At 41.4% G+C, this 72089-nt stretch overlaps 2 protein-coding genes across 2 annotated transcripts; both read left to right on the forward strand.

The window, feature by feature from the left end:
- Window positions 1-1621: 1621 nt before the first annotated feature.
- hmx3a (H6 family homeobox 3a) lies at window positions 1622-3760 on the forward strand. The gene is made up of 2 exons (XM_033612565.2): window positions 1622-2043; window positions 3001-3760. Exons 1-2 carry the CDS (start codon window positions 1755-1757, stop codon window positions 3621-3623), a joined length of 912 nt encoding a protein of 303 aa, XP_033468456.1. The 5' UTR covers window positions 1622-1754; the 3' UTR covers window positions 3624-3760.
- Window positions 3761-10009: 6249 nt separating this feature from the next.
- Window positions 10010-12150, forward strand: hmx2 (H6 family homeobox 2). The gene is made up of 2 exons (XM_033612566.2): window positions 10010-10424; window positions 11097-12150. The coding sequence occupies exons 1-2, from the start codon at window positions 10151-10153 to the stop codon at window positions 11642-11644; spliced, it is 822 nt and encodes a 273-aa protein (XP_033468457.1). The 5' UTR covers window positions 10010-10150; the 3' UTR covers window positions 11645-12150.
- The last annotated feature ends 59939 nt before the right edge of the window (window positions 12151-72089 follow it).

The raw sequence follows: 72089 nt of genomic DNA on the forward strand, positions 1-72089 counted from the left end.
AAAGTTATTTGTTGCCACTTTGGAGGACAATGCACTGACTTGCATTCATTTCAAGTACACTTATCGCATGTCTAACTGTAACTCTGACCTATATCTTCACCCAAACCCTAAACTTAATCCTAAAATGTATTGGTCTGCCATGTGGGGAGATGCTTTTTGCACCCTAATCGGAGGTAAGTCCCCATAATGTGACAGCATGAGACTTTGTCATTAACACAAGCATACAGTCTCCACTCTCACTCCACACACTTGCATTTCCTCCTGGTGACCCACAGAGGACGCTGTCTCTCCGTCCTTCTCCCACACCGGCAGCCTCTCCAACCAATGGACTGCTTTTTAACAAGTCAATTAATATCAATGAGTGAATATACATAGCACATTTACAAAGAGTGCAATCTGAGGGATGAATTAACCAAATCGATTAGGGAGGAATAAATGACTGTGCGACCCGCAGACATTGTGGAAGTGGCCCTCGCTGAAAATCAATGAATTAGAAATATGAATCTAATCGCCCATTGGTGACACGTGGAGTAGCTGCAGCCTGATCTCAGGCCTTTTTCATATTGTGTCTGGGAAGCTGAGAAGAGTGGTGACCAATACTTGTATTTAATTTTGTTTTGTCAAGATAGGATGAAAACTGAAAACAATTCTGCGTAAAAATGAGGCGTTTTATTCATTTAAAATAAATAAAGCAGGTGATTTTGACAATTTTGCACCATTAAAGTTGGTATTCGTGATACATTATGAGTTTCCAAGGTGCTAGGATACCTGTTAGTTGGCTGTCTTGCTTTTTATTCAGTATAATCTTGTTTGAACGGACTCACAACATAAAAGCATCACATTTAGGCCTTGGATAATAAACGCAAGCTTTACGCACAGGCTAGAGAGGCCATTTCTTTCTCTAAGATTCTTTATTTCTTTAAGCTTTTGGTGATCATTTAAAAATTGTTAAGTATAGGCTGACATTTCCTAAAATCTTTGCACAAATCTCCGGATTTTAAACACCCACCAGGCACCTGCAACCTGAGTGAATTTGGTTCAAAAATGCTGCACTAAATAAATAAAAGAAACCCCACCAACACTGGATTATGAGTAACCTCGTGCAGTCGATCTGTGTCTGACTGTAATGTTAGTTGTGTGATGAGGCGCTTATCCCAAACCTTCCTTTTTGGCGCTAACAGCCCTGTGTTCATTTGCTGCCTAATTGGACTATATGAGACCAATAACAGGCGAGCGCACACAGCCTGCAGCCAGAGCGCATACAGAGGGGAGGACGGTCTTTCTCTCCCTCCCTCCCTCCCTCCTTCCCTCCCTCTTTCTCTCTCCTCACCGTCTCTCCCTTAATCCCATTTGCCATTGTACATGCCCAATCGCCTATACTTTCCGCATTTAACTTGGATGACATTTTTATTTCATCATTAGCATCAGACGCCAGACTGACTGACACGGTGGACACAGTTTGACGAAAAGAGCCCGGAATGAGACATCTCCATGTTTACGCATGTTTTGGTTTTTATTTTTTGCCGCTCAAACCTTTTATTTTATTATTTTTCTAGCCTAGAAGGACGCGTGTTTTTGACGCGGGTGTGAAATCGCGTCTCCGCGTAAAATCACAGAGAAGAAGAAGAAAAACAGGGACTCCTCTCAGCCGGGGATATCGTCAGTGTGTAAGTCAGGCTTGCCTTTTTTTTACCCCCCTCTTTTTCTGATTCCTGCTTCCGTGGTCCCTCTGCGTTCAGACCACAAACACAGCGATGCCAGAGACAACGCAAGAGACGTGCGCTTCGGCCAAGGACTCTCCTTTCTTCATTAAGAACCTGCTGAACTGTGATAGCAAACCGACCAAACCCAAGCCCGTGCTGGCTGCCACTAAGGCCGCCTTGGAGGGAGGATTTTCCCTGTCGCAGGTCGGGGACTTCAACTTTCCACGCTTTGACCTGCCCGCACAGAGGTTCAGTCTACCGGCTCACTACTTGGAGCGCACCTCGGCGTGGTGGTACCCCTACACCCTCAGCTCATCCGCCCACCTACACAGAGCCCAAGGTGAGACTGACAGACCAAAACAACTGTTTATCATGTGTTATGGAGCAGATATGAGCGATACACTGTCACACTCTTTGAATTATATTTAGATGTTGGAGTATTTTCTCTTTATCTTTACAACAGGAGAACTTAATTATTTTGAATAACAGGACCCTGTGCGTTTTATGACAATATTTTCTCAGACACCAGTCATTGCACATCCTCCTCAGACATATTCTCCATACACTGTTTTGTGCGTTTTGGTGATGGCAAATAATACGACGTGCGTAATCTTTATCACACCACAGAGTCTATAGTGATTTGACGCCTTGTCCTCTATGAAGGCCTATTTTGTTATGCCACGACAGGGGGATAATAGATCAATAAAGTGACACACTGTGCATAAAATGAAGCAGACATCGTCAAATCATCGGATGAGGGTGACGATGCGCAGCGTGCTTTTGATTTGTCTGCTGGCGCTCAGTGTGAACATCTTACCCCAGAGGCTTTGGTCACTGACAGCGTGTTTTACCTGCCTGTTTGTCTGATTTATTCACGTGAGATTTAAAATAAAATGATGTGAGTGGCACTATCAGTTTTGAGAGAGTAAATGGGTTTTTTTGAAAGCTTGTTCAATTAGGAGTGATTTGAAAACCCAGATTTGTGCAGATGAATCTAATAAATAAAGCAGGCCTACTGATACGGAACATTTTATTTATTTAGTTTAGAAAAAGTGTTATTTTAATAGGGGGAAATAATAATTTGAATATATTTGGAGACGGTTTGGTCAGTCATTTGTAGCTGTATAAATGGTTTATGTTTATGTCACAAGCCATATTTTCTGGCACTATTTATAACCAGTTTAGTTTCCCCAAAGCGCACAGGCTGCCCAGTATCAACAGGCTGTAATAAAACCCAAACCCACACAGCATCAGGCCCAAGTGTTTATGACCACATCTCCCTCTGTCCACATTCCAGTCACAGACAAACTGGGAGCCAGAGACTCCTCTCCAACCTCGGGCACGGACAGAGACTCGCCGGACCTGGTGCTCAAATCCGAGCCAGACGTCAAAGACGATGAAGATGAGGACGAGCACAACAACAACAAAAGTGGCGACGAGATAATCCTGGAGGAGAGCGACACGGAGGAAGCCAAAAAAGACGAGCTGGAGGAGTGGAAGAAGCGGGACGAGGACAAGAAGCCGTGCCGCAAGAAGAAGACGCGCACGGTGTTCTCCCGGAGCCAGGTGTTCCAGCTGGAGTCCACCTTCGACATGAAGCGGTACCTGAGCAGCTCGGAGCGGGCCGGCCTGGCCGCGTCCCTCCACCTGACGGAGACCCAGGTGAAGATCTGGTTCCAGAACAGGAGGAACAAGTGGAAAAGGCAGCTGGCCGCGGAGCTGGAGGCCGCCAACCTGAGCCACGCCGCGGCGCAGAGGATAGTCCGGGTGCCCATCCTCTACCACGAGAACTCGGCCACGGAGAGCGGGGGCGCCGGTGCCAACGTGCCCGTGAGCCAGCCGCTGCTCACCTTCCCGCACCCGGGCGTCTACTACTCGCATCCCATCGTCACATCCGTGCCGCTGCTCAGACCGGTTTGAGAAGAGCTGAGGCTGTGCGGCACGAGCTGGTGTCGATTTTAAAAATCATCCGAGAAAAAAAAAAAACTTCATATTTTTGTACAACTGACTGAATGAAGAAAAAAGAAAAGAGACACAGTGTCAGGCCTCATGGACCTATTTTGGGCAAATATATTGTGTCATTTTCCATAAGGGTGCCGTTTACACGTAACAGTTCAACCCACATTATTATTGTTATTATTATTATTATTATATGTGATTATCACCTCAGGATGAGTGTCTTTAATTTCTCCCCTGGTTTTTCCACCATGACTATTTCCTGGACACGCCACTGTCACATTTATCTGACTTTGTTTACAGTAATTGGCGGCCTAAAGGCGCGGGCCAGCTTATCACTTCACACACTTATTTGATTTTATTTACATTTCCAGAGCTGATATCACGATAATGTGCAATACACAGACGGTTTGCTGTGAATGAATGAATGAATCTATTCACGCTGGAATATTCATGAGGCTTTGTTGTCATTTCCCTTTTTTTTTTTTCCTTTTGGTTTTTTTTTTTAAAGCGCTTGACGGGGGACAATCAAGACACTGTCAACTGTAAAATACACATGTAGCTTTATGTTTAGTTTTAGTGATCCTCACTCTTGGTCCCTCGACATGGACACGTCTTTCAAGCACAAGTGTGAGCTCCCAATGTCTCTGAATCTACTTTGTGTTTTTGAACAGGAGCGGCAAAAAATATCGACTACACTGGTGTAAAGAAAAAAAAAAAAAGAAATGTAAATGTATATATTTAATGAGGCACGGGGAGAGGAGCTGCCACCTCTCCTCTGTACAGTAAAAACAACGTTTTGATATTGTATTGCTGAACCATGTTGTGAAATAAATGGAGAATATTCCTTACATTTTAGGTTATGTTTGTATGACTTCTGTAGAGGATGTCAGTGATGAAGAGGAGGGTAAATGGAGCCGTTATATGTATATATATATATTTTTTTTTTTCACTACAACATTTAACATTTTCCACAGAATTTTGTACCAAAAGATGCAAAAAAGTAGATTAAATTAATTTCTATCCTAATAATAGATACATGTCGAACCCTACACACACACACACACACACACACACACACACTTGTAGCATGGGCAGTATGGTTTCTGTAATCATCTTGGTGTTATGCACTTTAAAAACGGTATTTTACATAAAAGTGGTTCGGTCAATTAGATGCGTAATTGCCACCATCTTGCCAAAATTATGGGTAATGTACTCAGAAGAGGACATTACTCCCTGAGTATGAGCTGCTGTCTTTTAACATTTTTTTTCTCGCTTTCTCTCACATGGTGTGTGTGCATGTGTGTGTGTGTGTGTGTGTGTGTGTGTGGTATGTTCAGTGAGGTGGAAGGATGTCAGGATCTATGGCAAGTACCTCCACCTCACTGTTCTGGTGTGGAAGCTGGTGATTTATTTGTTAATTCATGATTTTATTTTCCTTTTATTTTATAATAGCATGTCTTTAAAAAAGATCTGAACATGATTTCATTTTTTTAAAATTACCACTTTTTTTTAAAAAAAAATCCTGAATATAATTTTTATTTTTGGTTTACTTCATGAGGAAACGTCTCTCTTTAAAAAGATCACTTGCGATGTCACTTTTATTAAAATGATGAGGTGGAATACTTATTGTTTTAGGATAGGATATAAAAAAAAATGCAGCCTATTTTCTCAAAAAAAAAAAAAAAAAAGATTTTTTTTTTTTTTTAAATATCTGGACAATAACATCTCATGCATAGATGCCTAAATTAAAAAAAAAGTTTGAAAATATAAGAAAAGTGAGAAATAAATGGTTAAACTTACGTACTACACACGGGACCACAGGTGTCACTGGACACTGGATGCGACTAACTTAGCAAACACATGCTGCTGTATGTAGGTTAAGTTAATTAAATAATGCTGTTACATGTAAAGGGTATAAAAAGCTTTAAAAATACGATTAGATAATAGTTCTGCTTGTTTTCATGCAAATTAATCTGCTTTAATTTTTTTCTCGAATTAAGAAGCGCAGCTTTGAGAGATTTGTCCCCAGCTTCTTTGAAGATGGATCGATGGATATTTATAAATGTGCACTAAAAATATCCAGCCCCAATCTATAAAGAAAAGAAAGTTTAACAATAACATTTCGATATTGGTGTTTTGTTTTTAGAGGTTAGACATCACATACTTAACCTGAGCCTTTTATTTTTTAACATTTACTAGGCCTAAATATATATTTTTAAATTTAATTCAGCTTTTTTCCATCATGCAAAACTGGATGCATGATGTTAAAGTTACAAGGGAGTGATGCAGGAGAAGGGGAGGAGGCTCTGTGGGAGTGAACGCTCCTCTTAGCCTCTGTTGAGTTGGGCACAGAAAATGGCAGTGATCAATAATCAGTAATAAATACTACTAAATAATCACCAGGGTGGAATGTTTTATTTAAATACAAATTTAAACTTTTCTTTAAACTTTGGGATCTGCAAATCCACCTCCAGATTGCACTCAGGTGACAGAGTCCAGGTGGAGACCTCTGCAGAGAAACTACAACCTGCCTCTGAACAACACGGTTTAATCTCCTCACAGTGCGCAGGAGACAAACTGTGACAGCTTAAAGACAGTTTTAAGAGTTTGTGCACAATATGGCACTCAGCCTGGCATAAAGAAAATAGTTTAAATGCAAAATACAAGTATGAGACACGTGTTCCTCTGAACAACCTTTACTTCAAAGGTCATATTCTGTTTTCATCTGTAGACCCACACAGTTATTGGAAATGAATCAGTCAGCTATAAACTCTATATGATGACCTCATCAAGAGACAAAGGGTTCATTCAAATATTGTCACATCACCCAAGTATTGACGTGCACCTACCACGCACGCTCAACGCGGCCCCATTACCGCAAATTAATAGATTGCTATGGCATTATTCCTCTGGCACGTATCGATCCGCAAACGTCTGCATCACATTGCGTCAAGTAAGAGCAACGTTCACGCGCCGCTTCGGCTCGGCGTGTGACCTTGATTTGCGCGCATAAATTGAAAAAATTACCACTCGATAATTTCCATTTGTGCGACATCTTTATGTAAAGGAGTAAAAGGGGAGCGGGGCCGAAATCAGATAAAGTACATTTGCAGGAACGGGGGCAAACGGACGTGACCGGGGACTGCGCTCAGTGTATTACATTAAAATGGAGAGCTGAATGAGGTAATTTTAAGCACTATCATAGGTTTTAGTGCCAGTTTGGAAACACACAAGTGGCCCGACCACCTTGCTTAACGGTAGCCTCCTGTCTGCTCACATGTGTGTTGGACTGGTAAAGTTTGGATTTAGAAAGATTGAAACATTTATTTGGAGAACCAGAAACCTAGAGAAGCATGGAGGGAGGTTCTCTGGGGTCCTTGAGGGGTTGGCAGAGGGTTCCCTAACAAGACAGAGATCATGTGAAGCAATGAGAGAGTTACATGGGCATGATTTTATGATATCCAGGGTGTGTGCAGCTTGAAGAGGACAATCACGATTATGGTATTTTATAACTGGAACATGAAAAAAGTAGAGAAATACTGATGGACATTTGTGTTAGAGGTTCCAAAAATGCGCACTGGGAAAGATCATATTTTAAATGAAGATATTGAGAAAGTTTTTTTTTTTTTTATCATTTTATTTTAAATTAAAGTCTTCAACCATTTGGCACAACTCAGATCCAACCACCAACATGCTCCAAAGATGGGCCAAAAGTGAACGTGCGCGTAAAGTTCACCTCAAAAGCTCCTCTCACGTCGTGCGTCAACAAACGTGTCCTGCTACAGATATAACCCACTGGTGTATTTCCACAACCAGAGGCCATACAGAAGTGATCTGACGCGTCAGAGCTGAACAACTCTTTTTGACACTTCTCGAAAAAGGCAAGTCTTGTTTTAAACCCATCCCATTTGCTTTGCTGATTGAATGCGAGCATCAGATTTTCATCAAAGTTCTATTAAGTGAAACATAGGTTGCGGGGCACCGTCTGATTGGAACAGTTTAAATTTTAATTGTGTTTTTAATTTGACATATAGTTGCTGTGAAGAATGACACTGAAACGCCGAGGGGCGGTCGATTTTCTTAATTTCTCCCCGAGGAATTGATGAGTCTATCAGGGCAGTAGATTGGAAAGCCATTAAAACTCAATGGTTAGGTTGTTAATTGGAACTTGATGGATAGGAGCCCGTGGATAGGCTGTACTGATCCAATCTTCCTGACTTTGTGTTTTCCAATAAATTACCCAGTTCATTTCCACACTCAGATTACATAAATTGTACACCTCCAGGGCTCGGGCGCTCTGCTTGCGTTTACAACTCTCTCTCTCTTTCTCTGCACACACACACACCCTCTTTCTCTCCTCCACACACACACATACACAGATGTGCGCGCACGGACGCACACAAACGCCTCCTGAAAAAAGAGCAGGCCCCGCTTTCTTGAATGAAAATCGAAACGTAATCAACGTTTATACTTAGAAAATTTATTGATATCATTTTCTCTGGTAATTTCCTTATTCTAGAGTTGGACACGCCATATATCATAATACACACGTGTAAAGGGTCTTTGTTTAATATTTATCGAAGCTTGATTCCCAGATCAAAGCGCCTCATAACTTCATCTGTCTTTCTCAGACCTTTCTCTCCTGCTAGAGATCTTGTTCTGTTATTGCGGTAGGGCGGCCATACACCACCTATCATTGTGATAGAGCACGAACTTAGGCCCCGCTCCTCGCTGCACGCTGCTCGGGCCTCTCTGCACATCTCGGGTACAAACGCAGGAACATGCAGCAAGGACGCATGAACATTTCCATACTAATAATAACACACAGCTCGGGCCTGCAAACGCCAACTCTGACATAAAAACCAGCGTGTAATTCATTGTGTGCGTCACAATAGCCGCCTGTTATGTCCACTATCTCTGTGATGAACTAATCTCACTTTGCAAAAGTCGTCTGAAAGTGATGAAGGCGGCCCCACTGACAAAGGTCTTTGTTTGAAAAGAGCGGCATATAAAATAAACCCATTTAACTGTCATTGCAGATTTCACGCCTTATGTGTAACCACCATAAATCCAGCATCCGCCCCTGACTGCCCTCATATATTTGCCCCCCTTCAGTAAAGCCTCCCCTGCGTAAGCGTTTTGTTAAGATCGTTTAGCAGCTGCTGGCCCCGCTGCCAGTTGACGATATTTACGCGCGGATCCAGATGCTTCTGTCTGGCTGCTATGATGATGATGATGACGGCAGAATCTGCTGTCAACATCATCATCATCAGCAGCAGTGTTCATAGTCGTCGTCGTCTTCTCCTCTGTTTCCAGCCGGTCTTTAACACCGAATGCCGGTTGTGTGGCTACCGGGAAGGGCGCTGACATGATGATTAAAGCTGACCATTTGTAATGTGTCTGGGGCTCCCTTACAAAGCAGTAAAAGAGGGATAATGTGCCCGAACCGCCAGCTCAAGCCCCGCAGCTGTCCCGCAGCCAGACACACACACACACACAGATAGAGCATGGGTGGTGGAGTTGGGAGGAGGGCGGCGGTGGTGGTGGTGGTGGTGGGAAGCGCGCCCCCCTCCTCTCCCTCACACACCACACACACACAAACGCGTGCGCGCATGCAGCCCCCACCGCCTCCAATCAATTAGTCAATCAATTAGCCGGCCTCCACTCCACGCGCGGTCATCACGAGGCAGATTAGCTCAGTAATGATCAAATTAATTCTTAATCGCAGATAATGGACGCGGAATGAGTTTATTATTTTCAGGAAAAATGAGTTGGGCCTCTGCATTAGTTCCGAGGCTGCGTTACCGTCACCCCGGCTCATTTAACATACATGGGATCAAAGAAAGAAAATGTTTTACATGAGGTCATATTTAAGCCACGTGGAGGAAAGATGTTTAAACTTATATTTTTTTTTTTTAAAGATATGACATGTGGAAATTTAATGTATTTTTTAAATTCATAACCAGATTTGTATTTTCTCAATATCCTGTACTTTTTTTAAAAATAATAAGAATAATAATAATTAAAAAACTAAAGGTTGCAGCTGATAAGGAGTAAACATCACAAGTGTTTTAAGTGCACCTGAGTGCAGAACTGAGCACTGCACGTCTTCCCTCGCTCTCCTCATCCCGTCTCCAAACCTTGACAGGAGTTTGAAATTTCCGGGCTTATGTTGGAGGCTGCGATTGGCCCAGGAGGAGCTTACCTACATGCAAATGAAGCAACGCAACCTTGCTGCCTCTGATCCAGAGCGTGAGGAGGAGGACCAGGAATACACTCATGTTCCCCGAGCTCTAGAAAAAACACCTTCAACTCCTTCAATGTTAAAACTCCACAATTAAACCGACTACAGGGGGGAAGGAAAGACAGAAAGAAGAAGACAAAAGCCGCTTTCGTAATTTTTACGCACCAATCGTGTAGAAACCAATAACGGAATACAAGGGGACAGTCAGATTCAGGCAATACTTCAATACTGTTATGAAGCGAGAATGAGTAGCGCAGAAGACAGCGGGAGCAAGTGCTCGTCGGGCCCGATTTCCAGCTTTACCATCCAGTCGATTCTAGGCACGCCGTCTGATGCGCCGCGCTCCGGGAACAAGGAGCTCTCCAAGGGGCCGCCGCCGCCGCCGCCGCGGAGGCGCTCGCTGTCGGTGTCCTCCGAGGAAGAGTGCAGCGGTGGGGAGGACTCTGCAGACTGCTTCTGCTCCGACACGGGTCACAGCGAGCCATGCACCCAGCACCAAGCCCATAACTTCTGTTTAGGTGAGGAATATTTATCATTATTATTAGAATTATTACAGAAAAGGAAGCAAAATATTTTAAATAATCATGTCACACATATTTAGTTTTTATATTATTTATTTACGATTAAAACAGGCCTGTTTAGTTCCTCTTTTTATTTATTTATTTAGAAATAAGCAGGCCTCCTGTTTTCTGTTTTTGTTTGCACTTGAGCTCACATTTCATTAGCTCGTGTTTGTGACAGTCACACTCACACGCAGCTCATCCACTTCCACTTGTTTGTTGTGTGTTGACTATCACGCAGCAGCGGGAAGAGTGGAAGGTCGAATAATTAGCCCTCTGTCTTTCCTCTCATTTCAAATTTAATTGAGCCCGCTAATTGACGAAACATGTTTCTAAAATGGCTGCACTACACGTCGTCAATTGAGCGTTAAATAGAGCGGGATTTTATTAATAGCCGACTGTGCACAGTGCGTACTCAGGCTGAATTGTTTATTTAAAAAGTCACCGGCTTTCAGCAGTCGATTTAGGAAGTCAGAGTTCACACTTGACGAACTCTCAAACTGAGTATGTAGAGGAAAAAAATGTGAAATTATTTTTTCAGGACAAAAAAAAAAGCTTGCAACATAGAGTCGGTTGTGATATTCACCTCCTCCTCCTCCTTCTCTTTCTTCTCCTCCTGCCCGCGCTCAGGTCCCCCTAAAGGACTGCTGTCTGGGAGTGACGGGCTGCCGCGGCGGCCGCACCTGCCACAGCCTCTGCTGCAGGATTACAAGGAGGAGCAGGAGAGACCGTGCCATCAAATGTCACCCCTGTCGGAGGAGAGACAGACGGACGGTGCGGACAAGCAGGGCAACTCAGCCAAGAAGAAGACGCGCACGGTTTTCTCCCGGAGTCAGGTGTACCAGCTGGAGTCCACCTTCGACATGAAGCGGTACCTGAGCAGCTCGGAGCGGGCCTGCTTAGCCTCCAGCCTGCAGCTGACGGAGACTCAGGTCAAGACGTGGTTTCAGAACAGGAGGAACAAATGGAAACGGCAGCTATCAGCTGAACTGGAGGCGGCCAACATGGCCCACGCCTCCGCACAGACACTAGTGGGGATGCCGCTGGTTTTCAGAGATAACTCCTTACTGCGTGTTCCGGTTCCCCGCTCTATCGCCTTTCCGACGCCCCTGTATTACCCGGGGAGCAACCTGCCAGGGTTACCTTTATACAACCTGTATAACAAGATTGAGTACTGACTCTGCTGTATGTTCACCACTGCAGTCCACGTAAAAAAAAACAAAACACGCATTACAAAACATTCTTATAAGTGTCTCCACATAACCCTGTATATTAATTGTATCACTTTATTTGTTGAGGAAATTCTTATTATGCAGAAACTGTACATCTAACGAGAAAGCAATCCAGCTTCCCTTAAAATGTATAAAATACACCATGTGTATAATTAATTACAATAATTTTTGTACTTTTATTTTCCTCCTTTCACTGATAAAATAATGGGAGTTTAACAGTCATATCAGTTTCAAGAAGAAAAAAGGATCCCACCATTTAAAAAAGAAGCTTTTACACTGTTTTTATTCATAATTGGTTCGTCACAGATTTTGCAAAGCAGCAATCATTTTTATTTCACCTGACAGGAAATTATTCCATTTAAGGAAGAAAAAAAATATCATTGTTTCTATTGTAATTTAGACCTTCAATAAATAACCTTCTCATTCAATAAATTTTCTATTTCAGTGAAAAATTGGGGCTTGTTTGGTTTTTATTTTTATGGACCGCTTTTTGTGCACTTACATTTGTAAACTTCACTGTTGACACAGTTAGATTTTCACACGCTGGAGGCAAACAGTGTAAGCCACTGTAAACAAGGCTAATGTCAAATTCTACTTAGCTGTGTTGACACTTCTTGTCCCGTGAAGAGCATGCAAGCAGTAAACAAGCTCTGCTGTCATAAGTGTGATCGTTTCTTTATGATAAAAGCTTGGGAAATAATCAGAAATTGAAGGGGAATTTTTGATGTAAAGCTGCTGGAGAAATGTTTTAGAGCGAATTTAAGCTGAGAGCACCTGTGCCTTAACTGTGACTAAAGTGAGGAGGAAAACCTGGAACATACATGACATCACTGTTGCTTTTGGCCTACATAAACCTCCTATTATTACATGAAATATTAAGTTGAGAGTGTTTGACAGGTGCATTTTAATTGTATCTGTACAGGGATGTAGTGTGAGATGTGTCCCTCTGTAAGGCTCACATTACATATTTGTTTAATTCCTACAAATCAGCCTACAAGCAGAATAAAATGTCAAGCTGTGCCTGAAACTGCAGATGCTTTTATGACAGTATTTTCAGATTAATTTCAAATGTATAAACACTCTGCTGTAAATCAAGAGGTGCATGACCTGAGCAAGCTGCCTTGTAAAAGTAGATGTAACTAAGAAGTAGATAAAGCAGATTGCAGGGTGGAGAAGAGACACATGCCATCCCGAGCCAATCGTGCCTCTGGGCCGGATCTTCTCTCATTTAAAGTCTGCCTCCCGTGGCTCACTCTAGCATCAGGCCTCCAAAAGGGGAAACATAATAAAGAGGCATATTGTCAAAGTTCAAGACTCTTGGCGTCATTAATCGAAGCTCTTTTCTCCATCTGCGCGATGAATTACTGTATCAGTTACACTTTGAACGCCATGTACGGTGTGTCTTGTTAATTCAGAGGCTAGTTTAGGTTTTCGAGAGGTCCAGCTCACGTTGTCAGAGCTCAATTTACGATTTCATAACAATTCGATAGATGCAAAGCACGAGCCTGAAGAGAATCACTCACTCACACAAGCACACACACAAATGCCCATGGTTGATGAGGAGCGATAAAACCATGTCATTTGCCAGCTTTTCTTGGGTGTCACATCATGTACAAGGGACCCCCCCCCCCACCACCACCACCACCACCAGCAGCAGCCAGCCAACCCCTTCTACCCATCCCACCAATCTCTCCCTGTGTGCTAATGGCTACATTACCTAGCAGAATCATGACTAGCCAGGCTCTGCTGCCCTGCAGATTATGCCTGACCCAATTTCTGCAACAGCCGCCCTGTGTTTCTGGGAAAATGGATAGCGTTAGACAACAGCAGTGATTTATGGGTAACTCCAGCACCAGCGGAGAGGTGAGGTGCAGGGGGATGAATTTGTGACAGATAGGAGAGGGAGAGAAAAGAGAGATAGAGAGAGGGATGGGGGACCGTAACGCTTATGAAAAGGAGCAATAGCTTTGGTTGAATGAAGCTGTTTATTAGTTTCCAAGTGGTCATTATGTCATCAGGTGTGACGGCAACGCGCCGCTCTTTTGGATGGGTGTTTGCACCCCACTGACTTGTGGGAAATCTGCATGACCTGTCACCTGAGGTTGTTTGATTTACAAGAGACAGGCGAACAGAGAGGGGGAGATGTGCGGAGATGAGCAAAGGAGAGAATAAGTGAAAGAGAGGAATAGGTGGGGGTGGGGGGGTGGGGGGTTGGATGTAACTATGTATCACTGCAATGGCAGGTGTGAATTACAAATTTTAATAGCAGGGCAATGAAAATGATTTGAAGTGGTTTAAACTGCAAAGAGACAGCGACTGGCATGGTGATGAAGATTTGTTGAGATGATGTGTTGTGCCTTAGGATTCATCAAACCTGCCTGGTAAGGTGAAAAGCAAGTGTAATTCACTTCTGTGGTATAATTTATGATGGGAGTAATGGAAACTGTGGGCTACACACAGTGTGGAGAGGGAGAGGCAAAGACAGAGAGCACTGGGCAAATTGATTCTCGGGATAGTTTTCAGAGCATATTTACAGGATCATAATGAATTACACTAAAACCTCCGGATATCACCTCTTTTACATCTCCAGATAAAATGATGTAGATCAAAACTAACTTAATAAAGACACCGTTAAATTTAAACAGGCTGCAACAACATTTTTTTTTATTCCTAATGTTCTAATATTTGACTCTTCTTCTCTTCCCTTCATCATTTATTCGGACAAGGGGCTTTTCAACTACCTAACATATTTACAGCCATTTGATTTAAAGAGGGTATGTGTGGCTTCATATTAGAGCGGGAGGTTATGAAGTATAACGCCAAAAGCAGATGCAGAGCCCAGGGTCTGCCTCAAGACAAGAGTTTTAAAAGCGATCGCAATGCATTAAGCCAGACAACTCTCAAGACCTGTTTGCTCCCTAAATGAATTTGAGGGGAGCATAACAAGGTTTTTGAGGCAGGCCCTGTCATCCGCTGGCTTTAACCAGCTTCTGTATTTATGGGTTAATGGTTAAAAAGGAGAGCTTGGACCAGAAGTGATTTTTCATGATTCTGTTTTATATCAACTGGAAATGAAGGAGCTGAAGGGAAATTGTGTTTGTCCCCCCCCCTCCTCTCTCACCAGCCCCAACCCCTTAACAGAAAAGGCATATTCTACTGAACCAGGCCAAGCAGACATATGGATAAAGTATATTAAGTAAAATATGGCTTTGGGAATTATTTGGTTTGTGCAACAGGCGTAAAAACCCAAAATAGGTTTTAACTTTCAGTCTCAAAATCGATTTGCTTAAACTCGCAATACTGTAACATATTTTGCGATGTTTCTAACTCAAGGTCAAACACAAGCAGCTCTGTTATTTGAACTCCCCCAAACAACATTTAACCAAAAATCTGCATTAGGGCTTTAATGGCAAAATGCATTACACTTCATTGTTAAATTACCAACCATTTCTTGAACTGCCTGTTTTGAAGTGCCATTCGCTGTCCAATATGCATCAAACTATTACAGGCTACAGTACGCTGAGAGAACTCAGCTATTACTCCAGAGATAAGTCCATTAGCATTACCTTTGACACAATAATGGATGTGAGATACAATTCTCTGCTCTCCATTTTGTATTTGTAAGGATAATAGGGGGATTATCTTGAAGGCCTTATGCTACACACTCAAGAGTGAGACCACACTGAGGACAGAGAGCTCTGCAACAGTTGTTTTCACATCCTCCCCTCCCCTCCCTCAGCCCTTCCCTCTGCTCCAAGACCCTCTCAGAGAGAGGCAGGGAAGATAAAGCATGTCATTATTCTATTAAAGACCTACAATTTTTGTAATGGGACTTGCAGCGGTCGGCAGAAGTGCAGGCAGCTTCTTCAATATCCTGGACATTATTTGCTCGTTTAGTTAAATGATGTTTCTAATTCCCTCATAATTACTTGTAATGAGGCTGTCTCCCTCGTTTTGATGCGGCAACATCTTAATACAGCATGGCATTCTTTTTTAGGGATAATTACCTCTCATGAGGCCGGGCAGCAAGGCTGGGGTTTGTTGTGCGCTGCACACGTGGCAAATTGGCTTGTTTCCTGCCATCTTGTCTTCCTGCAAATTGGTAAATTAAGTTTCTCGGCTGGAGCATTAGAACTGTTAAGTTTGCTTTCTCGGCTCCTTCAAATTATTGGCTTCGCTGACAGAGAGACGGCTGTATATTCTGTGTTTTGTCTTATTAACTTTGTAGAGTTTTTTATTTAAAGATTATACAGTGAATGTTAGGGGAGCTGAATGTTGGAGCATTAGGGAAAAGTTGTTGGAGGAACAGTTTTGAAATTATTGTATTGGGACATGTTTTCTGGTTCGCAGAGCAACAAAAATTATACATGATTCATAAAATGAATCTTATCATTTTATATGTTTCATTTTAAAGACAAAAGCTTTAACAAAAAACTGTAGAACTGCGATCTAATGTCATTTAGGGATAAACCTCATAATTTAATGGAAAGAAGTGAATGCTGGAATTATTCTCTACACATTAGGTTTCATTTATTGTAGGCTATATCAATATTGCTATAAAAATACACCTATACTGCCAGTGTTAACAAAGGGAATGAACCAGCTCCATCCTTGTCATTAGGACAATAAATAAATGTATATTTAATACTTAAAGGTTCAAATTGGAAGATCTCAAAAAACAGAAATAATACGTCCTCATTCTGAGAATGGATTTTCTCTTCCTGTTTCCCCTCTACCAGCAGAGCTGTATGTGATGTCCCTCTGAAATGATCCAGCTGCCGTACTCCAACCGCAGCCGTCGCAGGGTTGACTGAGGGGTTTTTATTTCTAAGTGCTGATGTGTCGCAGACAGTTTGGCTCTACAAGGGCCTGTTATACGCCGATTAAAGAGAGGGAAGGAGTGCTCCCGCAGGGCGGCCTTGTACATTTACCCTAACCACAAAAAGGTCTAACGTTTACGCCCCGGTGCTGACATGACCTTCAAACAAGGTCCCTCTGCTGCCTGGGTGGATACTGGAACTGTCTGGAGGAGACCTGCAGTGAAACCAACAGACAGACAGGAAGAAATCATATCTTTTATATCAGGAATTACCTGTCTGCCATATCCTGTGAAGTTAGAAGATATGGCTTTTATTGGGAAATACAGGAAAGGATAGTTATTTTTCGCACTTATATGGCAAAATGTGATTGTGATTTTCCCAAAAGCTTTTGTCAGTTTCACTGAATGTTGGAACATGATATAAGAAGTATCTTTTCTCCATTAAAATCACCTACGCTGAACAAACTGACAAACACAAAGGGCCACTAAATAATTCAGATCCAAATCCAGTCATCAGTCAAGACAAACATATCACTGGCTGTTGTTTTTATTAGTGGGAGCACAGACGGATTCTCAAGTGATCCTCTTGTCTGTGCTGGGTCAGTGATCTGTTTGTTATGAGATTTGATATCGACTTCTTCTTAATATGGAGAGTTGGGATCTCTTTGTAAGGACCAAGTGGTCTCTTTCAGCTGCAGGGGTCTGCTGTATAGAGAGATGATCTGTCACTTCAGTCTAAGACTGACTGCTGACCACATAGCCTGCAGCTCAGCAGCGGGGAGCACAATGAAAGCAGCACACTATCACCTGACAGCTAATTAGGGATCACTCCCCTGGAAGGGAATACATTCTCTTTGAGGGAATGAGAGAAAGAAAGCACTAGGTCGCTGAGATTCCTGTGATGTGTCAGTCAAAGCCACAAGCCACCTGCGATTCCTAAAGACAATTCTCTGATATGTTTGGTTATCACTGTAGTGAATTGTTAATGTTGGTGGTAAAAGTCAAACGACCTGACGTTGGTTCAAATACAAAGTGTTTGGTTTTTCTCTCATGTCTCCCACTGGAGTGAACTAAAATAAGAACTTCATATCTCAACATTCATGCCATCTGTTTAAATATCGCAGTTCAGCAACACTGATTGTCCCCAGTTGTGTGTGCCAATGTGCCCACATGTGTGTGTGTGTGTACATATGTGCCCATCCAGCAGTGTGAGTCTATGGTTTATACAGGAGACCTGGGACTTCTTTGAAAACACATTTGTAACCATTAGTTGAGTGTAGGGTTTCATGTGCAGAGTGCATCCTCTGGACTGGTGTCAGAGTCTCTGCGAGGCTCTGCGGCAGGCTCTCTTGGAGGGACAGTGCGGAGAGGAAGAGGAGGCTGGAGGTGGTGGTGGTTGAGGAGGAGGGGGAGCACTGGAGCCTAGGCGTCCCACCAACAATGCATCACGGCAAGCAGAGCGTAACCTGAGCCCCCCCTCTGGCCCTGGTGTGGCCTGCCACAGCACACTCCCTCTCGGCCCCCTTTGCACCCCCAAGATGCTTTTAAGGGGATTTGGTCAGTGAGAAAACAGCTCTTCAAAAGAGTCGTCGTCACATTAGAAAGTAATTAGCCGGGCCTGAGGCCAAGGATTCCCTGACCTGACTAATTCTGCACCCCTAAACAATCCGTCTTGGTGCTAGGCGGCTGGTAAGGCACGTTCTCAGTGTACTGGGGAGGGGGGTATTCTGGCACGGGAGATTCCCATGGTCCTGCAGGTGAACAAACCCTACAGAGGTCATTGGGAAAGGTTACAGGGTAATCCATCTGAGTAACGGTCTGCAGGTTGATTTGAAAGATGTCTCACAATACAGGTGGAGGTAACTGTTGAACCTAACTGTATTCAGGATATAACCTAACAGAACAAATTATTATTCCTGTTACAGAGTGACAGTTACCAAATAATTCACACCACTCTCTTATTTGCGATGATGAGGTCAATTAAAAATTTAAAGCATTGCTAAAAAAACAGACTGGCTCCAAAGTATTCTGATCATATACAGCTGCACTAACTTAAAGATGTTTGTGATCTTAAAGTCTAAGGCGGATGCAGACCGCCACATTGCTTTTGCAGATCAATGCAGAGAAACCATTTCAGCACTTGGCCACCTGTTCTTCCAAGCCTGCAGGGTCCACTGGCAACAACCTTTCCTCTCACTATTAGACAAACTAATCTGATTGGGAAAAAGATGGAGGTGCAGGGGAGGGGCAGAAACTTACAAACCACATGCTGCAGGGAAGGACTCGACACCGCCAGTCCTCTCCTTCGATGTCTCTGATGGTTTAAGAGCTACTATAGCCTTCAGCGTTATCAGGCTAACACGCAGTGGGAGGTAGAGTGAAAGAGACAAAAGAGAAAACATGTGGGAATCCCAAAGGAATACACAAACAACACTAGTTACAACTGATTTTAAAGTCCTGAGCGGTGAGACTGTACACATTTAAGGGATTTTCTGTGTGTTTTAATCTAAGTTTGTACTTAAAACTTGCAAGGGTTCTGCAATATGAACCTTTTCCATGTATGATGACCCTGTAGACTTCTTTACCAAAGCTTATAAATTAGGGCTGTAACAGTTTGTGTATTTATGCTGAACCATGTCACAGTGCACACAGCCGCCAGCACATTGTTCCTAGATTTATGCAAGTAATATAGAACCAAAGTACACACAAGTTTACAAGTCCTGCCTAGAAACTTCTAGCCCTTTGCCGTAAATTTAGCACAACAACCTGATTGGCATGTTTTTTCAGTGTTTATCATATTGCAATACAGAAAGTTATTTTATAATGTAAATGGTTTACCAACATTGCCAGTGAGCAAAACATTACCTGAGCCCACCAGCAAGAGGATTTTCACTATGTTTGACACTTGCACTACTGACTGTTCAAAATAAATTAAAAGAAACAGCTCTTTATGTATTTGTTTTTTCCTCTGCTATACCGAACTCATCCCAAACCATGGTTCCTGAACCCAAGCCATGACTTCTGTGTACCATTACACCCCTAATATGAATCTATATTGCATAGGAAAAAGACTCACTTCAAAGCCATCAGTGCTGACATGGTAAGACACTGGAGAGCGGGAAGCAAAACACACTTGTTAAACCTGCAGGACCCAGAAATGGCACTGAGCAATTGGCCAATTAGGAAGTGGTCCATCATGTCAAACTCATTTGCAAAGGGAAGGCTTAACCCTTAGGGTTCGAAGGTCGGGATCAAAGGGTGTCCCCCATGGGACTGCACAGAGATCCTTGAAGAAACGCTGATCCCAAGCTTTTGTAAAGGAATCTTCTAATTACAATAAATCTCCACTGCAAGGTAAAGACAGGAGTGCCTGGTACAGTGGCTATATGATAGCTCTCGCCCGAGGGCCTGCAGGTAGCCTATAGATGTCTGGATAGAAGACTGATAGGAGATAGTGGTTGCCACCAGGATAGTGGCCTCTCATTTGCCCAGGTCAGAACCTCAGAGAGTGATCACAGCTTTAGCGGCTCAGGCTGACCAGCACCTTTGAGCCTTCATAGCCCCTGGTGTGTAACCGGGTCTTTGACCTTGCCCACAGATTAGTATCAGTATCAGTATTAGTACTGGATTTACCTCTTCAATTCTTAGTCTTCTCTCTTTTATTGTCTTGTTTTCTCACAAAGGTGTGTCACGGTTGGCTTCCTTTGAATGGAGCACGCTCTTTCAATTGAGATTTTAGCCCTCTACTAGGAACTTTTGTGATTGTGATTTAATTTTGCTCTCTGATCTCTTTGGTTAAACTGTAATACTTTGGTTATTTGACAGAGGTGTGTGGATTAGAGGTTGTTTGATCACACAATGGTGGGTTCTGAGAATCTTATCTGACTAATAATAATAACTGCTTTGTGTCAAATGGGATATTTACACCTGAAATCCTAAACATTTAGATATTTTGTTCCTTTGAGAGGACATACTACTAGCACCTTGTGGGGACATGACATATAAAGGGGACAATTTCCATTGATTTGGGTAAGAGTTAGTGTATAGTAAAGCTGTTTTCTTGTATAAACTCCGGACTGAGTTCAGAGAGTTCAGGTCCGCACATCGTCTTGAGTTTTGCTTTCACACATGTAGCACTTAACAGGAGAATGTCTTTGTCTGATGCGTTCTCACATACTGGACGTATTCTGTTTAGTTCAGGCAAGGATCGTGCCGAGGTAAAGTGTGCAGGAGGCAGATTACACCGTGGCCCCGTAGCCAGTTCATAGTTTGGTCAGAAACAACAGAGTCTCTTGCCTTTCCTTGAATTTGTCTAACAATTTCAGCATAAGCTACTACTGACAGAAGTTCCTGAATTTCATCATCTCTCCATTTAGACATTTTCTTGCTATCTTTGTGTAAATGACCCTTCTTCTCAGCCTCGGATGGTTTGTTTTCTTCCAGTTTCATGGAAGCCACATGATAGAAACTACATCAACACACCCACTTGCTCACTGTGAATTCTCCAGACAATGACCTGTGCAATTCACACATTGGCTCAGTCGGTCATTACGTGGACTGGCAGGGTGGCTGGCAGGAGTCCATTTCATGTCCGATCCAATTGATTCAGACATTTGCATTCTCAAATACAGCCGCTTTGGGTAATGTCTAGATCATTTCAGGTTTGCAATGCATGTGTGAGGGGCTTAAGACCCTCACCCTGCACACCTCAATAGTGCCCATGAGAGGACAACATAATGGCAATGGGGAAATCAACGGCTATATGTTTGACTGTGTGTTCCCTCTACATATTGAATCTAGCTTGCAGAACAACCTTCTTTGTTCCAGCTCCAAGCAAAGCTGTATGACACTCTCTGTGCTTCTCAGCGGGCTCAACTGTTGGCCAAAGGGGGAGGAGAGAGGAAAAGGAGGGGAGAGTAGTAGTTTGTTCTTCCTGCAATTAGCATTCACGGTTAGCTAAGCAGAACTAATGCAGCGAATCTTTGAGTCTCACGTTACCTGTCCTCCACTGCCAGAGTACCTGCAGGCCAGATTAAACTGTAGCGAGATGACAAACCCCCTATGTATCCATTACAGGCCTTTTATTATTAGCAGTGTTATTGGTAATTCCTTTTGAATGGCCACGACAAAAACTATGCATCGGCTAAGGACGACTTCAAAAAAACAGGATACTGCATGGGTGTGGGCGACGTGCTAGTGATACTGTAATTTTGAAAACAAACTGAGAGTGAGAATTACGCCTCCATTTGTGTGGCATTGTTCAGCGGCCCTGACGGAAGGCATAACTCCCGGCGGCACATTTTGATCTGACCTGTTTTAAGTGACGGGCTTCCCCGCCTGACAACAGTCAGCGCTGTCACATGTCAACACAAGAGAAGCCTCAAGCATCACTCCTTTAGTGACTTCATTCATACTTAATGCCCAAACATCTTTTTTATTCAACCAATAAAAGGTCATCTTCATTCAAATGTTCTGCGCCTCCAATTTATATTCAACTTCTGTGTCTGGCAGGATCATCTCCGGTAGGTTCCTTTGCATCTAGGTCAAGACTGAATGATCTCATGCTTCCCTTTTCAACTGGGGCCGGATCAGGATGTGGGCTCACCGTGTCACCATTATGGGATGTGGATGAAACTGCAATGATCTCATGAGTCTTAAGTGACACAACAACGTGGCCACTTAGTAGATCTTGTCACGCAGTTCCAAGAAAATGCCGAAGTGCGATTTTCAGCTCAGATTCTTTGTCTGCACTTTTAATACACTGATATATAATTGGATTCATTATATCAATAGATGAGTGAAACTAAATAATACTTCAGCTGTATTTTGTGTTGTAAAAACATTGACAATCAATGATCCAGGCTAATGCTCTTCCATATTTCCTGCTGATTTGCTGTGTTTATCCTCAGCTAATCATTATCAGTTCTCTGAAGTGTTGTCTTATCAGTTACAAACAGGTACAAGCAGCGCAAGTGCTCCCAATTGATCCACGAAGACTCCCACAGTGATGAGGCCACTGTCTGGTCACACGGAGCCCAAGGAAGACACTGCTCCTGATCAATAAGTCTTCCTGTGACACTGGCTCTGCTAAAGTCTACACCTCTAGTGGCTCATCACTGTAAATGTGAGAGGCAGTGAGAGAAATCATTGGAATAGAACTGATACAATACAGCTGCATTGATGACTTTAATTGCACAAGTTGTTTTTAAGAGATTTGAAACCTACTGTAACTGCTGCAAATTTGCCTTGGTCCAGACCTTGGAGTCCGTCCACTCCATCAAGTTGACATTCCTCGGCTTGGTGACATGAGACAGCAGTTTCTTGGCTGAAATAAAAAATGACCAATGAGCATCACAGGGGAGAGGCTACAATTAGCCAGTCAACACCATAGGTGGGACTAACGCCTGGTTTCCACTTACATGTATGTATGGACACAAGGCAACCGGAAGTCCATTTATTCCTATGGGAATCTCTGTGATATCAAATGTGCCTGTGAAACTCCTCCCCTCCGTAGTATTTCAGTCCGAAATTTGCGGCGATGTGTTAAAAAAACGGAACTTTCATGGTGGATTTTGGAGAGACTGTATGACGAGCTAGCTTAGCTAACAGGCTGCTAACTGGCTAACATGCTATTTCCTTCAATTCAGTTGCCTGTGTTGAATGCAACTGAGGTTGTATGATTAAAAAATGCGTGTTAATCTAGTTTGAACACATTGTGAATCTGAGTAATGTTATTCTGTTACAATATGGTCATACATAATGTAGAGTCAGGTTGTCATTATGACTCATTCAGCCGTTCATATGTGTTTTTAATGAAATATTTCACAAAACATGCCACGTACCTGGCAAGCCAGCATCTTTTATTTGCTGTCATGCAATATTGGTCCTGTTTTTGTCCCGGTAATGTTCCATGCATATATTCCAAACTACCGGATGCCGAAAGGACAAAATTAGCCTTTCCCCCATGGCGACAGGTAGTTTCTATCAGGTTTCTATCCATCTGTAAAGAAATGCACTTCCTTGCGTTGGACACTAGAGGCATCATCCGTAGATTTGTGGATCTACAGACACCAGTCACATACGTAAGTGGAAGCATAACACTATTGTCAGGCTGTTGTCAAGTGTTGCTAAGCTGTGCAGTGGAACCAGTGAGGTGTAATAACAACAATGGCAGCGCTTTAGACAAGATAGATGCTGTTTTAAATCGACATGTCTTCTCAATATCACCAGACATTGTAGTTTGCTTTACTTTGCTCCACTCTTAAAATCACAGCAAAACAAGTATGTTAGCATAGCTACGCATCGCATCATCCCCCAGGGAAATCGGTTAGAGTCATGGGTGTATTACTGAACGGGCATAACAGGCTAAGGCCCAGGGTCTCAAGGGCTCAGGGGGCCCCTAGGACAAAGTCACCGTGTGAAGTTGCTTTTATTAACTTTGCATTTTATCTATAAAACTTTAATTCTGTGAGATTATAAAAGAGCATATTGCACCTGCCGGGGGAGGGGGGGGGGGGGGGGGGTTAGGGTGGCCCTTACAAGTCCAGGCCCAGAGGTCCATTGTGTCATAAGCCACCTATGGTTGGAGTGGATGCGTTAAGGCCCGAACATAGTCGGGCGGAACATACGCGGAACAGACTCCACGGAGGTCCGCACGGACTCAAAGCGGACGTCCACAAGGCCTGTGCGCACAAAGCTCAGATTTTACGACCGCGTGGACTCTGCTCCGCGCACCAGTGATTGCTCGGCATGTATTTTTCACATCGCAGGGATTTTTCACGGACATTTTTACAGGAAACTACAACGCGGAAGTGCGCTCGACTATGGAAACCCGAATGACTGCGGACATTCCTTGCGGAGTCCGCTCCGCTTACAGTACGCCCGAGTATGTTCGGGCCTTTAGAGTGGATATCAGACAAGCCCGTAAATATAATCTGAATACACATTTGAAAAACTTCGGTCTGACCTGGTTGAAATGATCAGGATACGTACTTGATTTTTCACTCCTTTGCATGCAACATTTTTTTTTTTGTGGACAAACAGAGGTCACAGTTTTTCACACATACATCTGCTGCTTGGCTTATCTGCACTGCAACACAGTTCTCTAATCTATTATCGTAAGGGACTAAAATTTGCTGTTTGGGTTAAAAAAAAAAAAAATGTAATAGTGGTTGCAATCAATGCTCAGTAATTTCTGCAAAAGGTTGAGGCACATTCTACCAAATGGTTAGAGGCACTTTCATTTAATTAATGTTGTATGTCTGTGTTTAACGTACATGGTTTTAGCAGAAAATTGATAATGTTGCTGGACAGCCAGGCTCAGAAAACTGAAGCTATTTGGAGGGGGAATTACAGGGGAATCTCACTGCAGCGTATGGATAAAAATTAAAAAAGAAAATCACATCACATTTCACTGCAGGGCTTTTATTGCCTAGTGAACACAGTTTGAATTTGACTTAGTGGTTTAGTTTATATCAAAGCCAAACTGAACTGTATGACTAAACAGGTATTTTTGACAGATATTAGACAGTACTTCATGAACACATTTCACCTTTAAATCAAGACTGAGGCACAACTCCCAAGTGCTACCAACTCTCACTCTAATATTTCTGTTTGTATCACCCTGCCTCCTTGTTGAACCACAGCTACTTGCCTCTACTTGATGTCCAATCTAAATAAAAAAGATTGTAATATAATAAAGGACCCATAGTCCCTACTTATACAGTACTTATTGAGTGGAACATTGAGATTTATATAACTCCTCTCAATGAGAGAGAAAGAGAGAAAAGGAGAGAAAGAGGGAAAGAGAGTTTCTCGATGATTGCGAGCGGGGTTTAAGGTTACCGACTAATTTCCCAGTCGTTACCTGCCGACAGCGCCACATCCGGTCTCCTCAGTGTTTTTCAACAGGGAACAGTACAATCTGTTATACTGTAGTGATCATCAGCTCTTCCTCGACCAATGATTACCAGTAATTACCTGTTTTTCTCTCCCTCCATCCATCCCTCCTCCCCCCACTCTCTCTCTTCCCCTTTCTCCCTTGAGCTATTACCCTAACTGGCTGTTGTGGAGCAAAGAGGAGGTGTGTAGAGAACAAGGCAGGCTTTTATGGACTCCCCACCAGCGCCACTCCACACCGCTCCATTTTGAAATTATCGGGTCCCCTTGCTTTTGAAGTCTCTGTAAGCGCACCCTCCTATTTACGAGATGGCTATGTACTTAAAGGTCACAGATTGATCAAGAGGTCCTAAAGATGGCCTTTTCCCTGAAAGCACCGCAATACTGTGGCTTCTACAGGCCACATCTGTGGGAGAAAGAGGGAAAATAAAATGCATCACTCCCCCAAAGTCAGGCATATTCAGACTTTAATGTACAATTCCATTTACCCTGGAAAATGCCACAATTGAGTATGGAATTCACAATGAGCACAGCAATTTATCAGTGCTTTTTTGTCCATTTCTGTTGGCTCAGGCTTAAGCATATTTTACTTACCGATTACCCACGGGTCATTTTATAAATGTGTCAGTCTCTAACTTTGTTTGAACACGAGACCTTCACTACATTGTTTTGTCCATTTGAAAAAATACATTTGACACACACACACACACACACACAAAACAGCAGCATCAATATTTTGACAGCATCTACGCTGGAAATAACAACGACTAGCTGGCAGTATCCTGATGCCCATCAGCTCTCAGTTAAATATTTAAAGAGATGGATGTTGTTATAAAGGCCCCAGTTACACTATGTTTATGCACTTATTTGTGAGTATTTCTGCTTTCTTTCTCCTTTTTTTTTTTTACTTACTATATCTGAATATGGCAGGTTACTGCTGCCACTGACAGACGGTTTGCTGATTTTTGATAAAAACTAAGTGGGTAAAGGCAAATAATAGAACAACTAGAACAATGCCATAAGTACAGAAAATTACATCACTTTACTGTAACGTAGAGCTGCAGTGTATAATCGATTAATTGATGTGTTGTCAACTATTAAATTAATGACAACTAATTTGATACTCGATTAACTTGTGTATTTTTTTGAGAAAAAAAGAGCCAATATTAGGATTTTCTGTTTATTTTAACTCCTCTATGACAGCAAACTGAATATATCTGGGTTGTGAACAAAACAAGACATTTGAGGATGTCTCGTTGAGCTTTGGGAGACACCAATTTTTCACCATTTTCTGTTTGTTTGGGGTTTTTTTTGTCACTAGACCTAACAACTAAAAAGAGTAAATGAAACAAATAAGTCACAGATTAACTGACACTGAAAATAATCATTAGCCGTAGTCCCACTGTAACGCAGCCTTTAAAACCAGAAAAAGACAACACTTATGATATTATAGTTTTCAAAACCTAAGATGATCTCTAGTCTCACATCACAATATCGATATATATTAATATACTGCCCAGCAGCAGTATAATCTTCCAGTCAAAGCCTGTTTGTGTGTGTTCTCTAACCTGTACTTGTTCTACTATTGATGTTTTTTTTATAAATATATTTCTATTAATAGGTTTACTATCAGACAACAATATGTGATGACATTGAATCAAATGATGAATGGTTCCGCATTTTGTCGTTATAGTTATAATAAACAGTTGCTCTTTTCCACATCATTGTTGACACATCCTTGAGTTTGTGCAAGATGTCGTGGTTTGTTGTGTCACAATATTATTTCTTTAGTTAAACAATGAGGATTTCCTGAGCACATATCAGCCTATTCTAACAATCCTCAAGCCAGACAACCCATTGATAGTGTACTTTAATCCAGAATTAGGGCATGACAAATAATACTGCCTCTCTCTTCTACACAGCCCCATACTCTATTTTTGAAATGTTGTTTGAAATGTTTAGTGTTGTTTTCATTGTTGATTAATCTGTCGATTATTTTCATGCTTAACTGATTAGTTTGGTTTATAAAATTTCAGAAAATGGTGAAAAATGTTGATCAGTCTTTCAAGATGACATCCATAAACGTCTTGTTTTGTCCACAACCCAAAGACAATCAGTTTACTGTCATAGAGGAGTAAAGAAATCAGAAAATTATCACATTTAAGGAGCTGAAATGAGAAAATTAAGACTTTTTTTGTCCTAAAAAAATTACTCAGACCGATTAATCAATGATCAAACTGGCTGGCAATTAATTTAATAGTTGACAACTACTCGATTAATCATTACAGCTTTAGCGTATGCACACCAAAGACAGTACAATGTACTGTGCTCAACAGGATAAACTCATTTTTTCTCATCACTAGCATGAAATAAAATCAACTTATTCATCTAAATGCACTTTTGTTAATTTTGCTACTGTGGCTCTTTTTCTCATTGTAACATAAAATATTTGATAGCATTTTTCAAAACAACGCATCACTGTATCATGTTAAAATGAGAAGAGTTTCCCCATTAAAACAAAGTTAACTAAATGCTGTTTCACGGTGTTTTTACCTCATTATTAGGATAATATTTTACTAGTTATGATAAGAAATAATGTTTTTTCCACAACAGGTGGGTGAGTACGTCTATATGTAGCTGTACATCATTTCATTTCAACAAGCTTTAAATATGAATACTGAACGGTACAAATGGACTGAGAAATATTCAGCTGGATATTTGTTTAACTAATGTAATCCCCTGAATCAAAGTGTTTGTCTTAGACTCACTCGCTCAGAACGCCGATGTGTCAGCACCAAACAAAGCTGCACAAAAGCACGCCGGCTTCATTCATCATAGGGTCCCAAACTAAACTCACTCTGTTATTATTATTGATAGTCAGTGCCTTCAGCCTGTCTTATTTATTAGCCAACTGGGGATGAATGGGCGACGGCCAGGCGGCGTATGCGATGCCAATTTGACCCTGTGTTTTAAAATATGCACACTGTGAGCACCAGGCCGGGCAACTTGGCAGCAGCGCGGACTTTGAAATTTTATTGATTGCATCACTCGCCAATAATATGAAGCATGTCACATTTGACAACACTATAAGAAGAGGGGTCAGAGCACCCAGGACTAATGAAACTGTTTTGAGAAGGGGGGGGGGGGGGGGCAGAGAGATGGATGTTGTTTTCTACAACATTAACCTTGCAAATGGCTGCCAGAGAGCAGCGATGCCTCACACCACACACACACACCCTTGCTGTCAACTCTGGCAACTTCCTGATGGTTGACATTAAGCTAAAAATCTCAAACCATTAAAAATACCTGTGCTCGATGCAGGGAGCTAAGATGAAGTAATATATCCCCAAATAAATGAAAATCTTATTAGCATCACAACAGCGCTCGTGGCAAAACACTGGGTGATTTGAAAAGTGTCCCCTGCTGTCTGCTAGTGGGGATGACAGATGAGGTGAGGACGATGTAAAGGGATTGGTGTGGAGCAGGGGTGGGGTTGGTGGTGTCAGGAGCGCGAGTTAAATCTCTCCAAAATGAGTAATCTTACATAATAATATCCTCATGTGTCTTGATAAGAGCAAACCCCGAACAAGCCGACAGCATCCGTCAGCATGGTCTATGAAAACTCACTAACAACGTTATGGATCCTGAAGGCAGCTATTGCCCCAGCAAATATGCTCTGTGAACCTCTAATTTGGCAGCTATATCTTCTTTAACGACACCATTACCAGTGGCTATCACCATAACCGCATCCACAGCAACAATCCTCACAAAACCCATAATGTGAAACCACGTTAAGATGGCTCCCGTGGACTCATATTGGAGTGCTGCTGTGCTTTTACACACATGAACAGGCTACAAACCCACACAACCACAGGCGTTAAATGCCTACTACTGACTGCATTAGCTATCCGGTATTGTTTTAACTGGGAAGTAATTAACTGGCTCGGTCAATAGGTGGGATGGAGAGCCAGTCTGCAAGGTGTTTATAGGTCCCAAGAGTCATGGCGGGGGTGAGAGGGCACGACAGAGCCCATCTATCCAAACTCAATGACCTGACAGATCCTCCACTAAAAGGCTCACACTCATATCAATTATTGATAACATAAAAGAGACTTTATTTTAAAAAAACCCACTGCCGTCACCCATAACTACAGATAGACTGTGCCCGCATACGCTCCATGTTTGTTTGACAGTACATGTTTGAATGTGCACAGCCGTGTAGGTGTGTGTTAATCAGACAAGCTGAATGTGCTCCCTTTTTATTTTTTAACACGCTGTGCGGAAAGGCGCCGCGGATCAGTAAATGGCTCCCTTCGCTAATCATCTCTGCTGTAGCAAGGGAAAAAAGGGAGAGATAAATGTTTGAGTGGAGAGGTTGAGGGCGTCTCTTTCAGACCTGCCCCTACTGTCTGCGAATAAAAGCCTGAAAAGGAGCCACAACGACAGGCTAGAAGTGAGTCCAACTGGGCTTTGAAAACGCTGCCTCTTCTCCGGGCCTTGGTGCTAATGCATCTGACTCAAAGGCTTTAAGCCGGCGAGGGAGAGAGAGAGAGAGGCGAGAAGAAAGAAAAGGAGAGAGGAAAAAGAGAGAGAAAAGGGTAGAGAGACAGAGCACTGGTGCTACAGAGGACAAAGAGCTCCAAGGTGTGCACTCGGTATTCAGTAATTGGTAAAAGAAGCTTCATTTCTTACAGTGATTTCCTGTCTTTTTACCGTCTCTGACAATCCTGATGCTTTTAATAGGGGTATGAGTAGGGGCTATTCTGTGCCCCCCCCCCCCCCCCCCCCACCCCCCTCCCTCCCCTCAAACACCAACCTGTCTGGCTGCTCAGCCTGACCACCCCTCCCGTCTCCTTCTCTCCTCACAAAATGGAAAAAGAAAAAAAAAAAAAAAAAGCATTAACCATATTCTTTCTGTCGTTCTCTCTCTTTGAATACCTCAAACCCCTTTAGCTTTAATCATTTCTGGATCAGGCTCAGTCCAAATAAGCCAAGCCATTTTCTGCACTCAATTACTCCCTTAACAGCATCAAAAAGAGAAAGGATTCAGGTATAGTGAGGAGAGAAAGAGGGTGAGAGGGAGAAAATTGTGAAGCATCTTCATCCGCCGAAATGCTTTGAATGCTTCGAAAAGGCTTTCTTTTTTAATGAAAAACCAGTAATAAGAGATGGTTCTGACTATAACAAAATGTTTACTGTCTGTTCGCTGGCTGTGAGCTCTTCACTCTCCCCAGATAAATTGTTGAAGAGGGAGAGGGGGAATAAAGGCTTGAAGAAATGGGCCTCCAAATTACTACATTTCCACCGAATCCTGCTTTCATTACCAAGGAAAATATATCTGAAGGTACTTCACTCCGAAAGGTATTTTAATAATACATTACTTTTCTCATAACTACTCTTAACCTTTAGATACAATGCATTTTGGATGAATGCTGCTGTCACGGCTTGGTGTTCAGATAATGAGACATCCAGGTCTTATTTACTGTTGTCTGCCCGAGCTGCGGGAGGTTTCACACATTGTACGGCGAGACTGGCTCCTATGCAGCCGTATATATATATACTGCAAGTTGGTCCAAACTGCAAATGTTTTCTGATGGGCCTGAATAAGGGCACAGCTCCATCCAACGCCTCTGGGTATTTCATAAAATGTATACAGGAAGTGCATCTAAATAGGTTGCTCTTTTTCATAAAGTAGCACTCAATCCATAAGCACGGGCTTCGGGCTTGAAAATGCTGCCCTGTTTTTCCTCATTGCCCAAATTGCCCACATTGTTCTAAACGCCCGCCAGTAGATACAAATCAAGTATGAAATGTGTGAACACCAACAGAGGTCAATAAAGCATGTCCACAGTAATATAATGTGATTGATTTTTCTCTGCAGCTCTTTCCATACAGGATTCTGCTGTGTGCACATTGCCGATGATTACACAAAAACTGCTGATGGTTAATCATAATGGCTCAGGGTGAGCACTTTACTTTGGTGCTCCCTCCTTCTCATAGCCTGCGCTCATTTCCCCTCTTAGCCAGCCAATGGTCAGTAAGGTCAACGTGACACGCATGCATCCCCAAAACACCATCCGCAGAGTGGAAGCCGCTGTTTGGACGCCTCACCAAGAGCCTCTACTGGCACGGGTGTCGTTTCTCTCCACTGTCTCTCATTATATCAGTAGTGCTACAGCAGGTGCTGGGGTCGAACACGGAGCGAAGGGTGGCCGCTTTTCTAGGGTCCTCAACGGAGAAATAATATCTTTGTCTGCCAGAGGAATGCAAACAGTAAACAGAGAAAGTAAACAGGTAGATGTGAACCTCTTGTGTTGCAATCAATACTCAGGTCTGGACCACCGAAGGAACAATCCCATGAAGTGTCAACATATTCTGTTTGACGCTTTCATGTTCTGCATAGCTGGATCTCCAAGCACCTTATTCCTGCCAGAGTATTACAGTGTCATCAGCAAACTTTGCTATCTGCGTTTTTTGTTGTTGTTGTTGTGTGCTTTTATGAAGTCTTTGACTTGAGACAGAAAATTGTGTCCTTTTTGACTGGGCCATTGTAAAAATGTTAAGACCAGTTGTTCAACATTAAGTATTATTGTTGTGTTTATTAAAAACAAAGACAACTATGGTTAAATGTGATAAGACGAAAGGATTAGATGGAGGCAAACATCAAAAATGCTCGCATGTGCAGTGGACACTTCATATCAGGTTAGGGAAAAAATATTTACTGTTGTAGGGATGAATAACGTTATGTGTATTAAGGGTTATCATGTCCACCGAATCAGAAATTGGGGAGGTATTAAGAGGAATACTGGATTTCTCCGTAACGTTAACTTTTTAGTGCATTAGCTAACGTTAACTTCGATAGCAAAACAAACTGGAGGAAACCATTCAGGGGTCATCTTCCTTTGTAAGATTGGCATAGTAATCAACCACAAAGCCGGCCATCCCACCTTCAGCAATCCCGTCAAATCATCTATCTACTGAGTGAAAGCAAAGGGGTCGGCCAGTCTGGGCCAGTCTGGTCCAGATGGTCAGTGTTTACTTTTTCAAGTAACATTTGCAGAGACTGAGTGACCTGACGTGGTGCGTTCATAAATTCAGTTTGATGCTCTACACTAGAATGAGAGTCCTGTTGGTCGAAGAAATGGAGTGTTATATTTCTAAATGAATTAACGAACGGTTAAGTTAATCATACATTCAAACTGCTCGGCGTTCTGCTGCTCCATCTCTCCAAACAGAGTGACCAGAGTGTGCTCTGTTACTCAGAGTACGGTGTTTCAGATAACCAAATGGTACATTCTGACAGTGTTATGAATTCATGGTCTACTTTGTGCTGAAGTGTGCTCTGGCCCTCGGAATGAGTATTTCTGAATGCAACACTCACATCATCTTCGTCCACTGTCTAAAACATCCCAACAGAACTTGCTAGCTAGTGCTGGCTAATGTCTGTGGAGAATTGTTTTGCCTCCAGCTAGGCCCCACCCACCAAAAAAAGGTCACACTGCCTACAAGCAGTAAAAGGGTCTATTTACCAGAAACTTTCAGCTGGAGTGAATTAAGGAGATACTCTATGAATAACTCCTCATTTCAACTTCATGTATCAGCCGTTCCTCGTCCATTGTGCTGCTTGTAAAGTGAGAGACAGGAATAAATAGAAACAAAGAGTCTGACAAAAGTTCAGCTCAAAACAGTCCACCACATCCCTCTTTTGGGGGCTTCAAATCTGAAATGTTGTCACATTGGCGCAGTTTCCTTGAGAAACTAACTCTGCCATGTCTCCTCTCTCATTCCAACAAAACACGACATTTTTAGTAAAAAAAAACACAACATGCACTGCTTATCCGCCATCCCACCCATATTAAAATCTGAACTCCATCATGTGTCTCTGCTCAGCTTATAGCCTGTCAGACACTAGTGCCTCTGTAAGTCTGTCTATAAACACAATGTTAACATTATCTTAATCACACTGTCATATTGCTTATTACTTATGCAATACAAGTTGGATTTAGTGCCATGATACTATCAGCACAGGTTGATGATGTAGAGGTCTTTTTAATTTGCCAGAATACATCATGATGACAAATGCTGGTTCAGCCAGTTTGCATATAATCAAAATGGTTTAAGCTTGTACATTGGACTGGACCAGTGAAGCCGGAAATCGACCCAACTCTACTTTTCGCTAACAAATCCCTGATGACCACACATACCTTGCATTACAAAGAGGAAGAGAATGTATTGCATTAGACTCTTAACAGGTTACTTTTGGCATCAAAGTAGGCAATGAGAAGTTATGCATTTGGGCTGTGAAAAGAAAGAGGCCTCTGCAATGTCTCTGCAAAGCACCTTTTAAAAACATACTCAAAATTATAGCTCTGCTCTTTGCTAAGATGATCATTTACAGCACATGAACAAAGCTGCCAGCTATCTAGGGTGTTAATTAAATCTAGATGCCTTTTAATGCATTTAAACACCCACTTTATATTTTCCACTTTTCATCTGTCCACAACACATTTTTACCATTCCCTTATTATGCTCTTTAAAGAAGAAAATCCAGGCCAAATGAATGTTCGCAGAAAAGAACAGAAGCTTTGACTCTTAATGGGCACGTTAGCTCAGCAAAGTCGCTAATGGACGATGCTAATTATCACAAGCTTGGAAGGCCTCACAAAGGGAGTGGATCAATATGTGACGTGGCGTGCTCTGCTCATTCATAGATGTTGGATGATGACATTCGCTTGAAACATGGCACTAGACAGGAGTGCATTGTAGGGGTGGGTTGGTGGTAGGGTACGGGGAGGGCGAGGACCAAGAGTGTTCTGCTCTTTCATTTCCAGTGCATGTTGGCTCAAAGAGGATACCTAATGCTTTCATAAAGGCAGACAACAGGCGAGGGGAAGAGCAATGTGTGCTGGTGGATAACAGAAAACAAGAGAGCCTCACTCTCATTGAATCTGGTTGCGCTGGGAGGTTAACAGGTAGTCTCTGGAGAGCAGAGTGATGGAGAAATTGCTTAAGAAAACTTTAGAGTTAGAGTTAGGAGCAGAATCATATTTTTTCATATACTGGAATATAATCCTAAATGAAAATATAACTTGTTCAGAGTGATCAGTGATGGACCGCAGGAGATGCCTTATACTGGACTTCAGACAGAAAACAGATGAGGTCATCAAAAACTGTCTGGTTGAACTGTTGACCCATTAGTCACCAAAACACAGTGATTTAAAAAAAAATGATGCAAGTAATCATTTTCCTCCATCTCAGTGATTGCAAAGTAAACAGTAAGATTATTTTTCTGAGTTGCCCTCTTGACACATGTAGCACACAAAAAGAGACTGTCTGAGTCAGACATGGTCTGACGTAATGGAAATACTCTGGTTTAGGTGAGGGGTTGCTCATGGGTAGAGCATGCAGGAGGCAGGACATGATCTTTTTTAATTTGGTCATAAAAAACAGAGTCTCTTGTTGTTCCTTGAACTTGTACGACAATTTTGGTGTCAGCCCTTACTCGGGCTGCCCCCGACTAAGAATTTTCGTAGTTGACCAATAGTGGTCATTTAGGGCCATTAGTCGAATAGTCATCTGTATGTTTACGATATTGATTTAATAATTAAATGATATATTTTGGGCGGGGCAACACAATGGTTTGAGTTGAAGGTGTGAGAAAGAATAGTATCAGTAACATTGTTAACACTGTGCTGACTGTAATGATTATGCTAAGTGGCTAATGGGCATGTAGCTACTTCCATGTTTCAGATGATACGTCATGTTTGTAGTCGACCAATGAAGATGAGTTTACATATCACCTTGGGTTCGTCCTTCACCTTCTCAAAATGATCCCACACTTTGGATTTCCTGCCCGACATGTTATTAACTAGCCTGTGGAATAAAAGCAGGTACCAGCCCTGGAAATTAACCTGACTCCTGTCTGACTGCTGAGTGTGGCCTCTTCCTGTGTCTGTCCTTTCAAATTAAATCCCCACATGGTCCAGTCATAAAGGTTTTACTTTATTTTGACGACCTGCAGCTCCTAATAGAGTTTCATGTTTGCTAGTTTTGTTTCTGCGATTAAGCGACCAATGAAATCTTGCCGACTAATAACCTTTCTGGTCGACTATAAGAGGGCAGCCCTAGCCCTTACTGACAGAGGTTCCCAAATATCGTCATCCCTCCAGTTAGGCATTTCATTGGCAACTTCGTGTAAATGATAGAAACATTGTCAACATGTCCACTTGCTCACTGTGAATTCTCTAAATAATGACCTGCTCTCTTTACACATGGGCAAAGTCGGACATTCCACAGACGTTGTACCAGGGAGCTGACAGGGTAAAGTCTGTTTAATGTACAACTCCTTCAAATAATGTCCAGACCTAGAGAAGTTCGTGGTTGCAGTGCATGTGTGAAAGATACTTATTTTGGTTTCTGAAATATAATAATCTGTTAATGCAGCAATTTCACCTTTAATTTGAAGTGAGCTACAGTTGTGTGGTCAACCTAAACAGAACAAAGCTTGCTGGATAATTCTGTGCCACTGTAATCTGTAATACTAGTTCCAAAGTCAGATCCTTGGTAGGTGTGGCGTGGGCATACAGCCAAAGCAGGCAAGTGAACATTCAAACTAAAACATCTGAACAGGTAACAGGATCCCCCACAACTTTGGGGGTAATTTGGACACAGTGTGGCACACTTTCTTTGGTGCAATATCCTGCTGTGGACCCCTCCTCCTTCCTTCTCCTCCCCAGAGAGAGCCATTGATCCGCTGTCTGCCGAGCCCTGTGTCTCCAGTATCAGGATAATTCCAGGAGGGATTGGTTTTCCCTTGTTACCTTGTAGTTGGGAGTCCTGTTCCTGCCCCTTCCTAATTCTCCCCGCCTTAACTTCCCAATGGCACTGGGTATGACTGGCAGACAAGGGTCTCTTTGTCCCCACTTTGAGGCAGGAAATGGAAGAGATGTGGCTGAAAGGTCTGAAGATGCTTCTCTTCCTCTATCAACAACATGAATTAAAATGTATAATATGTACATAAAAGACATGTTATTGTCTTTGTTCATCTTGATAATACATGAGAAGTGTTTGATTTGTCAATCTCTTAAAGCATTGACATGGTGTGGCTCATCTGTGTTTCATCTACAAACTTTCATTAATGACATCCATTGTGCCTGTCACAACCTGCTGCTGATTTTGACCTGGTTTGAAATGATACTACAGAATCTGAAACATACAACAACTCTTTTGTCCAGGGCATGTGACATATCAAAATTAAAACAAATCTCAATTTAAAATGTTTTGTATGAGGGAATGATTTTCCTTCCCTAGCTGAACCGTGAGGAGAATTTATACCAACAAAATCAATATTTTAACAACAGAGGGGGCTCATGCAGCCAAATTATTCTTATTTTTTTAAAGGCAGTATGTATGAGTACAAACAGTGCAATCATACTCTCAAAAAAACTCTGTACTATTCACCAAAATGAGAATTTAGGCTGTCTGTGACACTGGACATCTCTTTCATCCAGCCCTCCTTTCCTCTTGCCCTGAAATAATGCCACGAGAGCTGCCTCTACAAAAGTTCCCCGCACACAGGCAATTCTTATTTTCCTTTCATTGTCCCTGCCGGACAAGACAAACAAGCAAACAAGGCTCGAGAGCGCATCATTTCATTTCCATATAGATGAAAAGTGTGCAATGAAATAAGCAAGTGTCCATTTGTACACAAGGCACAATGGTTTTCATCTTGATGCTTCAGTATTGTTCGAAGTGCTCTATGAATTACCTGAACAAAACACTCGATAGGATGATATTCACGGCATTGTGAATCTAAAAGGGTCCTAATAGATTTTGCCTGTGTCCGAGCACTTGAGACATGAAAGAGGTTAAAGCAACATGGAAACTGAGATGATAGTGCCCCTCTTCAGTCTTATTCACACCAGATGTCATTATTATCACTTATCCACACTTGTGACCATATCTTGTTTCTTTTGGGTCTTGCAATGTTATATGAGCAACCTAGAATGGATTCTGTATGGAGCATATTATATAGTGCACTGTTAATACCTAATTAGCATCTAGATGTGTACGTAACCTTTTATAGCAGTGGAAACATCAGAAAACTAAAGCTTTCCTGACACACGCATTACCTGTGCTTCAGTTTGATTAAATTAGAAATTGCAGAACAATTCTCTGCCAAGACGACAATGCTGTTCCAAGAACAGATACTGCGCTTTGTCTGTCAAAGGACAAAGCAGAACGTAACACTGGACCTTGACCTCCTCTTTCTGAACCTTAACTAAGTGGTTATTATTTTAACCAAGACAACGGAGGTCCACTTACCGTAACGAAATAATTTTAATCCAAACTATGCTCTTTCCCTAACTAACAAAACAGACAGGAGGTCTGCATTGCCACGACGTTCAGTTACAATTCTGGGGAGGTGTGGCTTCATTTCACGAAGGAAGGTGACAACAGTGCTACCTGTAATATCTGAAATTTTAAATTTCAAGTAAGGATGGAAACACCAGCAACATGCCTAAAGATCTTTCTCCATAGTGTGGACCTAAATTCCAGGAATGCCATGAATTTGACATTCTAGGCGGCACAAATGCCACTGCTTACCAACTGAACAGCACTTCCTTTACCAAGAGTAAATATCCTATGTTATAATAACATTAGTGCCATGCAGGAAGGTTACGCATTTTTTTCAATGACTAAAAACACAGTAGAGCTGTTGCACATCTGAATCACAGAATCACATGCATATATATATATCTATATCTATATATATATATATATATATATATATATCACACACACATATATATATATATATATATATACAGTACAGGCCAAAAGTTTGGACACACCTTCTCATTCAATGCGTTTTCTTTATTTTCATGACTATTTACATTGTAGATTCTCACTGAAGGCATCAAAACTATGAATGAACACGTGGAGTTATGTACTTAACAAAAAAAGGTGAAATAACTGAAAGCATGTTTTATATTCTAGTTTCTTCAAAATAGCCACCCTTTGCTCTGATTACTGCTTTGCACACTCTTGGCATTCTCTCGATGAGCTTCAAGAGGTAGTCACCTGAAATGGTTTCCACTTCACAGGTGTGCCTTATCAGGGTTAATTAGTGGAATTTCTTGCTTTATCAATGGGGTTGGGACCATCAGTTGTGTTGTGCAGAAGTCAGGTTAATACACAGCTGACAGCCCTATTGGACAACTGTTAAAATTCATATTATGGCAAGAACCAATCAACTAACTAAAGAAAAACGAGTGGCCATCATTACTTTAAGAAATGAAGTCAGTCAGTCTGGAAAATTGCAAAAACTTTAAATGTGTCCCCAAGTGGAGTCGCAAAAACCATCAAGCGCTACAACGAAACTGGCACACATGAGGACCGACCCAGGAAAGGAAGACCAAGAGTCACCTCTGCTTCTGAGGATAAGTTCATCCGAGTCACCAGCCTCAGAAATCGCAAGTTAACAGCAGCTCAGATCAGAGACCAGATGAATGCCACACAGAGTTCTAGCAGCAGACCCATCTCTAGAACAACTGTTAAGAGGAGACTGCACGAATCAGGCCTTCATGGTCAAATAGCTGCTAGGAAACCACTGCTAAGGAGAGGCAACAAGCAGAAGAGATTTGTTTGGGCCAAGAAACACAAGGAATGGACATTAGACCAGTGGAAATCTGTGCTTTGGTCTGATGAGTCCAAATCTGAGATCTCTGGTTCCAACCGCCGTGTCTTTGTGAGACGCAGAAAAGGTGAACGGATGGATTCCACATGCCTGGTTCCCACTGTGAAGCATGGAGGAGGAGGTGTGATGGTGTGGGGGTGTTTTGCTGGTGACACTGTTGGGGATTTATTCAAAATTGAAGGCACACTGAACCAGCATGGCTACCACAGCATCCTGCAGCGACATGCCATCCCATCCGGTTTGCGTTTAGTTGGACGATCATTTATTTTTCAACAGGACAATGACCCCAAACACACCTCCAGGCTGTGTAAGGGCTATTTGACCAAGAAGGAGAGTGATGGAGTGCTGCGGCAGATGACCTGGCCTCCACAGTCACTGGACCTGAACCCAATTGAGATGGTTTGGGGTGAGCTGGACCGCAGAGTGAAGGCAAAGGGGCCAACAAGTGCTAAACACCTCTGGGAACTCCTTCAAGACTGTTGGAAAACCATTTCAGGTGACTACCTCTTGAAGCTCATGGAGAGAATGCCAAGAGTGTGCAAAGCAGTAATCAGAGCAAAGGGTGGCTATTTTGAAGAAACTAGAATATAAAACATGTTTTCAGTTATTTCACCTTTTTTTGTTAAGTACATAACTCCACATGTGTTCATTCATAGTTTTGATGCCTTCAGTGAGAATCTACAATGTAAATAGTCATGAAAATAAAGAAAACGCATTGAATGAGAAGGTGTGTCCAAACTTTTGGCCTGTACTGTATATATAAAAAACAGCTGTGTTGGCCCTAAAAACCTGTTTGGTTCCACCGTTTCCACACAAAAAGTTGATCATGAATCAATAAGGAAACTGATTAAGTATCAGATGGAAAAGCAGAATTGTTAATGGCACTGGGATCAATAAAATCTTGTAAATTCCCATAACTTTTGGCACCAGATCAGAAGGCGCTTGTATGTGTTGCTCTACAGGCTGATGACATTAATAATCTATTTTATTGTTTGACTTGGACGGCTTGTTGTTTGATGCATATCTCCTGAAATCCTTATGCAGTGGTATAAATAGTGCAGTTTGAGGCCTGAGTGAGGGATAAGTTGGAAATATGCAAGCGTTGTCAGTAAATAGGCACTTAACTAAACACCTTGGTGTAAATTATGATGATGATTTCACTCAATCTGAAGGTAAAGACAGACTGAATTATCGGTAAGAGGCCTCTTAAATCTGAAAAAAGTTCAGACTACAGAAACCTATATGGAGCTCAGATAGAGGCAATGATCAAGGTTTATATTCCTTTGATCTGGACAACCCCAGTTCTTTACCAAACCTCTCAAGACCAGTTTCCGGGCTTACACACACCAGCATCTCTCATCTTATGATGAAAAAGCTTGTGCGGTACACGCAGCTAAACAATATTTCACTCCCAGGTTCCAGGTCCCATTTGAAGAGATCACATCGGGACATGAAAGCATTCTTTTTTCCTTATATCCAACCCCACTCATGTTTGCCTGAAGCGTCGATCCTCTGATGGTGGTAAATGAGTTAGCGACAATCCAAGTCTTGGGTTAATGGAGTAGTGAGCTGTTAATGCTGCTCGAGTGGTTGTAACAAAGCACTGAAGAGACATAAAATGCAGAAATCGAAAAAACACCATACTGTCTTAGACATATCGGATGATTGGAGATAAGCACAGACAACACATTTGCAAGATGCTCAGAACTGAAGAAAGACAACGTGCGCTTCATCCATTACGACTGAACCCTGAACTTACTTCAGTTTTAGTATCCAACTGTTACCAACAGTTGTTAGTCAGTTGTCATGATTATTGTGGCAATGTCCAATTAAGCATCCTGGGATAAATTATGCTAATGCAACCGTTGAATAACTTTTCTCCTCTCATAAGAGGTTAGTTGTTTTTAATCTCGCCCAATTAGCACATTAAACACAAAGTGCTACAGAACCGAGCAGCACTGGAGCAAATGAGCCCACCAATCTAATTGGAAATTAATGAATGCTTTAAAGTGCTAGCAGCCAGTGCAATTGTAATTCAAAACAAGAGAAAATTAATCACAATAATTTCTGGGAGAGAAAGTTAGCATTAACATAATTGAAGCAGAGAGGATAAAAAGGCCATGGCAGCGTTGGGGAGCTTGACTAATCAGTAATCCTCCATGGAGGAAATTGTTTGTTATTCCAATTAATTATCCACTGTACTTAATCACCTAAATTGCAACTGAAAACATTTTTTTTGCCTTTCTCTGGCTTTAATATCACAGAAGATGAACTGTCCAAGGGTGTTTGTTGGTGGGTGGGAGACGGGTCACTAAAATGGCTGCAATGGGAGCACAAGGAGTTCAGATTTTGCTGTGGCAAAACACTGATAAAGCTAAACACTATCATGCTTTAATTTTGCTGTACTTCCTCCATAGTTTCCCTCAGCTTCACTTCTTAAAGAGTTACAGCCTGTCACCTGTGTATGGTGCAGGAGACACATTTTTACACCCCTGGTTCATGAATAAATGGCTTGAAAAATTGGAATTCATTGGCAGTGATACAGTCGGCTGTATATCCTTTGTGTTTTACAGTCCCATTGCAGGTATGATAGTCCTGAACAAGCAGCAACATTTATCCTGGACATGGGCATGATTGTAATGATGTTGGGAGAGAATGTATCTGTTGCTTTCAGAGCATCTGTTGCCAATGCAGGCACAATGGCATTAGCTGCAAAAAGCCATGGAACATTAACTGCTCCCAACAGAACTTCCAGATGGATTTTGTTCTAATGGCATCATTATACGCTAAATTAAAAGGCGGGTAAATGGAAGTGCAAAAATTTAAATGACTGAAAAAAAATCTCTCAAGCTTGAGCTGTCTTTAGTGGAGGGCCTCCGACAGAGAGATTGGGAGCTGAGCCACGCAATGAGTGTTAATCATACGCATATATAAAATAGTAATGAAGGAATGAATAGTACAGTAGGGTGGCAGTACACATTACACTCTGTTATGTTTAACGCACCAGCTGAGACTGAAATGGCTGCTTTGCAGATGATGTGTTCAGCTTACATCTCACTTGTTAACCTGTTAGATACTCTTTGCTAAAGTGATTTCTAAAGCTAATGTGGTGATTTTATGAAATAATAACCCTAATGTTGATTTACACAGGATTTTCTTTCTCATTGTTATGTAATGGTGATGATAGTCACTGCAAAGTCAATTACTTTCTTTTAAATATTGTGTTTCTTTCCTTATTAAACAGGATATGTAAAAATGTATTAGTTGTAATCTTTCTCTTTGCCACAGAATGAGCTTATTTGGACGAACGAAGGTGACAAAATGTGATCGTAAAGCTTTGTTATTACACCAATTAAGGAAATATGTAATGTCTTATAAGTTAATAAGAAACGACAGATCATGGATGTATAAAGACAACTGAATACAGGAGGCAGGCCCCCATCCATTCCTATGAAAGTTGCTCCGTGGGGTATGAAGCCAAAAAAGTTCGACTGCCACGTATGCCACTGGATCTTCCGCATCTTTGGGCTCATAGAGCATCTTTGCTGGCCGAGTAGCCAGCTTCCACTGGCTGAGCTGGCTACTTCCAGTTTAGCCCTCTGCTAACTTGAATGAGGATAGTGAAGGAAGGAGGAAGTGATTCTATTGTGTGGTTATTATGTGGTGTTAATGCTTTTAAAAGCAAACTCAAGACCTAGCTTTTAGGCTGGCTTTTAATTGAACTGTCTTTTATTTTATCATTATTTATTTTATCTTTTTTATTTTTTTATTTGGGATTTATGATTGTGTACTTATTTATTTATTTCTATTAATCTTTTTTTAGCTGGACTATTCTTCTATTTTGTTACTTATTTATTTTAACTTATTTATTTATTTACTTATATATTAATGGTTCTAAAATTGAGTTTTTATGCTGCCTCTGGTGTTTCCCCACTTACGATAGCATTTCCTCAGTTCCCATTTTATATGAGTGCTGTTATAATTGTGTGAAGCACTTTGTGTTGCATTCTGTTTTCATGAAAAGTGCTATATAAATAAAGTTTGACAGATTGAGTGATTGATTCATCAAGACTTTGAAATGTTATTGGACACAGGACAGATCAAATCCTGACAGTAAAATGAGTCATTTCACAAGGGTTGTGACACTCAAAAAAATGTATCCACTGATTTACAGATGTCTGTTTCCTAATGTAAGTCTATGGAAAAAGGTTGTTTTGGCCCCAATGGCATTAAGTGACAGACCTGGAAGGTGTAGTTACACAGTTTGGCCACTATGTCATATTGGCTTAAAAGTCTCAAGCACTTCCTGGGGGTCTGACACAGATAGACAGAACAAGAAGAGGACGAAGAAGAAGAGGAAGAAGAAGAAGAAGAAGAAGAAGAAGAAGAAGAAGGAGAAGAAGACCACAGTATGTTATCCTGCATAGTGACATTACTTGTGTTTAAAGAGGCCTAACTACTATAAACTCCAATAACAGAAATCCAAATAGACTGATGTGAGATGTTGGAGGGGTAAAGCTGTGTAACAAGTAGTGTCAATACCAATGACAGATGTAGACATATGAGGATCTGGGGCCCAGTGTCTCCAGGACACCAAACAGAACACAAGGGTCTCAGAGTCTCACTGACTTTCTCTTCAGGCAGCCGCCGTGGCAGCAGTGCACAGTCCACAGAAGCATGAATGCAACATGCAACCCTGAGCGCAGACTTAGGGTCACCTGGGGTCCTGACCCTGACTGAGACCTTCTGACCCGTGTCTGGGACTCAACAGACACTCATGGCCTTAACCTTTACCCCTTGACAAGCTGTTGTGTCCAGAACCATCTATGAGCTCCCTGTCTAAAGTCTGGTCCTCTCCTGAATCGATCGGATACAAGGTATGAACTTAAGCAAGGAAAGAACAAGGTCATCGGCATATAGAGTTCATCAGACGACATGCTGCATCTCACATACTTATTGGTGAATTTCATCGCACAAACACTTTTTAATTCTAAAAAAGGCAAGTTGTCGGTGTAGAAATGAACAATCACAGGAAGTAACACCTGATTTATATGCCTTTCATGTTTCATCACCATATTTCTTTGTTCAAATTGCTCCCGGAAAAGAGCTTCAGTGAAAGTAATTGAGGCTGTGTTTTACACCGGAGGTACACAGCGTGCTGTATTGCTGTGGGAAGGGTCGGCAGCACTCACTGTTGTGAAGAGGGATGAAAGAGAGGGAGTTTGAGCTGCTACCCTCTGACCCGATAATTAAAAAGGAGAGATTCAACAAAACGCTATTATCAAAACAACTCTCCTAAACCCATTCAACATGACTTATTTCCTGAACACATAACAGCTAATGTAACTGAGCAACCCTCTTGGTAATGATTGCTACTAATGTTCATATTGTCTACATTTAGCATGTTTTTTTTCTAATTGTGCGGGTCATATTTTTCCTCCTCACTCTCATGTGGCTATGGCTGCCATCATTCGCTCTTTATCTCTCCAAACAGGCAAATTTCAGCTTCAGTGTTTTCTCTGAACCCTGCATCACAACTCTGCAACATTTATGTGAATTTAACTTTCATGTAAAAGATGATTTTTGAATGATTTCGCCCGTATCTGCCTCCTGCTCCTCACCCCCTCGTTGAGTGTCCCTCCACCATGTTTGTCTGCCTTTACAAAAGCTTCATCAGAGAGTCCCAGCCATCTCGGTAATTGGGCCCATTTATTTCAAAGGTACATTTAATGGTGTCTCTTATTTTTCAGCAGCGTGCTGAGGATTAAAGTAGATCACAATGCCCCCTTTCTCGTGGTTCTATTTTCTTAATTTTAGAGGTGGTCAATTATTGAATTATTTTCACTTATTCTTTCATCTGCAACATACAATAAATTGTACGGACCTCTTTGGTTAATGGTGGAGGTGGCAGTGGGTGTCCGTGTGCATGTGTGTGTGCGCTGCATTCATGTGTGTGAGCATGCATACTACACTTGTGCATGTGATTTTGTCTGTCACCATGCACTGTATACACTATGTGGTTGTCTTACGTGTGTGTGTGCTGTATATTCTGCATTTTCTGTTTGTGTCTTGCACATTTACTTGTCTCTGTGTTTGTGTTTGTGTGTGTGTGTGTGTGTGTGTGTGTGTGTGTGTGTGTTTTAAAGGGCATTTCCATATCTGTTCACACTGTAGCGGGGGTGGAGGGCGGGTGAGTTGTGCCAGACACCCCTCAATCCTTTTATTACACACCCCAAAACATCAAAAGCCACGTAAGCAACCAAGGTGGAGAGAAATTACTTTGTGTGTGATTTCTCTGCCTCTGACTCTCATGTCAGCTCTCCCCTTTATGTCAGTAATTGTGGGTGATTATTTTAACTGTGAAAAGGGTAGCAGGTAATAGAGGCTGATTAAATCCAATGGACAGCAGCCCAGACAACCCTTAAGACACAGCCATATAATAATAGTGAGAGCCGGCATCACCTACACAGCCCGTCCACTCACCTTATTTTCCGTGACATGAGGCCAGATGCAATTTAATGCATTTATTGTGGTGTTGGTCCCTATATTGACAGCTGTAAACAGTTGTGGTTAAATTGAATCTTGCAGCCCTGCCATGGTTCTCTATGGTAAAGCTTATGTTACAGTGACAAAATGTGCTGGCATACTCCAAAATGAAAAGAATGCACACACACACACTTGCACTCATGCGCACACACACATACAGGGAGATGATATACTATCATTTGGCAACCACAGGCTGACACAACAGGGATTAGTGTCAGTACTGAAATCTTTCTTTCAAAAAAAAAACCCCTAATATGAAAACTATTACTGACAAGAAGCATGAACTCCTCATTTTTCATTCCTAAACAAGACACCTTGTAATCTCTGCTGGAGATATCCAGTTAAAAGGCCTGTTGGAACAAGTGCAATACAGTCACAATAGATAACCACATAACACCTTTATGCAAGCTGCTTATGATGTGCTAATTTGTTTATCTTATTCAAGGGTTACATTTACTTGACAGATTACACAGTGAAAAATGTGTCATTGTTCATACATGAACATAATGTACGCTGTCAAGTATATGCCAAAGTGATGTGGATGTCTAAATTAATGGCAGATGCGTTATGATTGTTGTGAGTATAGTTTTATGGGGATTTTTACAGAAATGTATCTTAGGCTCGCAATTAAAGGGGGATTTCTTGTGTTCATTGAATGGAACTGAAAGAGTAAAGTGTTTGTTGTAAAGCTTTGAATCAGGGTTTTTCTAAAGGTGAACCAAAAGGCAACACTTCATTATGTGGAAGGCTACATGAAAATCACCTTTTGTGCGAATGGGTGATTGAAATGCCGTATTGCAATGTTCACAGGGCTTACAATAAATGGCAACTTCCTTATAAAGTACTACTATAAAGATTTTAAAGTATAAAATCCCTCTCAATTTTCAGTTTCTTTTCATGCACAAATTTCCGAATTCTAAAGCCGGAATCACCAGAAATGAATTTTATCTGAGCTCTCTAACATATTGATATTTTACATTACGACAATGCATAACCTCTTGCAAAAGTTTTACACCAAGAACAGTGAAAATTCTGTCCTATTGCCTGGAGTTACTTCTGAAACGTGGCTGACTATTTATTTCGAAAAACTCTCCAGAAATTAAATCACATCTGCTGAGTTTGGAGTGAATTCTAAATGTGATCTTTATTGATGAACGGGGCTGGTTGAACAGGCCACGAGCACAAAGAAGTCAGTCTGTTGGTGGCGGTTCCAAGGCTGATATAAATCACGTCTCCTCCATGCTATTAACTTTTGGAGCTATAGAGAGGTTAGGAGTGAGGCTGCTACAGGAACATCCCCTACAGAGACCCTTGGTGGATGGGGGACTTTACACCCAAGTAAACAACTCTCCCTGCCCAGAGGGCAGCACCAACAATAGCCCATCCATTACAAAGAGTAGAGAAAGAAAGAGGGTGGGAAACAAGGAAGGGAAAGAAACAACAAACATTTATTTACTGTCGCTGTTGTCACTTTTTCAGCCATTTTTTTCATGATTTACGATTGGCTCGCAGAAGCTTGAGGTGAATTGATTGGGTCAGGTGAATTTAAAGAGGCACTGGTACTGGTATGGAAGCAGCTCACATGTAGAAAGAGCTGGAATACACACAAGAATACGAGATTAAACTTTCATCATATTACATGACAAAATGTGGAAAGCCACTTTGTCAAAAGCTTGCAGCGCTAGGATACAATAAACAAAGAAAAACAATGCACGCTAATATCCCAGGTATTACCTAGAAAGTAATGACTGCATCCTAAACACCTCGTTAACATGAATATGAATGCTTTAACAACCACATCTAACCGCAGCTGTCCTCACAGAGAGGAAAAAGCTGTCCAAGAATAAAGTTCTCCTTATTTGTGCAAACAAAACCCCAAAGAATTCCTCAATTAAACACAAGTCTTCCCATTCATGAAGGAGAGGCACTTGTCATCTCCACGGCTCGTGTGAGCTGTGAATTATGTCTCGGCTCCTGTGGGTTGTGCGATAATGGGAGTGTGATTATTTTAACTACTGCTGTCCTCCGATCACCTCACCTGACGAGGATAAACGCACATTCCAGAAATGTCTGTAGATGTGCCACAACTTCTCTGAATAGCTTTAAAACCACTGTGACACTACATGACATAGAACATGAATTTGTCTTTAAAACCATTTTGTCCACCAGGATGAGTAGAAGAAGCCAGAATTGTATAAAACAGCCTTGCACATACGTTCATACACGGGCAATAACATTCTACTGATGTAGTTTCTGCTCTTTTAAATCAAAGCACTTTGATCTTTTTGGTCATGTCCTTGGCAAGTGTGAATGAGCAGATTTAGTTATGTTGTGTCTGGGGGTGCAGAGCATGTCTGGGATGGAAAGAACAGTATAAGGTAACCAAGTCTTCCAGCTATGAACTCACCTGGATAAAGTGACCTGATGCAGGATGTATCATCTTTGCCTTCAAAGGACAATGTAAAAAATTTTAAATCATTGGCTTAAAATTATGACTAGCTTATGACTTTTCAATTTACTTTCATCTTTTTTGATTAGTATCCATAGTATCTCACATTCCTGATAGAAGATATCCACTGGAATGTTTGACTTTAATTTCACAGTGCTCCTTTTTTACAGCCAGGAGAGCTTTAACCGTCCATGTTACTGTTATATCAGCAAAGTTAACTGTGGCTTAGCTGTAATTTTTAAGACATGATATATGCAAGAAAGCTGGCTTCATCCGTGTGATAAAGTTAAAGTCCTTTTTGTTAACGTTTCTCCTGGTTTTATTACAGACATGGGATCACATCTACAGAAAGATTTAGGAGGATGAAAAAGGATGCTTGTCCCTGTAATGTCGCTGTTACATTTCCACATAAAATTCATTATTTAAAGTTATACTACGCAGGATTTTCCTAACAAAAATGACACCTATGTTATAGGGGCTTGCCATATCATCTCGTTCACGATAATACCGGTATAATTTTTAATACAAAATGAAAAATTCATATCGTGATACTTGAGATATTTTGACTTGTAGACATATTTACGTTAGGGGTGCACGATAACTATCGGGCTGATAATTATCGGGCCGATAACAGAAATTATTACGTCATTCCGATAAGTCCGATATCATGATGAATGATATCGGACTTATATATGAAAACATATATAATTTTGTCAGCACGGCAGTGCCCCGCTCCCACTATGAGACCTGAATGGCCTGCAGTGAATGCTGCATTCAAGTGACGTTGGCATAATCAGAAAAACTCTTTCTGACTGGGAAAATTCAAGAATACCCCCTCATGTCGGAAAACAACTCGTTAACTCGGTCATAATTTCACACAGACGCGCACACTCTCTCTCTTTCACACACACACACACACACACACACACACACAGATGCGCACACTCTCTCTCACACTTTGCACGGTATACTGGTACCAACAGTAGACTGCGGCACTAAAACTCCACAGTACATATCAGTGTTTCCGGTACATTCATTTAGCAGCGGCGTGTCGCCGCTGCTAAATTATTGCCGCCGCTGCTGCTCCTTCAAAACATTTTTGCAAATGCACCACCACTCTGAGACATCTGTGCACTTGCACAGCGCAGCAGCCAGTATAGTGAGCAGAGCAGCGGTGAGGGGAGTGGGGGAAGGCTCCGATTTAGGGATGCACCGAATATATTCGGCCGAATATTGCAAAAAAACACACATTCGGTATTCGGTGGAATAAGTGAAAAGCAAGGCTGAATAATAGCAGCGTGTTTTGATAACGCAATCAAACAGCGTGCGGTGACGGACAGAGTGAAATGTCGGCAGTGTGGCGATAAACAGTAACGGCGAATCCCGCCAGTTGTGGGTTGAACGGGGGTCACAGATACGGACAGGAATACGTATTCCTGTCAAATACGGCGGCGCATTATAACAGCTTACCGGCGAAGAAGTCCGGCTCCAGGTGAATAACTTGTTGTCATGACTGCCCAAAAGTACCTGAACAGCTGAGCCATGGCGGCACACAGTATGTGGCGTATCAGAGGAGAAACTTTAGGGACTGTTCGTTACTTATGAAGGGACTGTCAGGGGAGGAGGGTGGCTGGTTGATTTTTATTTCATTTATTTATTTTATTTTGATCCACCCTATGTTAATCACTTATTGATGCTGTTTTTGAAGTATGAATAAGTCAATAAGTAATTTATTCCATTGAAATATCATTGATGTATTATAGAAAAGTGATTTATCTTTTTATAAATGACAAAAGGCACATCTGCCTCATTTTTGCTGTGGTATAGTTATACTACTCAGAACTGTGATACTGTCACTGGTATCGTACTGTGGGTCCCAATTTTGGTACCGTGACAACACTATCTCAAACACACACAGACTCTGTGTCTCTGTCTCTGTCTCTCTCTCTCCTAATATGAGATAAAAGAACAACTGAACCCCATTTACCTTAGTGAAAAGGTATTTATTTGAATGGAACCATAAGCCAAAATTCTTTAAACTTATTTTTTTGTTACTATGGAATGCACTTTTTCAGTTTGTTTACATAGACAAGTCTAACTTGTTCAGTGCAATCATTTTCTATATATATTTATTTTTTTGAACTTCTGGAATGAACTTTTTCAGTTTTTAATCCCGATGCATGCCAGTAGTTTATCATTGGAAAAAATAAATATCTCTTCATTTAAAGAGTCAAAACTGTTTTGGTTTTGTTCATAGTATTGATGTCATCATCTTAGGTATATACTGTATGTATATATATATATATATGTATATATATATATATATATATATATATATAAATATATATATATAATGTATATGTGTGTGTGTTATCGGTTATCAGTTATCGGTATTGGCCTTTAGGAGCTGAAAGTTATCGGTCAACGGTATTAGTTTAAAAGAAAAGTTATCGTGCATCCCTAATTTACGTCCTGTTACCCATGGCAACAACAAGCATGGCTGAAAGAGAAATTATTATTGACTCCACGGTGGTTCCAAAAAAGGAGCAGCTTCAGTAGTGCGGAATAAACTGTGCTGTCCTGAATGTTTTATAAACAGCCCCGGACTTCTCAGACTCTTTACGCGACTTACCGCTCAGAGGGAACTCATTCAGCGTCTCTCCCTCTGCTTTTATGCCATGCACACACAGGAGTCGGTGTCGTCAAGTGATTTTGTCATAAACCTTTGGTAACATAAAGCCTACATGACGCTTGCGGCTTGACAAAAAACTACATATATGTGAATGTGCGATAGTTGTGGTATCATAACAGCCTGTCACAGGTTACAGTGTGATGATTAGAGGAGAAATGGCAGAGCATAAAGGTCCAGGTGGAAAACCATTCAACTCAATCATTTAGGATTTTCCTTAAGGAAGGAAATCACCTTTTGATTTATATATATAGATCCCAGGGGACATTATTTGTATTTGGGAGCTGTTCAAATGTGTAATTTGTTGTAGATATTATTTTGTTGAACTATATACAGAATCTGAATCTCACTCTGAGTTACTGTTGTTGTTCACAAACTAAAGAAAAGAGAGATCATTTTAATTTAGTTTTCACTGAATATTTGAAGGAAAAATGTAAAACTATATCACTTATTTTGTTGCAATTCTATGTTCTTAAACTAATAATATATATATTTTTTTTTTACTAATTCCTTCATATCCTCAAGAATATCGTTATTGCAAAAATACCCTGAAATATTGTTTTATTATTTTGGGGCCATATCACCCACCACTACTATGGTAGACTCATACAGAAGTAATCCCTTTTGATTATCACTTACGACCCACTAGAAGTGTGTGGCAGTGTATTTTTCTGCTGAGACTCTGCACTCTGCCTGTATTTTCTTCTTTTTTTTCTGTGTTCGGGACACTTATGAGCATGTAAACCCAGTGTACTTAGGTGAGGACGAGACTTTGTAAAAAGGTAGTGACCAGGTGCCAGACCATAAGCAGCAGGCATCCAAAAAACAGGGCACCGAAAAAAAATTGAATATAGCAAGATGAAAAGCCGAACAAGAATGAATATGGGGTTGGAATCTAATTTCACTTTTGCTAGGTAGCATGTTTAAAAACAGTAACAGATAATCCAGAATAGTATTCCTTTCATGCTATAAGAGAGTGGATTCTGCTGCCAGTGGACATGCATTAAATGACTGGACATTGAGTTGGGACTCGTGTTTAATTCCTATTTGCTCACATGCTGTCTGAAAAGCCATTTGCTGGCTATTCATTTGTTCATCCATAGAAGATATCAACAATTCATCAGCTTATTACTGTGGTTGTACAAGGGGTTCATGGGCTGATCTGATAAGAGAACAATCTCTTAAACAACTTAAAATCTCCTCTTTCGAATTGTTTCATAGTTTATTAGACTCATTTTATTTTCTGTGTGCACATGAGATGGAAATCGAGATAACGCATCAGGAATAATCATCTTAGAGGGTGGAACAAAACACACATGAAATCTGTCACTCTGGATGTTCAACTTTGTGTTTCTGCAGCCTTGCGCTGTGTTAGAAGTGTGACAGAAATGCTACTAGGTCCAATGCAATAAGATGGTTGTTTTAAGTTTTACACAGAAGTGCTTATTCAGACATGAGAGCAGCACATGGCTGACGTAACAAGGTGCATGTCTGAAAGGGGCTTTCTTGAATGTATGTTTGAAATGACAAATAATAGCATCAAGATGGCTTTTTGAGGTTTACTTATAATTCTTTGCCATTTTTGCGGACTGAAGACAATTGACCAATGAGCCAAAGTTGCAAAGAGAATTGGAAAAGTAAAGGCAGAATGGCAGTGGGGAGAGAAGGAATGGAAAGAAGAGGTACAGCAAGTGATTATTGAGAAGACAAAGACCCCGCTGTCTTGGGCCTGACAGCACCCTCTACATCAGGTGCCCCCCATCCCTCCCTCCAAGCTCGCCATCCAATTCCATCCAGACAAGGGAATTTCCTCCACCCCACCAGCCACCCGTCATCCATTTATCTCTCCATTCATCTCTCTTTTCCCCAACAAATGAAAATAATAACACACAACAACACAACAACCAACAAGTTCGCCGTCCCTCCTTTCTCCGACCTCACACCCAAATCTCAGCTCTTGAGGATGACGGCTCTTTTGATCAGACCTCTCAAGTCGGTCCCAATGGGTGGAAAGAGATACGTCTGAATCACGCAAAGAATGTAACTGGCAGGTTTTGGTGTGGTCTAGCCATCCTGTCTGCCAGCGAATTCCGCACAGTGCAAGCCAACAGTCGAGACGCCTGCGTTAACGCAAGTATTCGGTGTCGCAGACAAAGCTGGTTTTGCATTACATTAGATTAATCAGACACTTTGAGACAACCGGCCAACTCACAATAGAATTACAGATGAAGCGCTTGCTTATAGAGGTTTACATTCTTAAGATAAGCAAGGACAGGAGTTGTTGACTGTGTGCCTAAACATTGTCTGGGTCCCTTCCAAGGGACATGAACTAGATGGCTGACTACTCTTACCTGTGGATTTCCCCATGCCTTCAATCACAGCTTGGGCTGTTGTTACTGAATAACGTGTTTGTGAAGCATGAGTCACCTTAGAGAGACTTTTGACTCATGTACACCAAGTGTAACTACATGTAAAAGCTGAAAGCAGAAAGTCATTCAGTAGCAACAGTAAACTGATGGCAGAGGCATTCTTTAGAAAGTAACATCTGCTTCTTCATCACCGAGCACGGGTCTAGATGTGGACAGATGTATGCATACTGTGGAGTCAGATTTCTTCTGTTCTGCTGTATTAAAAGATTTTTCTCCAAGACAAGACTGTTTCTGTTCCTCATGTAAAAGTGCAAATTTTCTGTGGTCCCTTTTGAGTCTTTTAAATTTTAGATTTCGGCATAGTTTTCATGAATTAACATTTATAATGTTTGCTGGGAGGTACTTCCCACAGATCAGTTTACAAATAAACAGTGTTTGATACAGTGATGTCTTGATATTAAATTCTTAGATAATGCAGTTTGAGCCTTTTGTGTGTTTGTTTGTTTAGCTATGGTAACTCAAATGATAACTAAATTTCATTGTAGACAAGCTGCTGTTGCTGCACTTCCTGTGCTGTAGATTATTTTTACATGAGCAAATTCAAATGCTTTATTAACTGCTGGTCATCAAAAAAGAGAAATATTAAATGGATAAGGTTGGTGATCTTGTTTCTTATTGTCAGCAGATCCTGTGAGGAGCCTGAAACCAATCATGTGTTGTCCAATTCTTGATACTTTCCAAAATCTCCAGTCTGTCTGTGACTGTCACCCCCAATCTCATTTGTTGTGAAGACCAACATGGTCTTAAGCGAGATTTATACTACAATACTTCATCAGCTCAGAGCCTACCCCCCATTGTGAGCATTTATACTTGCGCGGTGGTGTGTCTGTGTCACTCTGCAGTTACACCTCCAAAACACTAGTTGGCGGCAGTGAAGTACTGTAAAGTTTAGTTGATTCAAAACACACATTAAACACACATCAAACACGGCTTAATAGCGACAATTTCAAACACAAGTACATAAATCGACTTCACTATAACTCGCAGCATTCACAGACAAAGCATTTGTCTTTTGCTGGAGACATTTTCCCCACAAATACAACATGCTAATGATTTTTGCACAAGCCTATGGCATTTTAGATTGTATGAATTAGCCTAGTGGCTAGCGGACTTTTCATCTACTCTTATGAAGCCAGGGACAGCAGCAACATTTAACAAAGGTAACAATACAAAATTTGGCTCCATTACAACTCTCAAGGTTCACCGACAAAACAACTGTCTTATACCAAACAAATACAACATGCTAACGTTATTAGCACATGCCTATGGCATTTTACATTGCATAAATTAGCCTAGCGACGAGCAGAGATTTCCTCTACTTCATTGAAGTCAGGATAAATCACACACAAGACATAAAATGTTATTTTTGTGGAGGCTTTATTATCTGCACAATCTATTGATGTGAAATTAAGAGAAAAATAAAAGCTTTGTCTCCAATAATGGAAATGGTTTCAGCTGCAGTTACATTTCTGGGGAGGTGCACGTCAGACTATGGCATAGGGTACGGCATAGGCTCTACGGTGATGCAGAGCCTACGCTGTAGGTACGGTGTCAATGTGACGCAGAGGGCACCATTTAGCGCTGGTATAAGACGCACCAGTTGGTGCCATTTTTTTGACCCTCCAAGTAACTGCCGTAGTACAAAGACAGAGAAAGTCAGCACAGTGTGGGCAAGAGGGGAGGTGGACGGGTTAAACCAACGCTGGACTGCTGTTCGTGTCACATTTGAAACCAATAGTTAATTGATTTAATACAATGTAGGAGGCTAGTATGTTTATACATAGTTATTTTCAGACAAACCATTAAGTTTTTTAAAACCTAAACACAGACCTCTGTTGCCTAAACCTAAAAAAGTTTTTTTTTAACAAGCGGTACATTTCCCTGTGAAAACAGAACATTATTTTGAAGAGATACAATGAATGTAACAAGCGTAAATTGACACAACATCCCTGAACAACCACACTGACGCAGGACATTACCCAAAGCATCATAGTCTGACATATAGGGCCACTGCCCCTGCATCGGTATTTGATGAGTTGGGAGTGAGAATGTGTGGAGAAGATTTAAATCTTTAAAAAAAATGGTAAAAAATATATATTTACATTAAATTAAATTCCTGAAACAGCCGGGCACTGTAGTTCTGCAGTAAATAGTGTATTTGTTGGGGACTATTTTCAGCTGCAGACTCTGTAAGGCAGCAGGATGGTGTGTAAAGGGTCAACTCAAGACAAACTACTGTGCCCACGTTCAGGGTAATAAAGGGACATGTCACTCGGTACAACAGTGTGACTCACTGATGTGTTTTAATAGTTTTTGGACAACAGTAGAAGTGTTTGGCACAGAGGAATGAGCTTGCTTTGGCTACACAGGAAATACTTGTTAGTTGGATCAATTCATTGTTGGTTTTGGTCTCTTTTGGGATTTGTCGACAATAAGGAAAACAGGCAATCTCACCAGAATTATCCTTTAAGTATAAAGGGTTACAGAGATCACTCCACTGTATTGCGCCCTGGCCAGAGGCAATGTGGAGGTAAAATAAAGTGTTAAGGGAAAAAAAGTGCATTGAGATATCTTTCCCTGCCAGGAGATGGGGACCCTCGGGGCGCAGACATCGGACAAAAGAGTTTGAGCTCACACTTGTGACCCAGTGAGCTATGTGCCCTGCAGCATGAGACACAAAGGAAACAACACAGGTGATTCTACACATGCTCCTGTCCTGCTTTTTCAACACTTGTACTCTCTGTCTCTGTCACCCTGTGCTACTTAGTGACATCAACCTCTGGCACACCGACAAGCAAGTCCGGGTTTCAATTTACAGAGCGACAGCGAACATCCAAGAGGTCTTCTTAACTTTCTAAGAAGAGTTCACAGGCTTTGATTAGTACATTTCACGACGGTGTTTACTGAAGGAAACAAAGTGTCACGAACTATTTGGTTGCAATCAAAGAAGACAGCCTTTAGTTGACAGAAAGATGCTTCCCAATTTAAGGGGATTTTTGTGGACAGCGGTGTCACTTTCTTCTTCTCTGAATTTAGTTTCAATTGTACCAGTGGACAATACAATGGTCTCTGGAGATACGGCGATAAGAGGTCAGGACCTGAAACTGAACCCACGTGCATAGAATTTCAAGCGCAGGTAATCTTTCGTTTTATTTTCATCCTCCACACCCAAACAAAATCTTTGGATCAGTGACTTAATGTCTTAAACGCTTCTTAACGGCTCCTTTCCTGATTTGATTGCCTGTTAAAAAGCGGTGTATGTAATGACAGCATCACAGTCAAAGTATGCACAGGCTGCAGAGCAATATCACAGACAGTTTGCTCGACTGACAATTTAACTGGCATTGAGTAATGACACATACTTTGTGTGTGCCGGGGGATGTGTCATCACCTGCATGTTTGCCATTCAATCCACACAGCCTTTTCCTTGTTGATTTACACAATAGCTGAACATGAGCATGCATGGGGCCGCAGTTTTACCTGGAGCCAACAGTGCCGAGTTACAAGTGAACCCGGGTTAAAGAGGTAAAGCCACACCAGCGAAGTCTCAGAAGCAGGGAGCTCAAGGAAGGAAATGTGTTCACGTGAAGTCAGGGTATTTTAATATCTTGGGTATGTGGTGCGACATTAAAGTTCAAAATCAGTGCATCAGGGTTGAAATCTGCAGGTAATGTTACAGAAAAGGGAGATACGTCACACAGCAGTGCCCAGAAATCATTTATCCACGCACTTTATCATTGTAATATCATCATGTATGATATGTAACCACATTACACTCCATGATAAAGACACTGTGCTTTTTTTCCCCAGCCTTTTGTCAGATTTTGGGAAAGACACTGTCTTAATTTAATCCAGGTTTGGGAATTCCCAGAGTATTTACGGCTATCATTACCGTCTGGGCTGCGTTGTGCGATGAGCTACCTGATGCAAGCAGACAAACAGTGTGCCTGCACTGACAGCATTAAGGAAACTGAATGAGGCATACACATGGGTGGGCTTTACGTGCACCTCCACACACACACAGATTTCTACATTTTGGCAGGCTGTATCACTCGCAGTCCGCATTTCTGCTGCATTGTTTGGTCAAAAGCCATCCACTCCAGCCCACACCTGCTCTACAACACGACTTAGCATGTAGAGCTCTGAAAGTCTCTCCACAAACATCTGTTTTCAGCAAAAGCCCCCATCAGATGTGTAACGTGCTGTTTGGTGACATGCACCCTTTGGCTTAATCACCAGATTTACAAAGTTATGACCTCAATCACCGTTTCCAACTTTAAAATAGCTCTGCCTTCAGCCCGACTTGGCTAACAGGAAACCATTAAAGCACCAGCAATTACCATTCCCATCCATCCACACAGTCCCTATTTTATTTTAATCTGTTTAAGTGCATTTTCTACGCAAGGTTAAAATATGAATCCCCGCCGCCCCCTCCTCTCCTCGACGAGGCAGGGTTTTTCTGGCTTACTTGAGAGCACAATTTACGACTGATTTAATTTAGCCTCCGCAAACATTTCTAATGACATTAGGCCCGGTGCATATACTGACTGCCTCTCCCTCTTATTCCATTAACTCCTAAATCAGGTTTAAAGACCATACTGATGCTGGATGCTATTATGGGTGATTATCAAAACAACAGACAATGGGGCAAAGTGTTTACTAACTGGTTTAGCCATAATTTTGCGTAACCAGGACAGATGGGAACACTACAAATTACAAATCAATCTTTTCAATAATGAAGGACCTCGCGGTGTGCTCACTCGGTCACGTCTGTTGTCACATGAAGCAACATGTACAGACTGTACTAAACCATTTTTTAAGATGGATGAAATACGTCATAGAGCAAATCCTGGTTTGACTTTGTGTGAATGAGAGCAAAAAATAACACCCTCTGTCTTGTGATAAAGCTTATCTCAAAACAAGCTGAATGTTGGACCTTTCTCAGCTGTTATTCATTCATGACTGAAATCTGAAGTGCTCTCTCTCAGATCACGCCTATTCAGCTTGTTTGACAAGGACTAATGACGGCAGTCCATCTGCATACATGCTTACAGCTGTCTCCCGTCCTCATCCAGGTAATGATTGTGTTATTAACCCTGAACCCTTTTTCAAATTGTTATTAACTGCTGAGGGAGAGAATGGGACTCAAACTGTCTCCGCTCACCTGTCACCGAAGCCCCACTGAGGATGGTTTGATCCCGGCTGGCTATCAGTCACTGTCAAAGACAGAGCCAGGATGGAGAGGGGATCACATCCACATGCAGCCGACACCCACAGTTATTTTTACTGAATGTTTTGGTAATTATGTTTTCAGTGTCTCATATTTTGTAACAACAAAAGACACACAAGTCATTAAAATGCTCCACTTAGTATGATTCACATCTATTACTTCTTCAGTGGATAAGACATTTCTTTCTTATCCACTCTTAATGGCACAGTGTCATACAGTGAATCTATCACTCTCCCTTGTGTGTCCAACTAGACAAGAAAAGGATGCCTGGCATTTTACAAGCAGTGTCGGTGGACTAAATCCATACAGGAAACATGGATCCTTGTTTGCCAATCTAGTTCACCAGCAAAAGAAAAACTTAAAGCTGTGCATTCAGAATGAAATGTTAAATTGATTTTAAATTTATTTTAAAGTCAACACCACCACCTTGTTATTAATTTTTGTTACACTGTTGGAAACTGTGAAAGATTGATTATGAATTACTCTTTTGGGAAACAGCCAGCTCCACCCTTACTGTCTCAGATTAGCTAGTGTGCATTTATTAGTTATTTAAATACTGAGGTAGCATTGTCAAAGATACTGATTTGTCAATGCATATATTTCTAGTATCTGAAAGGGTTTTAATATTCATATTCCACAGCATCAATACACCGGCTGCATTTTTTTGCTCTCTTATTGATTGTTTCCCAATCAAGAGTTATAGAGGCTGCATAATAGGTGCAAGTGGCTCATCTTGCTACAAGCATGGAGACCCATTTCCAGAAAGAACAAACTAAAATCCATCAGTGAAATCTCAAATGATGGTGAGATGGATGACATGTGACAATGTGTAGGACAAACGGCTCTGTTTGTTTTAGCAACATTTAAAACAAAAAGTGAGTTAAGCACTGTACATCACTGCTAGAGGTGCTGTGTAGTCTGCGCTGTGTAGAGTAGACTTACAAATGACTGTGTGCATCTTATCTGGGGGATAATGTCAGTAAATTTGAGTAAAATCAAGTATTTTCTTATCTTGTGCGAATGTGCAGCATGAAACACAGACATGGGGACCTAATTTATAAATCACATATGGTTCTCTGGGCTTAAGTTAAATGTGTGTTTTTATGTATTTTACATTCCAAATAGACCTAATATGGTGTACGAGATGGGTTAGCTATGACTTTGTCAAACTTGCTTTTACTGTTCATTCTCAACCACAAAGTGTCTGAAGTATTGAGGCCCAGATGCACCAAACCAGCATAAAAAAACCAGTGGTGAAAAAGGCTAACTATTGCGTTGCCACATGTCACCTGTGTTGCAGCCAAAAAGTTGCACTTGAACACATCGCAAAGATGACAGCCAATAACTAGCACGTATGCTCTGCACCTGTGTGAGACTCTCCATACCAGCAGGCAGTGGTAGTCTGTATTTGTCATTCAAAAAGAGAAACTGGAAGACCAACAAGAGGGATTCAAGACACTAGTTAGCCATTTTGCATATTAACAACACAGCCTAATTTTGAAAGAACAAATATTTACCCTATGCTAGCAAACAATAACACAAACACTTACATACCATTTATGTTAAATAACTCAATAGCCAAAAAATATCTTACCAAATATAACAAGTTTGTTTTGATCTCACGCCCTGTTGACTTAAGTCATTTGTTTGTTTTCCTCTCTGAGCTGAACTGCCAATCAGAGCGATTTCATTCACAAACAGGCTCCGCCAGCTCTGACGCCAGCTCAACTTGCTGAACTGGCCGAAAAGCCACCGACAGGAGCCGACTAGTGCCAACGGTGCAGGACACACAGCAAAAGCTAGGGCAACAGATGCTCACCAACAGCTCAACATTGACCAACAGCCGACCTTCGGCTAGGTGTGTCAGGGCTCTCAGCTGAACTTCTGGCTGACTTCAGGCCATCAACAAGCCAACATTTTTACAGCATAATCACCATTTCACTGTATGCGCTGTCTTTAGTATGTCACTTGTAGACGTCTAGCAACACAAGACATTTGCCAGAGCTGGACACAACATGCAACAACATGGTTTGAAGGTTTGGACAGCTGTGACTAAGGATCTTTTACTGTAAAAGAATGAATCAAAACCAACAATTTCTTCAAAATACTGAGCAAGATATCAATTTTGTTGATATTAAGCACCTAACCTATAAAACTGTAATGTGCTACTACCCCTAAATGTCTCCTTACCACCTCTTTTATCAGGCTAAATATACCACTGTACAGATCAAGGCTGCATCCAAAAGTATGATACAAAAAAAGTGCTTCCATTTTCATGATGTGTAGCACCGGTTGCCTGTAAATACCTTTCAAACGCAGTGTTTCTGTCTCTGTTTTCTGAAATACTACCTTATCCCGATAAGTCTGAGAACCAGACACCAGTAAAAAGTAAATGTGCATGTGCATCCGAGTGTATTTACTGTAAGGTATCAGAGAAAGATGCAAAAAAAGAAAAGACACAATATTGTGTGGGATTCTGTGTGTGCGGATCTGAAGGGTTAGAGGTGACGTGTACAGCCGCAGGTTGGACAGGACCTTGTGGCCTCTCCCAGTGATAGATATGCTAATATCCTCCATTCACTCCACTTCACTCCCTTTATTTCCCCCAATTAAAGCAAACGCCAGTGAAACTGTAATTAAGCCGTGTCCAGGCAAAAGACTGCCTGCTGCTTTTAATGAAGCCCCATTGATTCTCCCTTTATTTGCTATTGGTCTCCCTATAACATCCACAGGCCTGAAATAAATGGAAGTTAAAAGTGCAGCTCTTCCCATCCAGGTTGTACATTGTACCGGACTGTTTAATTAAAAAACTAAGAGACGATTGCTCTAAGCACAAACCGCATTAGGGATAGCATCATGTGTAAGTTTGTACCGCTCACACTCTGTGTATGTGCACGCATGCAGCTGTGTGTATGTGTGCATGTGTGTGGCTGCAAATCACTACCCAGCTGGTCTGTGGGCTAATGAGCAGAACTACTGTTCTCATCTCACAAATCTGAATGGGTGAGAGCTACACAAGTTTCCAAACAAAAGCAAGGCAGACTCTCCTATTTGTGAAACAGAGATGACCTCGCGTAATCAATACCTTACAATTTAAAAAAATGCCGAAACCAATTAGCCAGATTGAGCTATTGCTAAGGGCAAAATTGGTCTGATTGGAAGTCCAATGTGAGCACAATTAAAGATAAAAGGTTTGGTCAGGCGGAAGGACAGAGTCAAACTGTCAATTGACTACAATCACAGCTGGAGATACTCAGATAGTACAGCCAATGTGTAACCAAACCTTTACATTTCACTCAAAGAATTTCAATCATGATTAAAATAAAATCAGGATTTTAGCAGTAACATAGTGAGAAGTTAATGATTTGCTGGTATTGCAATGCTGGTGATAGCGTACAGTTTAAGAAACTAGCATCTTAAAGGAACAGGTTACCCCAAAATCCTGTTACCTGTAGTGCTATTTATCAATCTAGATTGATATAATGGAACTAGATGGCTTGTGGTGCTCAAAGTGGCAAAAGAATACATTTGAAAGTCTCTTTCCAGACATCATGACCCAGTCTCTCAAGATAATCCACTGACCTTGTTGTGAGTAGTTTCATGTAGGAACTATTTTCTTTCTACCAAACTACACCCACTAGTATGCCACAAAAAAAACTGCACGCAGAAATTAGATGATAATTGACCTTTCGCTAAGCCCTGCCCCTTTGTGATAGTTTGTCAAGCTATCAGAGTAAGCAGGGAGCCCTCATGCTGCTGCCAACTCACAGACCTCTGCCGCCGGACAAGCAGGGATCTACAATGTGATGACACACAGCTGGTTGAATATCAGCAAAGTTTTCCTGCTTCCCTTCACTGGTTCCTGTACAGCAGGGTTGGTCTGGGTCTGTCTGCTTCTCTCTGGAATCACTGTTTCATTTCTCCAAAAATATGATAATATTTCTTCAGGGAGTGCAGTTAGTTACAGTGTGGGCTCCATGCTTACTCTGACAACTTGTTGGACTATCACACAAGGGCGGGGCTTAGCGAAGGGTCAATTCTGTGAGACTGCATGAGCCCCTGTCCATCTCTCTTTGACCCCCTTGTCACAGCTACCAACGTTAACACATGCAAGTGAAGCACCCTGTGGAGCAGCATCCACGTCACGCACCTGCCCCCCGAATTTTCTGTGTACAGCCCCAACGTACCCTTAACCAAACAGTTATTATTTTAACCATGGTGACAAAGGTCCCTGAACCTTAACAAAGTAACACGTTAATCCAAACCACAATGCTGCCCTAAACTGTTTTGTGCATCAGAACGTGCAAACAAGGTATTCTGTTGTTTAATTATGTGACACTGGAGACGCCACAATCTGTAATCCAACAATAAGCAACCAGATTATACGTCGCACAAGTCGTTGCTGCAGCAAAACTCACTGAAGCCCTCAAAAGTACAGATCTTATACCACTGCAAGCAAATTACTTTTCAAATCCAAAGACCACTCTCAATTTTGACTTATTTTTCTCTGCTTGGACAAAAGTAATGAAGTGTGAATGCGGAAGATCCATGCAGAGAGTGCTTTCACTATTCTTTCTCTTCTTTTTTTTATTCAGTCAACTGGCATGTTAACAAGGCCAATATTAAAAACACATTTCTCAGTATGCCGGCCTGTGTGTGGCATTGTAATGGGTATCACATCAGAATTGAAGGCGCATTAGTTTAAATGCGGTGCAGAAGCTTCTTGCTCATGCCTCCCTCTGCCTGAAATGTGCACTGAAATTACCCCAAACGAATATCACCCTCTAATGGATTAATAGCAAGATTTGATAAAAAGCTATTATGAAGAGTAAACCAACAACAAAGGAAGATCAGGATGGTGGACAGACGGAGAGAAAAAAACAGATTGGTGCACCAAGCTTAATGGTTTTCCACCTGGGGGAAAGAGTAATTTAAACACGTATATTGTAGTCTTATTGAGTACATTTTGTCTCGCTCACCACAGAAAATGGCTCCAGCCTTCTTTCTTTTTACCTTGATAAACAAAAGAAGCCACACAAAAGAAGCAGAAACATTTTAAAGCCCAGCATCATATCTACACCATCAACAAGCCCCTCTTCTCCCCTCCTTTCCCACCATTTCCCCGGCCCCTTGTCTCCCCTTTCTCTCCACTAAGTAACCACTCTCGTTATATAATTAAAAGCACAAGTAGTTAATGTAACTGTTGTCCTGTAAGCCTGTCTTCCTTTACAACACGGTAAACTGGTTTGGGTACCAGCCAGAGTGAAGAATAAGTAAAATTAACAAGCTTAATCCAAATGCAAACCTCTGGAGACAGATATGAAATGCATTTTCAATAACAAGAGGCTGATAATGTACTTCTCTTTCTCTGCCAACCCCTCCCCTCCTCCTCCTCCTCCTCTGCTGTTTTTCTCCTCCTTCCCCCCTTTTCATCCTCCCTAACAGATCTTCCGATAAATTAACTGCTTTTTAGTTTGCAGCTCCGGTCCCCATTAATCCATATGGGGAGAAGTGTAGTCAAGTTACACTAGAGAGAAGAGAACTGGTACATTTTAGCGATGCAATTAGGGCCCATTAGTCTTGGCTTTAATTAGAAGGCTGGAGCGTTGATATTTCAAGTGCTGGTTTGTGCTGGTGTTGTGTTTCCCCGCAGCGTCGCTCGTCTCCGTCCTGGAGTAGGAGTCTGTCTGGCGCGTGTGCCGTTTTCGGCTTTTTTAGCTCTGTTTCTATTCTGACTCTGTTGCTGTTTAAGTTCTGACTTTTCAGCTGACTGTTAAAAAGCAGACAGATAATAGGTATAATTAAGGGAGAATACAAGAAAAAACAAAGGGTGAAAAGATGGTAAAGCACATGGTGCATAAGAGGTGTTACTGTGCCAAAAGGGAGGATGAAAAACAACTGCAGCAGAGAGGAAGAGAGGGGAGCAGGGGAGAAAAAAAGTGAGTGAGGGATGAGTGAGGAGTTAAAACCTGAAGCCTCAAAGTCAAATTGATCTGCTTGAGGTGCCACATTTAATTGTTAGCCAACAGACAGACATGACATCTTAGCTCCGCTGCTCTCTCCCCGGCCACATTAGCCGACCGCACCGCTTCATGTTCACAGAGTGGAGGCAGACTGTCTGGAGGAGGAGCAACACTCACCATCCCTCCATCCTCCTTCCTGACTCATCACTGCTCCTCTGACTCTCAGCCCACAACAGGAAAGGTCACAGCGGACCAAAATCACGGGGCGGAACTGACATTTCCCTCTTTTACTCACACGGCAAATTCATATATAAAGATGTAAAATCTTACCATACAACTTTAAGGGAGGAAAATGCATAGCTGGCCTTCTACTTCACTAAATATCATGATGCGTTTTAATTAAAAGCATCAACAGGATTTTTTCAACGCGGACCACTCTGTCCTGAAACTCCCGCCGCTCCGCTCACTCACTTTGCCAGGAATAGTTTATTAAAAACAACTGAGCTCATTACAGCCAATTAAGTCATGATTCATCAGTCTAGATAAACAAGCGGTGGCATGGCATTAATGTGATAAACTGTCTGTTTAGAGCACATGGTGGCACACAAAAACAGACACACACACCAGGTAAAAAAGACACATTTAACTCGGCATGATGAATACTAACAAAAATGGTGGTAAATGGACTTTCTAGTCTTCTAACCACTCAAAATGCTTTTACACGACACTGATATTCACCCATTCACACACACCTAACAAAATCTGGGGTTCAGTATCTTGCCCAAGGATACTTGGGCTTGAGGAGCACTGCCGATCTTCCTATTAGTGGATGACCTGCTCTCCCTCCTGAGCTACATAAACGGCTTCATTCATTCACATCGGCTGTGTTTGGTGGTCAGTTAAACTACTGACTGCAAATAAAAACTGGTTTCGAGAAACAATATGATGATTAAAATAACAAGACTATATTACAGCTGGTTAAGAAAGGCTGATATGTTTTACAGCAAACATGAGTATTATAATTATGCATGAGTTACAATGTACAGTCCTTTACTTGTCAACTATTATGTTTAACGCCAGCTAATTTTATAATTGAATAATCAGCTTGAGTGGAAAATAAAAGTTAAATCTCTCTGATTCCAGCTTCATTTTCTTGTAATATTTAATTTTCATCAAAGGTGACAAATACAAACAGACTAACAAACATACTCAACCCACATGAAAAACGAAAGCACAAAAAACAAAAACAGGACAAACCAAAAAGCCAGGCTATTAGATGGTGATATTATTAGATACTGGGCCACAAATACTCTCAAATGTATCCTGCAAACTCAGTTTATCGCATTGAAGTCTCTCAAGGTGAATCCCCAAAGACTAGTTCCCTTAGCCATCTAAAGAAACCAGGAGCACTGATAGCCTTCCACTCCTTAAGAACGATGTCATGTCAACCATAAGAGACTTAAGTACAGTATGTGGAGGAGCATTCAAGCTTCTTAAATGTGAATATTGTCGGGTTTATTTACTCCTGTATGAGAGTAAACTAAATGTTTTTGGGGTGTGGACAAAACAAGATTTTTGAGGATGTTATCTTGGCCTTTAGGAAACACTGATCGATATTTTTCACCATTTTCTGACAATTTATAGACCAATAATGAATCAATTGATCAAGAAAATAATGAACGTACTAATCAACAATGACAATAATGGTCAGTTGCAGCCTGAAAGAGGCCTAATGCTTCCAAAATTAAGCAGTAGAAAGAGGTCAAAACTCAGGTTGTAGCCTTCATCAGACATCCATGAAGCTAAAACATGTTGGTCTTGCAATTAAATTGGTCTATATACTTCAAGTGTTGCAGGACCTCTTTAGACTTGTTACCCTCCTTTATGCACCTTAGAAGTAGGTGGTTGTGCCAGAAATCCTCACCCAGATTTTTTTTAACACTTCTCCTAAGTGTAGCTGCTATTTTTCACTAAAGATGTATGCTTAAATATAGTTAATTCATTAATTTATATTAATTATGTTAATTAATATTAATTAACTGCAGCTAGCCTGCTTCTTTGTTATAAATTAACTGCAATATTAATCTCTTTAAGCTCACTTATACATTGCTATTTATTATCAGTGGGGTTACATTAGTGGTCAATAATGAAATAATAACTCCTACTTTCACGTGTACACTTGGGGTAATCAACGCAAATGACAAACACTAAATAATTAACTTTATCGTGGGATATTTTGAAGTGTTTATGTATATTTTTTTAAGTTGTTGACACGCCATGACAGTACTAAGCAGTCGTTACAAAGCTGTATTGTGTGTGACATCTCGTTTACACCGCAAAACCTGTTCTGTGTGCTCAAGGCACCAACTGTGACAGAAGTTATTAGATCCCGCACTCAGACAACAAATCTGTAACCTTTCACGATTACAACATACCCTTGACACTTCCCTATCACCCCATCTAAAGCTAACTATTTTCCCATAGCCGTTTTATCTTTCCTCTGAATATGCTGTACAATCTAATGAGACTTCCACTGGTGAGCGAGCAGCCCCCAGCAAAAGGCTGTCAGCCCGTTCACGGACCTGTCGTGGCCCTCTTGTTGACAGGCCAAGAGAAGGCCCCAGGGGATGAGGGAACCCAAACAACAAGAATCTTTAGTGTCTGTATGAGTGTGTGTGTGTGTGTGTGTGTGTGTGTGTTTTGAAACCTTTGAGGAAAAAAACTTGTCATCGTGACAGAGGAACTACAAGAATGTCTGAGCGTTGTTGATAACTTATTAGTCATGATCCCAGCCGGCAGTTATGAATACATCCTCTCAATAATAATGAGTGTTTTTACAAAGCTTCAATTACAGCAACACTGGCAAAACCAGGATTTCATTAGCAATCTAATATGGCAGTGTAGCGTAAAACAAAAAATGTGTCAGCGTCAGGAGGGTGACTGTGTCCATTTTTCAAGCGGTGAATCTTTGGCAGCTCAGAGCAAGGCTTGAGACCAGAGCTCCTTCATGTCTCTGTCTGTTTACAGGGCGAGCAAATCAAAGATGCGTCTCATTTCAGAGGCTGTAAAAGTGCGCCTGGGGAAAGATCAGGTGTCTCTGATACACCCAATCCTCCCTGAGCTGCCTCTACTTACAGGCTACCAATCCATGTATCCTCCAAATGAACACTGCAAACAAGCAGTATAATTAAGTGTTCTCGGGAATAAAGCGCGTTATCTTTTCAAGTAATCTTAAAAAATGGCTTCCCGGTCATCATGATTTGATACTTCTGCCTGTGCTTGTTGCATTCCTGTCTTATTAAAGTTTCAACTGAATCGGGCTCAACACCAATTTTGATTTCTCAACCGACAGCCCTGAATATTGGGAAATCATAATCGACTGAACCTGGAAGATTTCCGGGTTTACCAGCTATGACACTTTAAACTACAGTAACACAAACAGGGCATATCAGTTTATCATATGCAGCTCTATTAGTCCTTTTAGTGCATCATAGCCATGGGCTTTTTCCCCTCATTCTATGAAAGAAAAAAGAAAATCAATGGAGGTTTTCTGTTGAGTTTTCCATTTCAATATTTTGTTTCTTGTGGTGTATTTGTTTCCTGAGTAGTCGCGAATAAAGCCCATCTAATCGAAACATCAATTTATTATATGAAAGTGCTTGTTCAAAAAAAAAAAAAAAAAAAAAAGTTACACTTTTTACTGGAAATTTCACAGCCTCACATCCGCTGCCGCACTGCTCCAAGGAGCTGCCTGAAATGAAATATGACTTAATGTTTTCGATGCACTTTCACTCATCAAAGTTCTCTGGGATTTCATTTCTGTGGCGGTAAGTGAAGGAGCTGTTAGCTTGTCTCTAGTTGAGTGATTTAAAGTCGCGAAGTGGACGTGTTGGCTGACTGGATGAGACAGTAGCAGTCCGGGCCAGGCGTCTGGGGCATACATCTCCTGACATTTATCCCCCCCCTGGTTTGCATTTCCAGCCAAAGATGGCAGGGTGGGAAAAACAGCAGCATGGACGGGGCCATTACGGACAGCCAAAAGACCTCCATTTACAAATATTTTTTTGTAAATACCGTATCATGTTCTTAACACAGCAGGTCCCCTGGGTGGTGCAAAGAGCCCTGTGAGAGTATGGGTAGATGTCAGTCTTGGGGGCTGTATCGAACTGCAAGCATCTGGAGGCTGGAGGTGTCTGTCCCATGTTCATGAGAGCCTAGAGCCTTCGTGGATAACGTCCTGGGGGATCCTGCCTTCTGCTGCTTTAAGAGATTAAGAGATGCAAGCAAGACCTCTTCTCCCCCAACACACACACACACACACACCTGCCACCACATGGACTCAAGCATAGCATACACACATTATACACACAACACGTGGCGGCTGTCTTTCTCTCCGTCCTTTCCTCCCCCTTCTCAATACATACATGGACACACATGGTCTCTCACACACACACAGCCACACACTCTCCCTCCTGATTAGCTCATAATGGACAACTGATGTCCCCGAGACCCTCAGGACCTCCCTGGGGAGCCCTCCAACTCTGACCCCTATCTCCACCATGCACTCCGCCTTCTTAAAACACACTAAATAATCTTTCATTTGACAGGAGCTTGAATGAAATTCAGCTTAGAGCCGCATCATTTGCCCTGGATCATAGAATATTGATAAATGAGTCATTGTCATGCTCCTTTTTTCCCCCCCTTTCTTGTTTTTGCGGACAGAAGCAGGGAGATGCAGGTTCTGCTTCTGCTTCGTCTGTCCACTGAGAATTCAAGTGACTATTTTCACCATTCTTAGCAGTGTGTTAACATGAAATTAGTCATCACCAGCTCAGGATAAAAGACTTGAATATCAGTTAAAATTGTGGGCTAAGTTCAGCACATTCCATCCACAAAGGCAAATAAACATGCACTCATAAACCTTGTGTGACTGTGCCTGTGCCACAATGGAGACAACATCCGGCAGATTCATCAGAGCAGGCAATTAATCACCTCACTCTAAAATAAACAAAACAGGGATCCTAAACATGCGCCTATTAAATCAGCAAGCGGGGCTGGATGGCTGCTTTTAGATGCAACGTTTACATGTAATTATCTTCTTATATAATTAAGTGCATTCAGTTAACAAGCATCTTGCTAACGGGCCACATTGCTTACCCAAACGAGCGGCGGGCAGCCCAGAACGCTGAGTGAGTGAGTAATTAGAGCTCAGCATGCCGGTGTTAATGGAAGTGATCTAAAAAATCATCGCCAGGGAGAGAGAGAGAGATGGAGGGAGGGAGGGAGGGAGGGAAAGGAAAGGAAAGGAGGAACAGATCAGGAAAGGTGAGGCAGAAAGGAAGCTTCAGAATTTATGATATTAATGGAAAGGGGCAATATGAAATAGCTGAGTGGGTGTAGTCATTAATTTTTGGTTTGATGACCCCAAATTTCAACACCACTGGAATTAATATCACTCAACATGAAGCTACATTTTTGCAATTAAGTTGTAATACGCTGCACCAACTACTTCAGAATGAGCAAACATGCTGAACCTTAACGCTTAATCTCAAACTGCAACATAAACACAGACTTTGAGGACTGATGTCTGGAGCTACGTTCACTGTTTGAGTACAAAGTGCTGTAAATAAAAGAAACAAAAGAAGTAACCTAAGATTAAGACTCCAATACACCTTGCATTAAAATGCGTTTTGGGTGACTGGCTACAATTGGAAAGTTCTTGACCACAGTAATGTCCAGGTGTAAATGTATCAAAAATGCACTGAGCATGGATTGCTATCCGATCAGCCAAACCACCTCTAGAGGCAGTCATGGACACGTTGTAATGTAAATGCAATTGCGTCTTCAATCCACATAGAACAATTACATGGGTGGAAGTACGTAATTATGCGTGATCGTTCCAAACCAGCGAGGTTGCGAGCTAAGCTACTAGAAAGAAAACAGCAAGAAAGCTCATGTATATTCAAGACATTCGTGGATAGATGTAACCAGCGGACTCTAGTGTTGTCTGCGTTGTGTTGATATGAAGAGGCTCAGACCGTGGATATCTTTGAAGGTGATCTCCGTTTATTCCTGACAAGTCTGACAGCAAGAGGTAAAAACAAATGAATCCGTCAATTACTGCCATATAACTCGAGCCCCTACACAAATTAAGTGACACAGGAATAAGTTAGCATGTTATACTGAAAAATGAACTTATAAACAGCTTAACAGCGGTAAAACATGGAAATTACTTCAATAGCAATGTCCACCCCCTCCCATGGAGCACAACAGCAAAAGGGGAGAAGTAAGGAGGGAGACACCCCTTTATAGGTGGGGTACCCCCAAAGGTGAATGTAGGGGTACAGAAACTGGGTATCAAACTTTCCACATATTGACTATGGAGGCCTAAGCATGTCAGGTAATAGTAACTGTTGTATAATATAATAGTTAATATTACAAATGTACATTTGACTTTGTTACACATATTACTGCTGTAAAATTGACCCTGTTACATTGAGTCATGATGAAGCCAAGTGTCTGCTTTCAATTTGGTTCCAAAAAAGGCGAAAAGGCAATTCATATCGCAAGCAAACCACTTATGAAGCAGTGATGAAGTAAATGATGAGAATGGCTATAATTGTTTGGTTGTTTGAGCTGGACAGAGCAATGTGGACACTGGAGACACATATTAATATCAGGTGTAAATGTAATCAGGTAAAATAATGACTAAATACAATCTGGACACAAGACGTGTTTTAATGCAACTGTAAAGCGGTCTAAGACATGATTTAAGAGGACATTACTGTGATGTGTTCACACAGGACACAAAGCATATTTTTATGTTGCGTTACTAGCTTGAATATGGAGTGTTTTCCAGAGTACTTTGCAACTGGCGAATATTTGCCCTTAAAAACTGTGCTAACAGTTGTGCTAACTAACTGGTGAGGGCAGCTAATGGCTAAATTGGCAAATAGTAACGTATAGCTAGAATCAAGTGAGGCTCTGGGCTCTGAACCAGCATGAACGAAGACTGCAACACTATTTATTTTTCATTCAGTCACAGCAGCACAGCTTTACTCCTTCTGTTTTTTACTTTACACAATAAAATACCAACTTAATTACTCTACTTACACAGATTTTAAGAACTGAGCATATATTCCTGTGGCTTTACTCACTAATCTCAGTGCCCTCTCCTTGATGGTTCTGTCTCTACACAGTACTGACTAATTTACAGTCTTTCCATTGACTTTGTATGTAATCTCACTGCAGAAAAGGCTGGCTTCGAGGGCTGCCTCAGTCTGCTCTTTAAAGGAATAGTTTTACTTTGGAAAATCCCTATTCGTTTTTTGGTGAGCAACCTTGTCTCCTAAAATGTACGCAATTAATTTTCTGAATTACGTCCTAGCGACAAAGATAATCCAGTTTCATATGGACAAAAGAAAGCTAGCTATGATGTGTTAATTAGTGAGTTTTAGACGCACTGGTACAGTAATCTTTTTTTTTTTTTTTTTGGTTGTACAGAGCCAGATTAGCTCTTTCCCTCTGATTTCAGGCTTTATGCTAAGTTAAAATAATTGTATCCTGACTCCACTTTTATATTTAACAGACAGATATGGGAGTAGTTTGGATGTTTTCATCTAACTCATATTTGCCCCAAATGTTGAACTATTCTTCTAAAAAATTCAGT

The sequence above is a fragment of the Epinephelus lanceolatus genome, chromosome 17 (genome assembly GCF_041903045.1).
Source record: "Epinephelus lanceolatus isolate andai-2023 chromosome 17, ASM4190304v1, whole genome shotgun sequence".
Taxonomy (NCBI): Eukaryota; Metazoa; Chordata; class Actinopteri; order Perciformes; family Serranidae; genus Epinephelus; species Epinephelus lanceolatus.

Excerpts from the sequence above, each read along its gene's own strand:
- hmx3a (XM_033612565.2), top strand. The coding sequence starts at position 1,755 with ATGCCAGAGACAACGCAAGAGACGTGCGCTTCGGCCAAGGACTCTCCT. Across the intron at positions 2,044-3,000 it reads CCACCTACACAGAGCCCAAG|TCACAGACAAACTGGGAGCC; the intron begins GTGAGACTGACA and ends TCCACATTCCAG.
- hmx2 (XM_033612566.2), top strand. The coding sequence starts at position 10,151 with ATGAGTAGCGCAGAAGACAGCGGGAGCAAGTGCTCGTCGGGCCCGATT. Across the intron at positions 10,425-11,096 it reads AGCCCATAACTTCTGTTTAG|GTCCCCCTAAAGGACTGCTG; the intron begins GTGAGGAATATT and ends GCCCGCGCTCAG.